Source organism: Quercus suber, unplaced genomic scaffold, assembly GCF_002906115.3.
Source record: "Quercus suber isolate HL8 unplaced genomic scaffold, Cork oak 2.0 scaffold_73, whole genome shotgun sequence".
NCBI classification, from domain to species: domain Eukaryota; kingdom Viridiplantae; phylum Streptophyta; class Magnoliopsida; order Fagales; family Fagaceae; genus Quercus; species Quercus suber.
Window position 1 is genome coordinate 23,887 of NW_027069538.1, and position 72,089 is coordinate 95,975.

Sequence of the window (72,089 nt, forward strand, 5' to 3'; positions counted from 1 at the left end):
TATTGTCCTCAAACAAAGCAATATAAAGTGATTAAATCCTTCGAAGAGTTTCCCATGCCCTGTAATGTAACAGCTATTCATATGGTTTAACTATTCAATAGTTTGATTATGTTTTTATTACAGTCATTCCTTATGAATAACTATTCTTTAAAATGAGAAATAACTATTCCTTTCTAAAAGGGTTGTAATAACTATTCATTAGTAGATGTAATAATTTCTAACATTAATACATTTCCAAATAAATAAACTTTCCATATCCACCTAATAATTATGAAAATAAAAAATCATCAAAAAATAACTCATCTCTCTAAAATTTAAAATATATTATTTTCTAAGAAATATAATTGTATGAATTAGATATTTCCTAAAATAGATCATAAGTTTTATTCTAATATTACAACTCACAACCAAACTAATGAATATGTTTAGTTATTCAATTACAGCACATTTTATTCCCGGTAATAAAGATTACCATTCCTGTTGTAATGCACATTCAGTATACCAAACGTACCCTAAATGTAAAGCTGCAATAAAAATTGTCAGCTATTCTGATCCATGGAGTATTGTTGATTGCCCCATGCCCATACCTCGTAAGGGAACAATCTATATGGATGGCACTATATACTGGTTGAATGTGTTGAACACATCGATCATCGATGCCCATACCTCATAAGGGAACAATCTATATGGATGGCACTATATACTGGTTGAATGTGTTGAACACATCGATCATCGATATTACAGCGTTTGATATTGACAATGAAACATTCCGAAGAATCAATCCACCACCTCCAGATCTTTATAAATTCGATGATTCGATGCGTTTGGGAGAATATGAAGGGAGGTTGTGTTTGGTTCACTACCAGCCTCACTATGAGAACTTTTTTTTAAAGACATATATCATGCTACGGGAAAATCAATGGGTATTTGGATATAAAGTCCTTTTGAAGGATTTGCAACCATACTATGCTGTAGACGACCCAGAATATTGTATCAATTTCTCATGCCTCAACAAAGGGAAATTAATACTTGGAGAACGAAAAAGGGTNTTTTTTTTTGTGTGGAAGAAAACATTGCCTACTGTTTCAATGGAAATACAAGCTCAACTGATATAGATACGACTGTAACTATGAATTTCAATAATCAAATTTTCATTATTCCTTCTAACAAAGGGTTGTATTAATGGCAGTGCCAGCTTAATGAACTAGATAAGTGAGTTGGTCGTCTAAGGCCCCAACTTTTAACCAATCCAAAAATCCAAAAATTTTCACAAAACATTTAATAAATAGTGAATGGTAGATTATGAAATAATGTTAATGGTAACCAAATAAGAACCAATAAGAACTTGCTAACTCAATTGTAACATTACTTTTAGCCAATAAGATATCTCCTTCCCGAGAGTATTAATTAAGCCCCAAAATTTAACGAATAAATAAAAAGTAATATATTTTTTTTATTAAAGAAAAAACTAGAACAAAGAAATTTTCATTGGATGTGTAACCTTTCATCTTCTGAGTTTTCAAGTGTAGAACTTATTAATGTTCCACCAAAAAGCTGAAAAACACATTTTCTTTCTCAACCAAACAATGAAATCAGCAAAAGACATAAAATGTATACTTTTTTTTTTTTTTTGATGAACTAAAAATGTATATTTATCTCAACTCAATTTCTTGTATGAATTCTGGAAATTTTGTCCCACCCTCTATTTAAAGAATAAAATAGAGATTTTTTTTTTTTTTTTTTTTGGTTTAAGCTATAGCTGCTGCACTTTGGACCTTCTTCTCCTCGTTCTAGTCTGATCCTCAGGTTTGTTACCTCTCTGGAGCCTTTGCTTCTTTCTTGAACTTTCTTATTATTCTAGCTATTTCATTTTACTTTCACTTCATTCTATTCTTGATAATTACTTTATATTACAGTACATGCGTAAATTTATTTTCATTCATTTAACAAATTGGGTGGGTACGTGGACTCGTGGAGTAGCATAGGACCATAGTTGTATACTCTTGTATATGGTCCACGTTAACACTAGTTGTTAACAAATAAAACTATTTTGAGAGAAAAAAAAAATCAATATACTAATTCTAGTATAATTATAAAATACACAACTTCGCTTAACCATCAAAATATCTAATAGTCTCAAGTTCTCAACCCATATATAAAAGCAAATTCATTATATTACTCAATTAAAAAAAATACTATCTATTAGGCTAAGTAACCAAATACTAGAAAGACAAAGTTTTAAATATATAAAAAAAAAAAAAAAGGCTGCTCTTGCCACTCACTAAACCTCGGAGAAAATTAAGGCGTCAAATAAATCTCATGATTCTAATATTTTCAAACTATTGTTATACACTACAAGTGAAGAGAGCATAATAAAACTTACCCTCCCAAGATTGATTAGTACATCACTTGCATGAATTTGCAACGATGACAACACGTACTAACACTTATTTAACCCATTACCTTTTGTCTTAAAAGTCAAATAAAAACAATTTCCTTCCTATCTTTGTAGCTATATAAAGATTTCAACAAGGCAAACAAGCCGAGTTTTATCAAGTAGTGCATGTTTAAGTTTGGCTCATCAGGAAAAATCAAAACCTCGAGTTTGGCTTGAGTTTGTGACAAGTCAAAAAATAGTGTTTGAACTTGAACTCGTGGGAAAGCCAAAAGCATGAACTTGGTTTGGCTTGGCTTGATTAATTAGTCAAGCCAAACTCAAACTTAATATCAAGGTCAAACTCAAGCTCAGGTCAAGTTTTTGAGTTTGAAATCTAAAAAAAAAATACATTATTAAATGCTTAAATCTCTAAAATTAAGAAAAAGGAAAAATAAAATAGTATACTCATTTTATCATGCATCTAGCCTTACTTATAATTAGCTATTATTTAAATTAATAATTTACATAATTAAATTCATTCATTCATCATTCTTTGTCTACAACTTTAGCAATTGTTCAAAATACAATTTTTACATTCACGTTAGACGGTGAAGGACTAGAAAAATACTTGTTTGTAACTATTATGAATAAGAAAATACTAACATGTTTCATAACTTTACTTTAAATGATTGATAAAGAAAGATCATATGTGACCTACTTAATTATTTATTTATTTTTAAATATCACTATAGTTTAAAGTAGTTCTTGATCAGTTTAAAGGGAAGGAAAAAATTAAGATAATATAGATAGTGGTTTTATGTTGGCCATGTAATTATTAAAATATGTGTAATAAGTATATTTAACTAACACATATAAACTTATAAGTTAATGAGTCTATGCTTGAATTGTTGTGTATCAAGCCTAATAGCTCACGAGCTTGTTCGTGAACAAATTTTTTTACTTAGGCTCGGTTTGTTTATTAAACGAGCCTAAAACTAAGATTCAAGTTTGACTTATTTATAAACAAACAAACATGAACAAACTTTTTACCAAGTCGAGCCCGAGTTCTTTATGATTGGCTTGGTTCATTTATAACCTTACCTTTAGTTATTAAACTGATGTACCTCATGATATATGTGAACATTGACAATCTACATAATATCTAAAAGTTAAAGTGAAGTATTTATTATTGTAATGCTTGTGTTAAGTCACATGAGAGTACCATTTTGATTTATTTTGGTCCACTTCAGCCGTCCATTTCATTCCACTTGAGTCTATTTCGGTCCACTAGGTCCATTTTAGTCCACTTCGATCCATTTGGTCCAATTTAGTCTATTTTGGATTAATTAAGTCTTAAATTGATTCTTTTTGTAGGTTACATTTTCAATTTTGTGCTCAAAATTTCATCATTTTTCAGAATTTTTGGGTTGAAAAGTATGAAATTTTATTTTATTTGGGCCAAATTCTTTAGTTTTGGGCTAAAAAAATACAAACACAAAATAGATATTATAAATTAGAGATATGAGTCATAAAAAAGAATTAAAATAATAAATATTCATAAGATTACCTTAAAATTCTTTCAATTATAATATAGGTATTATACTTATATTTAGAAAGAAAAAAATGCTACAATTCTAAACTTATATAATAATTTAAACTTAATGTAACATTTAACATGTGCTCTATGGAATTGGAATGTATTTTGTTAGGACATATATGTTTTAACTTGTTTAAGAACATATGTCACTTAGTTATGTATATTGGTTAATTCTTTGACAAAACGCACTCTGCTTGTAATTGGGTAGTTCTAGGTGTTTTTAATACTTCAAGAAACAATGTTTTAAGCTCAAGTGTTGAAGTCATCAAGTCTGTCCAAGAAAAAACAAGTTGAAGTACAGGATTTTTAAAGCTCGACACCTCTCGATAGCTACCTCGACATCTGCTATTTGTCGAGAATTAAAAAGTCAGAATTCCAAATCTGATTTTCTTGGGATCCGTGAATATGTTTTTGGGATTTCTTTTCTTCTAACCCTAAACATATAAAATGATTATTTTAAGAGTCGTTTTACATGACACAAGTTGTAGTATCATTGAGCAATCTCTGTTTATGCAAATTGTGCTCAACAGACAAGGTTCTTGACCTAGTTCATCTTCCATCAAGAAGTTGCTGTGTATTTGCACCATAGGGTTTTGTGACCAAGCATCTTCCTGCTATTCATCACGTGGATGAACTGAAGAACTTTGCAGCCAACCTTTCTTCCTCAAGTTGGTGTTCTGAAGTCGCGTACTTGGATCCGCGCATTTGTTAGTCACGTACTTGGGAGCCGTGCATCAAAGGTGGAGACTGTCACTACAGATCAAGTCCAATTGGGTATTGGGGTAAGGGTTCAACTGTAGGTTGGTAAGGTACTTGGGATTCCTTTCTTGTAACCACTTGATTTGATAATAGTGGAGTTTCGGGAGTGGTGACCTGAAAATCACCCGGTGGGGTTTTTGCCGTTAGGGTTTTCCCCATTCGTAAACAAATCACCGTGTCATTTATTTTTCCGCTGCATAATTAGTATTTGGTGATTTTTTTGTGCTTCCACGTATTTGCATGTTAAATTGATAAATTAATAACTTGACTAATTAATTAATTAATTAGGGTTAATCACAAGGGGTCATTCAGATTGTGACCTAACATATTTTTTTAATATTGTTGGATATGTACTTCAAATTAATTGGTCAACCAATTATGGTATATGTATTAAAAAAAAATCATTTTACAAATATCTTCTCCATTTAAATAAAACAATATTATAATTATGTAATTCAATTTTTTTATTAAATTAGTGTATATGTGTGTGTATATATATATATATATATATATCACTATGTATCATTTATAAATGCAAAATACATTATATTTACAGTTTCATTACATAAAACTAATAGAAAATACTTTTAAGTAACTCATGCATTATTTAATCTACAAAGTTTATATTATATTCTTATAAAATAATTATATTACATTTTTTAACGTAACGTGTGAGTTTACAACTAATTTTTCTTAAATTAAGATGAATAAAACCACATCACTCTGTTTATGGATGATCAAATATTCACATCAGGTATCTTTTTATAGTTCATTCTTCATTTTATTAGTTAAAGAACAAAAATCTCTCAGCCATAGGTGGGTGACGAGGCTTCAATTGAGTTGAAGGAAGAAATGGTGCTGTCATATGTCATGGAAATTTGAAGACCCAAATCGTTTTGATTTGGCTAGGTATTCTTAGTGACGTTTAGAAAATAGAATGAACATAATTAGACAACAAAGATAGGTTATTTTGTTCAAATCATGTATCCTAGTATCCATTTTTTCTTCCACCTCCACCAAATCTCCACCCAATAATCATTTGAACTCACGATGGCACTGGCAAGCTTCCAATTCTATTATATTCACTTGTCACTCTTCACCCATGACATTTCTCTCTAGTAGCCTATTCTAATGCTAAAGTTGAATACAAGGCTCTTGCTATCACTGCCTTGGAATTATTATGTTTATAGGTTTATATCTCTTTCATGATCTTGGAATCTCCATTGCTTAACCAATATTGGTGCAATGGTGCTTCATTATGCTAAATTCAGTGACAAAATTATGTTCGTCGATTTCGTCTTTCATGAGGTGTACTATTAATGCTTTTGTTTGTAACCTTATTCTGACACCTGGTAGAATTTAAGTACCATTTGTTCCTTCCTTCACAACAACAGGTTTGAATCCAAGCAACAAAAGTAAAAGTCAAGAGACTTTTATTTGATTTCTATTGTAAGTCACATTCCCCTTGTATAATTTATTTGTTTGCGTCAAATAAGTAGGTAAAGACCCATTGATGTAACTACATGTATTCACTGAATTAATTCAAATTTGAGATTGCGAAAAAAAAAAAAAAAGTGTGATGCAACAAAAGTATATCATTTTGTATATTTACTTAGTACAATGATGCAAAAAGTGGGTGCTTGAGTATAAAATTGTTCTTTCATTTTATACTTGTAAGACATGGGCTACAAAATTTTGATAAAAAAATAAGTTAATTTGATACTTTATATTTGAGGCTTGATAAGTATTACTTTAATTAGTATTATTATTATTTTGATATCTGATGGAATTTAATTTTTTATTGAATTCAGGTTAAAAATGTCTTCCATGATAGAAGGATTAGTCATGTTTTGTCAAATTACAGTGCTTTTGTTGTTTTGGAACCATATATATATATATATATATATACTTTCATTTTATACTTGTAAGACATGGGCTACAAAATTTTGATAAAAAAATAAGTTAATTTGATACTTTATATTTGAGGCTTGATAAGTATTACTTTAATTAGTATTATTATTATTTTGATATCTGATGGAATTTAATTTTTTATTGAATTCAGGTTAAAAATGTCTTCCATGATAGAAGGATTAGTCATGTTTTGTCAAATTACAGTGCTTTTGTTGTTTTGGAACCATATATATATATATATATATCAATTACTATTGGGTTGAATGTCTTGAATTTTTTCTAAACTCATTGATTACTACGTACGCCACCGAAAAATAGTGAGAGTTGTTTTGACAATACATTTGGAATGGGATCATTTTTTTTTTTTTGGATGATTGGAATGAGATAATTTGGTGGTTCATTTAGATATTGGATTCACTGGCTTTCGTGCCAAGTGTTCTGAATATATCACTTGCCCCAAAAAAAAAAAATCTAAATTGGACTCATTATGTAAAATTAGATTATAGTTAAAAATTAATTTGGATCTTACTCCCATTTTAATTTGGACAAAACTTAGGTACAATATTTTAGGTGTTGTTCCTTATATTCTCTTTTTAATATACAGTTATGTGGCTACTTAACTAAGAAATTTACTTCTATTTTATGAGAAAAAATTTGCATAGCAAAATCTTAAGAGTAGAACCTAAAAAACAACATCTAAATACTTTATATATGTCTTGTTATTAATATATTAAGATTACATAAGTCTCAGCATCGAATTAACAGGCATCACATCCTAAGAAATTTAAAACCTTTTGTCTGTGGGAAAGGTTAACAAATACTAAGGATATTAATTTAGAATATGTTTTTAGGAAATTTTAATAAGAAAAGATAAAAATAATTTATTTATTTTGACTGATTTTTATATTTTTCATAAAAGAAATATTATAGTTACAAATTATTTTACAATATTTTTATAAACTGTTAATGTGACCAACTTTTTATTGATTTTTACCTAAACCCACCATTATAACATCACTTTTTTATTTACCAATAACCTCTAACCAAATCAGCAATTTGTAAAAAAAAAAAAATGTATCTTTAACATTATTTTTCTCATAAAAATAGTGTCAAAATTTTCTTAAAATAGTTTATTAACAATTGCTATAAGAATACCCATTAACAGAACCCTTTATTTATACAATATTATTTCTATTTTCTTCTTTTCTTTTCTTCTCTTTCTATTTTTTTTTTTTAAGAAAGAATTTATTAGCTTGCTTTGCTATTTGGCCGTTGGGAATTGAATTGATGTCGGTGAAAGCAATTAGCACGTGGTTTTAATTGAGAGTAATTCATCCCTGCATTTATGAGAAAAATGCTATAACCAGCTACAAACTTTTTTACAAATTATTAATGTGCCAAATAGTTATTATTTGATAAGTGAAAAGCTGTGAGTCCAATTGAAAACCAGTAAAAAATGAGTCAAACCAACTAACCAAATCAGCAATTTGTAAAAAAAAAAAAATGTATCTTTAACATTATTTTTCTCATAAAAATAGTGTCAAAATTTTCTTAAAATAGTTTATTAACAATTGCTATAAGAATACCCATTAACAGAACCCTTTATTTATACAATATTATTTCTATTTTCTTCTTTTCTTTTCTTCTCTTTCTATTTTTTTTTTTTAAGAAAGAATTTATTAGCTTGCTTTGCTATTTGGCCGTTGGGAATTGAATTGATGTCGGTGAAAGCAATTAGCACGTGGTTTTAATTGAGAGTAATTCATCCCTGCATTTATGAGAAAAATGCTATAACCAGCTACAAACTTTTTTACAAATTATTAATGTGCCAAATAGTTATTATTTGATAAGTGAAAAGCTGTGAGTCCAATTGAAAACCAGTAAAAAATGAGTCAAACCAACTATTTATAAAAGAAAAATGTTAACGAGTGTCATTAGGGCATTGGTTAAAATTCCATTTTAAGAAAGTTTTGATATCATTTTTATGAAAAATAAAAAAAGCTGTCAAAACATTAATTGTTTTTTTTTTTCTTTTCTCATAAAAACTTTCTTTAATTGGATTGTTAACCAATGCCTTACTACACTCGTTAACATGACACTTTATAAAAAATGTTGTAAAATATTTATTAGTATAACATCACTCTATTTATAATAATCTGCTAAGCAGCTTTGCATGTTTCCCACGTGGCTGTGCAAGCTGAGGTTTGGAATCCATAAAAATGGTAGGTTGAACCAACACGGGCAAAAAAGGAAAAAAAATTAAAAACCTAAAACCCATGAAGTTATATTCAAATCTGTGCATCACAGCTTATACACATCATTTCATCATATTCATACATAAAAATTATGCAAATCAGACGACACAGAAACCATCAATCAGATCAAACTTTCTGACCTAGAAGGCTAGAACTTTCGTATTATTTCTTACCCATAGAAAATCATCCACATCTTCAAATCTCCACCGTATACCAAAACTTTCTCCTGTGAGTTGTGAGCACTGAGCACCACACCCAAGATATCCCATAATTTCCTTTATGTAAACCTCTTGTTGTAGCATCAAATAGAACTGTTTCTGCAATTTCTCTTTTGTTCTCCAATTCAAAACTACACTTCCCTTATAGAATCAAAAGCTTGAACAGAAATGGTAAGTAAGAAAAAAAGGTAATTAAAGAAAGAGAAAGAGAGCCCAAGGCGCCATTGATTTCTGTTGAAGGTATCAGAACTTTTGCAACACCTGGACCTTTAATCCAAACCCAACATTGCAACACCTCTACCGTCCATTCGTCACTCCTCTCTTGGCCATTCCCCAACCACTACTCGCTTTCTCACTTCACTCCACGCCACACTTTTCAACGCTAACCATAGCCAACACCTTAACCCTAACCACAGTTTCTGGTTTTCTGGTCTAGTTTATTATCATCATCATCAACCCCCCATTTTCACCAAAATATTTATAAACAATAACAAACAAAAGGGTATATAAAATTCAACCATGAATGCATATTTTACATTTGTCACTCGCACCTCAGGCCTTGTAATCACTATTACCCTAACCCTAGTTGGTATTCTCTCTGGTTTAGTTTATCATCAAAATCCCATATCACAAAAAGATACAAAGTATCTAAAACCAAGCATGAATCCATATTTCACATGTGTCACCCATGCCAGCAAAACTTTTAACCCTAGTTTAGTGCTTCCAAATCTGAATTAAGCCAACACCACCCCCTCCATTAATGAAAATAAAAAGGCTGTATTATATATATATAATGAGAACAAAAGATGTAAATGGAAACGTGAATGCAGAATGCACAAATGTCACAAAAAACCAGAGGCAGCAATGTAAATCACCAAAATCCCTTGCTAAAAATAGCAAAAATAAGAAAAAGTTAGTGCACCCAATATTGAGAGAGAGATCTTTACTTTACCCACTACTCCTCAGTCTTACCCATTTCGTGATTGCCGAGCGTCCATCAGAAACCCACTGTGTGTTTTTACTCACAGAAACCCAAATCCACCAAAAAAAAGAAAAAAAAAAAAACCCTAAAGAGTGCCAATGATGAATATGATGGACCAACTTCATGAAAAAACCGAGGTGGCCTCTGGTTTTGTGGCAGGTGGAGAGGCTGAGCTTGGGCTTGTCACTGTGCAGGGGGACAAGACCAAGGCCACCACCAATCATGGATCTGGGTCGGACTCGACCGGTTCGACCCGTCATGACCTTGTTTCTGCTGTTTCGGGTTTCCGTGTACTCCACAGGAGGAAAAGGATGGCTAGGCAGAGGAGATCATCATCTTCCACCATCAAACTTCTGTCCTTTGTTCCTTCTAGCTCTACCTCGCAAGTGCCATCATCCCCACTCCCTGGCCTTCGACCCACTCTTCCTGCACGTGTGAGCTTCAAATTTCTCTTTTTTAATTCATTTCCCTTTTTTATGTTACACAATTTTTTTATGTGGGTTTTGTTGTAAGTCTTACTGTTCTGTATTTGATATTTGTTGCTCCTTATATATAAAATGGGTTTTTGACTTCTTTGCTTCTCTCTCAGTACTTGATAATGTTTGTGTTGACCTGGCCAGGTGAGATTTGTTGATTTATAATAACTATATATCGATTTTGGAATTTATGATTTTAAACAGAGAGCTTTGATTTATATATATAGATTTATCAGGTGACAACAATTTGCTGGGATGAGTGTGTTACTTAATTTTATTGTTATATTATCTTAACGACGTGAAAAATCAGATCAATCATGGAATCGGTGGGGTTAATAAGAAATTTTTAATTAAAAGACGAAATTGGTAGCGGGTGTTTGACTGAAGTTTCGAAACTCGTGAATTGAATCTTCTTTTAATTAGGAGTATGTACGTATGTTTAAATATATGATTTTAGTTTTTAAACAATATTACATAAATTTTTACACATTTTTTTACACATACGTATTTTTAAAAAATACAAACAATATTACTAGAACAACATTACAAAATGGCCCTAACTATTTTGAGAAAATTTGTAAAGTTTTTTTATATAGAAATATTATATGAATTCTAATTTTTGCATACAACCGATTGGTTTTCAAGTTCCAATCCTAGTCCAATTAATTCAGGTTTTATTTTTAGCTGATAAATTTATGCAAAATAATTCAATCAAATGAAACATTTTTTACAAGGAATTAGTTATCCCTAATTAGTAATTTAGTATATATAAAGCTCGATAATTATTTTGGGTTGCAAGATATTTGCAACGTTAGATGACACACTGACAGCTGTGTTACTTTCAGACTTGAGGTCGTCGTGTTTTCCTCATTAGTCAAAGAGACTTGGTTAATTTCCTGTAACTGGTCAATTAAGCTTTTCAATTTTATTATCATTTTTCCTTGAAACATTTTGTTGGATTAGGGCTTTTGTTTAGTATTTCATTTAATAACTCAAATATCAAATGGTGTTATGCTTTAGGAAATTGATCCAAGGAGGTTGAGATTCCTATTCCAAAAGGAGCTTAGGAACAGTGATGTAAGCTCCCTTAGGAGAATGATACTCCCAAAGGTTTGTGTTTTTACTTCTTTAATATATAATTGGAATTTAGCACTATAGTGGTGCTAACAAAAATCATGCTCTGAATGGACTTTGAACTGGTACTCTTTGTTAACCAATTAGGAAGGTTCACATAATGCAATCTGTCTTAAAGTATACCTAAATATGCTGACATTTTTGTTCATAAAGCTAACCTAATGAATGCTATCATGAGACGACTTAATTTCAGAAAGCAGCAGAGGCTCACCTCCCCATCCTCGACTCGAAGGAGGGGATTCTTATCAACATGGACGACCTAGATGGCTTGCATGTATGGAGTTTCAAGTACAGGTCCGACTCCTCTGGCTCTCTTTGCCCACCAAGTGCATTGGAACTTGTTGATATTGTATAAAGCATACATGTATTAATATGAATATATCGTATATAATAATGTCCTTAAGTATCTTAGCCTTTTCAATTTTTTGCAATTATAAACACAGCAAGCCAAGATATGTGTCTTTTTCTTGTGGGAAGCTTTTTCAATTTAAATGTGTTAAGAGTCATTTCATTTGGAAGCACTACCAAAAAAATAAAAAATAAAAAGGTCTGTTACAAAGAAAGAAATCTTTGCAATAATATCAGAGTCATTGCAATAGTTAATGTGAGGTATTGTAATAAAATATAAAGTAATAGGTTTATGTATCAAATAATTTTATTGCAATAAACTCCATATATTTTAATGAAAAAGTTGATGCAATCATATATATGTTTTTGCAATATATATATTTTTGTTGTAATAAATAATTATTTTATATTTGTCATTGCAATAGATTGTAAAAATAATTGATATCTACTATTGCTATGATATATTCATTGTAGTTTCATGTTTATCATTGCGATAGATTATAAAATAATTGATATCCATTATTGCAATGACATATTCGTTGTAGTTTTATGTCTAGCATTGCAATAGATTGTAAAATAATTGATATTAAATTGTTACAATAAGTTATCTATTCAAAATTTTCATTGTAATAGATTGCAAAATTAATTGGTATCAAGGTATTGCAATAATTTTTTATTCATTTTAGTTTATTGCAATAAATTTTTCTAGTGCAATAAGGTAATAAAGTCTATTACAACTGAAAATTATAAATTATTGCAACTAATTATTGTTGATGTAATAATTTACCAATTTTAAGTTACTATTACAATGACTTTTAACTTATAGATGTGATATTGTGTCTAACACAACTATATTAATTTTGTTATATTAAAAGTTGATATAATAGAAATATTTTTTTTATAAGCTTGTAGAGAAGTATAGAGTTGCATGTGAAACCAAAATAATATATTTTATTTTATTTTCTTCTCTAGATATGTAATGTTCATTATCATGTAATGTTCATTATCTTGGTTTTTTTCAAGGCAGGTATTGGCCAAATAACAATAGCAGAATGTATGTACTTGAAAATACTGGTATACTTTTTGCCTCTTAATTTTATCTCCTTTCTTTGTTATTTTAAACCTTGGATTATCACTTATGCATATTGTTTTCTCAGGAGAATTTGTCAATGCACATGGCTTACAACTTGGAGACTTTATTATGATTTACCAAGACAATCAAAATCACAACTATGTATGCTAAACCAATTTACAGCTTTAGATATGTTATAAGTTTTGGATTGAAATTTTTTTACCAAAATTTTTGTTACCTTTTGGATATTGTTGCAGGTCATTCAAGCAAGAAAGGCTTCTGAACAAGATGTATATAGTGACATAACTAGGAATGATGCTAATGACCTCTTTCTTTATGATTATGAGCCCTACCGACCAAGTTCCTTGTTTGAGAATTATCCCACAGATAATGCTACAAGCATGTCATTTATCTATGACACTACAACCTTCTCAAATGACTCACCGCTTGATTTTTTGGGTGGTTCGATGACCAGCTATTCAAGAATTGGATCTTTGGAAGGCTTCGGATCTGTAGACAACTTTTCTCTTGATGACTTCTATTAAGTTGATCATACTGGTGGTGTCACATTAAACAAGGGGGCACAATCTAGAACCTATAACAATGGGGCTACTTCATTTTGGTACTGAAGCAATGTACTTTTGGGATAGGCGCATATATTTGCAATAAAGAATAGCAAGTGTAAAACTTTTGAAATGTCCTGCATTTCATTTACTTGGACAAAGTATATTTATAAAACTTCTAATTTCATTTTGCAGCAGGACAATCATGAATGTAAGTTGTTACCACAAAATAAAAATATTGGAATTAGTAAGACAGTTCCAATTCCAAGTTAAAACCTTTAATTTTGGCTCAAATTGCATTATTCAACTTGGTTCAGGATCAATTTGAGTTAGGTTTGTTCTTGTTTGTAGACTCATAAGAACTTGAACTTGAACTTGATAATTCTTTCTTTAGGCTTTCTCACTTAAATTCTAAATTCACCATTTACAAAAATAGTACGTTTTTAGACCCCTGTAAAACTAGATTTTTTAACCTAGCTAATTAATTAACTAAGTGAATACTTAGATTTATTATTCATATCTAAGTTAAAACAAAACAATCATATCATGCAAAGCAGCGGAAATATAAAGAACATAATGATATGATGACCCAGGAAAACCAAATCGATAAAAAAACCTGAGGAGAATTTAACCTAACCATCCTCAAGGTAAAATAGATCCACTACGAAAGAATTGAAATTTGTACAATAAAACTTAGACCATTAACATTCTATTACTACCTCGTGTAGAAAATTTACTATCACAACCATATGAAAGCTCCAAATTCACAGACTACTTCTTTCCTTGGCCTTTGCAACACAAGCACCCACACTTGTGACAAAAAACACAAACACTCCTGTTTATGACTCCAATACCACTCTTGAAGGTTTAGATCATCAAAACCTTTCATGACTAGAGAAGGCAGCAACTTCTACACCAATGGATCTTGAGATTCTTCAAGGAATAATACCGATAGAGGATATGAGAGAACTTTTTGGATACAAAACCCTAGATACAAAAAAGAGGCATACTCTTTTCTCTCTCAAAAAACCTTTTAAAAACATGCTTAGGGTTTCCTTTAAATACTGAGAGAAATAGATCTGAAACCTTAATCCTAAATGGACTTGAACTGCTGTTTGGGCAAACTTAAAATTTTGCAGATACGTGTTTCAATCGGTCGAGTCTGTCTTTCAATCAATCGAGCCAAGCAGTTTCTGAACTCTTCTTTCTGCAGCTTGTATATTCTTGAATATTGACTTGAATCATTTTGAGCATTGTCTAATAATACCTATAGACTCTAGGATCTATATCTAAATAAGTTTGTATTCATGATTTGCCAGTTGTTCTAAACTTTTAGAACCTAACAAAAATAGCCCACATTATTATTATAAAAAAACCCAAAATTGTAAAGTGGTGTTAAGAATATTACAAATTTTACTACATAGACTTTACAAATTGATATGTCACCAATTACATAAAAATTCGAGCATTTATTTATCACTTAGTTGAAGCCTACCAATTACATTCATTGCCACATCAATTTATATGCTTTATAGAGTAAAATTTGTAATACCTTTAGCATATTTTAATGTTTGATAATAAATTCCATAAAAATAAAAAAATGTTTGATAGTAATTTGTTTAAAAATAAAATAAAATAAAGGTTGTGTACCATTTTTCTCACCTCCAAAATACTATACCAATAAAAATTTAACCCAATTGAAAATCATAAACTTTTTGGGGGGGAAAATTGTTTTAATGCTTTAATTTTTATAAACCAATATTCAACACAATAGGTTGTTGACATTACCCACCTATTCTTTCCCATTTCCACACACCTAACAATCTCTATCTATTTCTTAACACCAAAATGCATTACCTTATCTAAAATAAAGTAAACTTCATTTCTAAAAGGATAATAAAATTGATTTTTTTTAATTTTTAATTATTAAACTATGATATTTGATTCTCTAATGAAATTAACTTTTGTTTGGTTAGTATTAAAATATTAATTCATCAAATTATTTTTTTAATTCATCAAATTTACCATGATTTCGTTAATATTAAATAAATTTATTTAATTGACATTTAAATACAAAGACTTAGAATTATCACCAATTATATTGAGCCAACCCCGCTTTCAATTTTCCATGAATATTTAGAATTCCCATCTTACACTACAATATGTAATATATTTAAATTTTAAGGGTAAATTTTGAAGCCAAAGGGGGGAAAATTAAAATAGTTTAAACGAAAAAACATTCTAAAGATATGTCTGTTTTAAGAAAAAAGACACATTCAAAATACGTAGATTAAATATTATAGCGGAGTACATAACAGGTAGCCCGTCTAGCTCAGTTGGTAGAGCGCAAGGCTCTTAACCTTGTGGTCGTGGGTTCGAGCCCCACGGTGGGCGTTTTTGGTGGTTTTTCCTTTTTTCGCAGTTTTCTAGATGTTTCATTACGAATTTATATTAGCCCAATTGAATTTTCAAAATTAAACCAAAATTTGGCAACCTTGTAAAGTTATGGTTAATTGTATAATTCTTCCTTTAATTTTTGTGGTGATTTAAAAAAAAAAAAAAACTCTTGATTTTTGAATGGTTTGAAAATTTGAACATACTTTTTTAATGGATCACTATTGATTAAAAACAATAAATATTCACGTAACTTATAGTTAGAACTTGTTTAGACATAAGAGTAAAATTACAGTCATAAACTATTTTACAATATTTTTACAAAATACTGACGTGGCCAACCTCTTAATGATTTTCATTTAACCACACCATTAATATCATATTTTTATTTATCAATAATCACTCATCACATAAACACTTCGTAAATTTTTTTGTAAAATAGTTTATATTTCTAGCATTATTTTTAGACATAATTTTTCTGTGTTAACTTGCACATGATATTTTACCATAAAAAGGCCTTATAAAATGACTTGAAAAATCCTATCATATAAATAAATTTAATGAAAATTATATCATTTTGAAGAAGAAAAATACACTAAAATATGACTTGGTGTTTTCATAAACCAAGTTTTTTCTAGTGTCCATTCCAATAAGTCTCAATTAGGGTTTGAGGACTATGGTTTAAGTGATAGTCCTATAATAATGACATCTTTGTAATACTCCATCTCATATCTATGATTCAAACCTCACATTCTTCACTATTTATCTATCTAAAAAGTAATTCCCAAGTTTAATTGATTTTTTGTTATTTTTCATTGATAGTGATCTAATTGAAATAATGCCCCCCCCCCCACCCCCAATTTGAACCCCATATTTCTTATGCGAAAAATAGATTTTATCAATTGAACTAATTAAAACCCACTTAAAAATAATATTAATAACAACAATAGTATAAGGAAAGACAAAAGGTAAATTGTCAGATTTAAAATTTCCCATCAAATTCTAATCCCATTAACAAACTTCACACAAACACACCGATATAAAAAGCACAAAGTTTACTTTTAGGGATGGACCCAAGATTTCAAGTTAGAGGGGGTTGAAGTACAAGGGAAAAAAAAAAAAACTCCAAATAAATATCCATATAGTATTAACTAATTATAAATACACAAAATTGTTGTTTCTTAATACATTAAAATGTAATCATCTACCAATAAAGAAAAAAAAAACAAAAAAAAAAAATTTTTTTTTAATGCTAGGCTAGCTATGATTTTTTTTTTTTTTTTTTTAAGTTAAAGCATTCACGTGGTGCTAAAAAGATTAGTTTTTAGCACCTTAAAAAGCTACTTTATCTATTTTACTATCTCATTTTACAATACACACAATATAAATGTTTTATTTTTCTACCACTTTATTTAAACTAATATAAACAAATTAAAATAATAAAGGAAGAGAGAGAATTTGATTTATTTAATTGAAGGAAGAGAAATAATATTAATAAAATATTGTATTTTATTTTTAACTACTTGCTGCAATTAACTAGTATTTATATTAGTTTACTGTAGTTGCAAAAAAAAATTAGTTTTAGCTTCTCCAATAACACAGTTTTTTGATTCTTTGGTGGTAAAATAGTTTTTTTTTTTTTTCCTAAAATACAATCACTATTGTGAATGTTTTTATTGTTTTTGTTAAGCTTTTGGGTTGGATAGTTATTAGTTGGGCTAGACTAGCTAGGCATATTGGGGAGGAGGTGGGAATAAATTTTGGAAAGGGGCTCAACTATAAAAATATAATATATAATAAGTTTTTTTTTTTTTTTTAATATTGGGCTGAGGATCTGGGCCACCACCTGGGTCCATCCTTGTTTACCTCCAAATTGATTTAGTTAAAAAATATATATATATATATATATATCCTCGGACCGATTACATGGCAACTGAAATAATCATTCACAAGTACTTTTAGTTATATGAACTATTTGATAAGCTATATAGTTTGTTTAAATAATTTGATGTTTCAAAATTATTACGCTCTTTGTTTAGGAACAAAACCACAAATATTGATCCAAATCTTTAAAACACAAAACATATTATTAATTAATTGAGGAAATGTGAAATTAGGGCACACAAACAGGTTTGGGTTGGGTAAAATTATTGTGTAATTTTTTTAAAATTAAAAATTAGATGTCACATCATTAAAAATATATCATCTCATTTTTCCATTAGTCATGTACTAATGTACATAAAGAAAACTGTAGGGTCTGTTTTTGTAGCCCAAGCCCAAAAGGTTTAGATTATGAGCCCAATGAACCCAGAACAATAAATTTGTAGAGAGTGGACGAAAGAGTTAGGCTGATTGTGAACTAAACAATAGTTAACTATGGTGTTAAAGAATGAACTGACATAAAAACACACTTTAAATCTTTTCAAGTTGATGTCCGAGGAGGTAAATTATTGAATGAAAGATGAATACAATTCTAAAGCTACCGTCAGCTCCTTTTTTCTTTTCCCCTCTTTATCAGAGGCATTTTTCCTTTATATAGCACCCTTTCTCATCATCTTCATCATCCACTTGTTCTTCATCTAAGTGTCCACTTGAGTATATGTCACGTCAGGTAACCTTTTTAGCTCTCTGTGAGTGGTAGTAGCTGAGATGACACTGTTCAAAGGTCTTCTCCACATTAATGTGGCTTGAAAAGCAGATGCAGTGCATTTAATGTGGTGGTAGCAGCTTTTCCTTTTAGATATTTCTCCATTCTTCTCATCTCCAAGCAAGCCCAAAACTTATCCTTATCACTGAAGTCGTTAGGAATATCACTCGAACCATCCAAATATTTGCTTGACCAAGAATCTTTGCATCCGAGGAGAATGACCTCTTCGGACCACTGGTGCTCTCTTTGGACTGTTCCCCTTTATTTCTAGGTATCTTTCTTTCATACAGACACCTTCTCAACAGCTTTCACCTCTTCGGACACAGTATCTTTCAAATAGGGTCTTAGGCCCAATGCATAAGTTTGAGCTTCCACCCCCTACAATAGCCCCTCAAAATTTTAATTTTTCCCTTGTATCCGAGGAGAAACAATAGGATTTTAATTTGTTACGGAATAAAAGTCAACAATACAAAAATATCTGAGTTTACATGTGTAAGAGCATAGATTTAGGCGCTTCATAACTGCTGCTGCCGTTTCAATATTCCCAAAGCGCTATTAATTACTCCAGGCGGCGTTTTGTCTCTGTTATCCAATGGTGGACTATTGATCCAACGGACGTGGTTCTTCCTCGGAATTTAGGCGAGATGACTCCTACCCCTTCGTTTGTCCCCATATAAAGCCCCAGAAGAGGTTTTTTCTCCTTTACTTTGCAGATTCTCAGACTTTCCAGCGAACTAAAGCACTCAAATCCATCGAGCTCTTCAATCATCAAACCCAGAATTTGCAAGAATCTCTACGAGTTTAAAGATCATTCCCCGACCTAGTTCGTGTAAGTTCTCATTTACTTAAACCTTTCATCTTCTCCTCGACTAGCTTCCTCGGCCTTCGAGTAGTCGCTCCCCAGTCAGTGTTTAGAGTCTCCTCTTTCTTGTTTATCTAAGATGGGTAGATTTCAGTATCTAGTGAATAGCTCCGCCCAGATGGAGGAATTTAGGGCCACATACCGCATACCTTAAGATGTGGGTTTGAGATATTGCCCTCCAGAAGAAATACTAACAGATCGAAAGACGGGTGAAGTTATAATCCCCATCATCACCTTCCTAGAATGAGAAATGATTATCCCTATGAGCCCTATCACCATTAACTACCTTCGAAACCATAGGCTTAGTCCTGAACAATGTGCGCCTAACGTCTTTAGAATCTTAGGAGCAGTTGACGATTTGAACCATCATCTAGGATTGGGACTCACCTGGCTTGACGTGGTACATATATACAAGTGTCACAGTCAGAAAGGAGTGGATATTATCTTAAATCCCGATCCGACGCTGTTAGGCTCGTCTCCTGCCTTCTTAAATCTAACAAAGGTATGAAAAACGACTATCTGATCATCTCGGGCGCATGGCATGATGGTCTTCACTGCCCAACCCGACTAGGAGAGCTAGGGGGGCATCCTAGATTTAGGTTTGCTAACAGTAGATTTAGGATCGACGTTTCTTAACAATTTTGTCCTCTTTGTGTTATTATTTTCAAGTTTCTATTAAATTCTGTTGTGATGTTGACAGATAAAGACCACGTTTCCCCTCGGCTGAGTCTCACAAACACCGCCGCGCTCAATTATCTACTAGGATCAAAATTTTTGTAAGTGAAGACAGGCAACTCCAGTCGGTTCCACTTATTCTTGGTTACACGCATAAACCAATCCGATTTTCAGCCGGTCGGCAACACGAATAAGACAAGGAGATTATCACATCAACTCGTTTCGACGTTGCTCGAAAGACTTTTTGGCTCTATTTGATCTTCCCCTCGTGCACATCCAAATCCGTAGGGTGTACCGCTGCTCGTCCAACCGTTCAACAAATTCCCTCGAACCAGCAGCAGAAGGCGAGGGTGTTGCTTCTTCGACTTTTTCACTCGAAGAGAAAATGATAAATTTACCTTCGGAGGAGAGGCCTCAGAAGAGGTTCGAGTGATACAAGTTTCGGACACCGAGAGAGGAAGTTGACAGGCAATCTAGTGTCCACCCTCCTGTCTTGATAACAGGTCTTCCAGAAGACTCGTCGGACGAAGAAGACGACATGGCAAGCTTGAAGATTTGATGAAGAATAGGGGCAAAAAAGTTGGGCCCAGGAGACTGGGACGTCTCAGCTAGTTGTTAGTCTTCCTCCACCACTCCTCAAATTCCCTCTAACCTCGGCTTAAACCATTGCCAGATCCGAAGAAGAAAAGGCCCACTACGGATAATAAAGAAGGCAGGTGGTGCTCCAAAAGGGGCAAAGCAACAGAAAGTAGATAAAGGCCAGTGAAGCAAAAGGGCTCGTCAACTAAGAGCCGAGACGAAGCTCTTACCGCTGAGGTGCGCCGAGGGCCACACACCTGGTCCCCTAAGCTAGAGCTAGACGGTGCTCCCATCCTGGATACCTCCCTCAAGAATTACCACAGGGGGAGGGCAGGTTTTAGTTGCTGAGCCCTAGAGTAGCCACTTCTCTTCCGAAGGATATGGAGTCTTACAGACGCTTCAGTCAGTATGAACTCTTCTTTCTCTCAAAAGGGTTTAGCCATGGTAAGTGAACTAGTCCATTTTTTTCAATTAAAATGTCGATTAATTAATTAATTAATTTTTTTTTTTTTTTTTTTACTTTATATCGAAATTTTTTCCTTCTAACTATAAGATTACCAGCAAGTTTATGTGGCCGAAGAGTGGAATAAAAGAACTTTTAATGAAGCCCAGGCCGAGGCTCACACTCAGTCTGAGGTTGAAAAATCTCTAGGTAGTCTGAGGAAGACTACTCTTGGCTGTCCAAGCATCTGAGAGATATGAATAAGCCAAAGGGATAATCTTGATACTGGCCTGAAGACCGCTGAAACGCAGGCCGAAGACCAACGCAAGCAGTTGCACATGACCGAGATCAATTTGGAGACAGAGAGAGAGTCGGTCAAAGGTCTTCGTGATGAACTAAAGAAGCTAAGGAAGCTGCTCAGTTGGCCAAAAAGATGCTCAGCTGGCCAAAGAGGTAGTGGAGGCTGAGAGACAGGCAGCATATACTCTTGGGGTGGAGGAGACCCAACTCAGACTCACTGAGGAGTTCGCAAAGGTCTGCAGGGAATACTGTGATGTAACTTGGGATAAAGCCCTTGAAGCTGCTGGGGTCCTCAAGAGGCTGACTTAAGGCAGCCTAAGAGTGTTTTTCTACCACCCAGACATTACAAATCCCAAAAGCTTCAAGCAGCCTGTAGTCAACCAGACCCTTCCTGATCCTACTGAAGCACCAAAGAGTCTGGTCAGACTGGAGGCCAGGGCAAGCGGGCTGAGAATTAGACCACGGATGCTGCTACCCAGCCCAGCCATACTGCTGACCCTTTGGCTCCTCACACGAAGACTTAGATATCTAAGAATTTCTATTTTGTACTTGTATTAGTTTTCTTTTTTTTTCTTTTTTTTCTTTTTTTTTTTTCTTTTTTTTTTTGTAAGGGATTGCAATGTACTTTCTTTTTAATTAATGAAATTGTTCTTCTATTCTCTGTCTTCGTCGTACATGTTATGAAATTTACTATTGTGAATAACTATAACTTGTAACTACAGTTATACAGGCAGACTTAACAATAATATCAGGCCAGTGATGTAAACACCTTATTCAAATACTGGAAGAAGTAGGTCATACAAGAGTTATTAACAAATATAGAATGCAAAGAATGATGTGAAAATATTACAGGTTTTCTTGGATATCCACAAGGAGTATTGCTAAGTACTGATTTTTGGATTATTCTAATATTTAAGACTACAAGACGAAGTTATTTAGGCATGATTTGTTAAATTTAAACTTTGATAATGACCATAAAATAGTGTTAACTAACCCATATCATTTGGTCCGAGAACTTCAGGCATAAGTAGATTTCAGTTCAAACACTTCGTCAAAATATAAAGGAGTGTCAACTAAACCAAATCATCTGATCCGAGGACTTCAGACCTGATTGGATTTGAGTTTAAACACTTAGGAGACTTGTAAACGAGTGTTAACTAACCCAAATCATCTGGTCTGAGGACTTCAGGTATGATTGGATTTGAGTTTAAACACTTAAGAGACTTGTAAACAGTGTTAACTAACCCAAATCATCTGGTCTGAGGATTTCAAGCATGATTGGATTTAAGTTTAAACACTTAGGAGACTTGTAAACGAGTGTTAACTAACCTAAATCATCCGGTCCGAGAACTTCAGGCATAATTGGATTTAAGTTTAAACACTTAGGAGACTTGTAAACGAGTGTTAACTAACCCAAATCATCTGGTCCGATTTAAGTTTAAACACTTAGGAGACTTGTAAACGAGTGTTAACCAACCCAAATCATCTGGTCCGAGTACTTCAGGCATGATTGGATTTAAGTTTAAACACTTAGAAGACTTGTAAACGAGTGTTAACTAACCCAAATCATCTTGTCCGAGTACTTCAAGCATGATTGGATTTAAGTTTAAACACTTAGGAGACTTGTAAACGAGTGTTAACTAACCCAAATCATCTGGTTCGAGGATTTCAGGCATGATTGGATTTAAGTTTAAACACTTAGGAGAGGTCCAAAGATTTTACATAATAAATTGGCACAATGATTAAAGTAAAGACTTAATTAATAATAATACCATTTAAGGTTGTTTACATTCTAGGGGCGTGGTATTACATGACTATGCAAATCTTCCAAGAAATATGCCCTAATGCCAGCTCCTGAAGTAATACGATATGGCCCCTCCTAATTAGGTCCTAACTTTCTCTAAGCTGGGTTATTTGCAGTGCCCACAACTTTCCTGAGTACCAAATCGCCAGGTTCTAGAGGCCTTAGCTTTACGTTGGCATCATAACCCTGCTTGAGCTTTTGTTGGTAATGTGCTAATCGGACCATTGCATTTTCTCTCCGTTCTTCAATCAGATCCAAACTCTTTTCTAGCTGCTCATTATTGCTAGTTGGATTGAACAAACTAGTCTTCATAGTTGGGAACCCAGTCTCAAGAGGTATGACAGCCTCAGCTCCGTAGATCATTAAGAAGGGAGTTTCTCCAGTAGACCTACGAGGTGTAGTTCTGTATACCCACAGTACGTGTGGCAGTTCTTCCACCCATTTGCCCTTTGCATCGTCTAGTCTCTTTTTTAATCCATTAACTATGACCTTGTTAATTGATTTTGCTTGCCCGTTCCCCTGGGGATAGGCAGGGGTGGAGTATCTGTTTGTGATTCCCAATTCACTACAATAATTCATAAATGCTTTACTATCGAACTGTAAGCCATTTTCCAAAATAAGAGTATGAGGAATCCCAAACCGAGTGACAATATTCTTCCACACAAATTTCTGCACATCTACGCCTCTAATGTTAACTAGAGATTCAGCTTCGACCCATTTAGTAAAATAATCTGTGCCGACCAGAAGGTATTTCCTGTTTCCTGCAGCTTTAGGGAATGGACCTACGATATCTAAACCCTATTGAGTGAAAGGCCACGGGCTGGATAGCGGATTAAGGGTTCCCCCTGGCTGATGAATGTTTGGGGCAAACCGTTGACATTGGTCGCACTTCTTAACATATTCATGGGCTTCTTTTTGCATATTCGGCCACCAGTAACCTTGAGTAATGGCTCAGTGAGCGAAGGATCTACCTCCAATGTGGCTCTCACAGATTCCTTCATGTAGCTCTTCTAGTAGTAACTTAGCCGCTTCAAAATGCATGCATAATAAGTACGGTCCTGAATAGGAACGTTTGTATAATTTCTGTTCCTCGGATAGCTAGAACCTGGTCGCCTTCCTCCGAATTTTGTCAGCTTCGCCCCTCTCTTCGAGCAAAATATCCTCTTTCAAGAATTTAATTATAGGATCCATCCAGCTGAGTTCGGCCCTGATTTGGTGAACTTGGGCTACCTTTCTTCTTGCCTCTATAGGGCCATGCAAGTCTTCAACGAGGATAACCCTCGGCAAATCTTGCGCCGAAGAGGTAGCAAGTGTGGCTAAAGAGTCAGCATGCGCATTACCATTTCTGGGGATATGCAGCAAATTAAAAGATTCAAACTCTGACTGTAGACGCTTAACTCGGCTCAAGTATCCTTGCATTCTTTCATCCTTCGCCTCAAACTCACCTTGTACTTGACTAACGACTAATCTCGAGTCCAAGAGCACCTCTACTGACTTTCCTCCCATTCTTCGAACCATAGTTATTCCCATTAGTAGAGCTTCATACTCCGTCTCATTGTTTGTTGCTAAGAAATCCAGTCCTAGCGACTTTTCAATGATGATTCTTTTAGGGGATATCAGCACTAGCCTCATTCTAGAACCTTTCTGGTTTGCTGCACCATCCACGTATACTTCCTAATGCGAGGGGCTTTATTGAGAAATTATGCCAACCGATTTTTCATCCATGTCCGAGGTTGGCGTTATTTCTTCTAATCGAGGCTCCGTGAACTTGGCCACCAAATCTGCCAGGACCTGACCCTTGACCGATATGCGAGGCATGTACTTGATATCAATAAGATCATGCCCCATTTAGCGATCCTTCTGGTGTAGTCAGCACTCCGGAGTATAGCCTTGAGTGGGAGCTAGGTAAGAACAATGACTATATGGGATTGGAAATAATGAGGTAGTTTTCGTGTACTAAGCACTACTGCCAGGATAGCCTTCTCTAGTGGCAAATAACGAACCTCGGCCTCATGCAGCGACTTACTTACATAATAAACTGGCTTTAGCACACCACAATCTGCTTGTATTAACACCAAGCTCAGAGCACAAGGTGCCACAGCAATGTAGGCAAACAAGACTTCGTCTGGCTTAAGACTAGACATGATGGGTGGCCGAGCGAGATAGTCCTTAAGTTGCTGAAAGGCCACAGCACATTCTTCAGTCCACTCAAATTCCTTCCATTTGTTGATCAACGAGAAGAAAGGTCTACACCTATCTGCTAATCGGGAGATGAATCGATTTAGGGCAGAAGTCATTCCGGTCAATTTCTGAACTTCTTTGGGATTCCAATGAGCCTGTAGATTGTGGATGGCCTTTATCTGATCGAGGTTAACTTCGATTCCCCTGTAAGTCACCATATACCCCAAAAACTTGCCTGACCCCACACCAAATGAGCACTTGGAGGCGTTTAGGCGTAGCTTGTGCCTTCTTAGAACTTCAAAAATGTTTTCAAGATCCTTTATATGTTAAGAAACGATCTTGCTTTTTACCACCATGTCATCTATATAAATCTCGATACTTTTGCCCAACTGTGGCTCAAACATCCTCATCATCATCCTTTGGTAAGTGGGTCCTGCATTTTTCAAACCAAATTCCATCATCTTGTAATGATAGTTACCAATAGGGGTGATAAATGCAGTCTTCTCCTGATCATCTAGGGCTAACGGTATTTGGTGGTAACCTTGGAAAGCATCTAGGAAACTCATCCGAGGGTGGTCGACAATGGCATCTACTAACTGATCAATTTTTGACATAGGAAATGGATCCTTAGGACAAGCCTTATTTAAGTCAGTGAAGTCTACACACACTCGTCATTTCCCGTTCTTTTTCTTCACCACCACAATGTTCGCTAGCCACTCAAGATAAAAAATCTCTTTAATAGCTCCAGCTTGTTTGAGCTTTGTTACTTCTTCTCTTACTGCATCAGCATGCTCTTTAGATGGGTGCCAAGGAGGCTGCTTCTTAGGTGTGATCAATGGGTTGACCTTCAGATGGTGACAAATGAATTCTAGATCCACCCCTAGGCCTCATAAGCGTTCCAGGCAAATGCGTCAAGGTTTCTTTTAAGGAATTCTATTAGCTCCTCCTTCTCTAGTGGAGGCATTTGAGATCCGACTTGAAAAAAATTTTCGGGATCGTCTCTAATAACAACTTTTATTAAACCTTCACATCTAGCACCCTCGTATGGATCTTCGACGGGCGGTGCCCTATTTTTTAACTGCTATAAGCCCCTTTCGGCCTTGGCCGAGGACTCCGTTTCGGGCTTATGCTGGATGGCAGCCACTAAGCATTGTTTGGCTGCGGACTGATCTTCCCGGATTTCACAAACTTGCCCTTCGAATGGATATTTAACTTTTTGATGCAAAGTAGAAGAAACAGCCCTTAGCGTATGGAGCCAAGGTTTGGATACAATTGCCGTATAAGGGGAATACACATCTACAACAATGAAATCCACCTCCACCACCTCTGAGCCAGTCTGTACGGGTAATCGTATTTGGCCCTTCAGGATGACAACTCTTCCTTCAAAACTAACCAGGGGAGAATTGTATGGTGTTAAGTCATCAGGTTTTAGGTCCAGCCCCTTGTAAAGATCGGGGTACATTATCTCTACCGCGCTACCTTGGTCCACCATTACCCTCTTCACATCATACCCACCAATCCTAAGGGTGATTACCAAAGCATCATCATGGAGCTAGATGGTTCCAATCTTATCTTTGTCCGAGAACCCTAGAACCAGTTGAGTATCCAGTTTAGCTCTCCTCGAACCTTGGCCAAAGTCCCCTGTAGGTAATCGGGCTACCAACATAACCTTGGACGGCCAGGATCCTGTCCTCCCTAGTGCGGCGAAGATGACATTGATAGTTCCAAATGGAGGCTTTGAAGAGTCATCTCTCTGGGGCTCCGAGTTCACCTGACTTCCTCGGCCACTGGAGTGATGCAAGAGGTATCTCAATTTACCTTCGCAGACTAGTTAGTCCAAATGATCCCACAGGCTCCTGTAATCCTCTGTGGTATGCTCATGATCTTAGTGGTATTGACAATAGAGATTATGGTTACGCCTCTCAGGCTTCCCTACCATCTTATTCGGCCACTTAAAGAATGGTTCATTCTTAAACTTTTCCAAAACCTAGTGTACTGGCTCTTTGAATACAATGTTAACTGCTTGAAAGTTTGTTGATCCTGACTGCCCAGCGAAATCTCTCTGTAGTTTGTTGTTATTGTAATGGTCCGACTTGAAATCCCTCATCTCTTGGGGGATAACTTTATCCTTTCCCTTCCCTTACTGTTGATCTTCTTCAACTCTTTTATATTTTTCGATACAGTCCATGAGTTGACACATGTTAGTAGCTGGTTTGCCAGTTAAGGACTTCCTCAAACTATGGTCAGTGGGGAGGCCGAGCTTAAATGTGCTAAGGACCATTCCATCAAAATTGCCCTCCATATCATTAAACATCTCCCAATACCTATCTGAATACGTTTTCAAGGTCTCACCCTCTTGTATGCTCAAGGATAACAGTAAAGATAAGGGTCTGGCCACTCTTCTGCATGTGACAAAATGGGAACTAAATGCTTGAGTAAGCTCTCTAAAGGAGTCGATAGAGTCTGCTTCTAGGCTGTCAAATCATCTCATTGCAACTGGTCCAAGACTAGAGGGGAAAACTTTGCACATCAGAGTCTCATCTCTGGAATAGACATCCATCATCTGATTAAAGTGAATCATATGTTCCACAGGGTCCATTTTACCATTATAGATGGTGAAGGTCGGCTGGTTAAAATGCCGAGGAAGTCTCGCTTCTTCAATCCTGCGCGTGAAGGGTGACCTAGAGATTTGATTCAAGGCATCATTCCCTACACCTCCACATGATGGGCTTCGAGGTTGCCTCTTGCGACGATGCTCCTCTTCATAGGAAAAGGATTCACTGATTGATGTCCAAGATCTCTACTCGTAAGTGACATCCTGCTCATCACCTAAATCTTCATCAGAATGCAAAGAAATCCGTTTCCTCTTTGCATGGCGCAACTCCCTCTTTAGCCTCTCAATTTCTAGTTGTTCTTCTCTACATGAGACACATGACTTCCTCCATGTGGTTGGCTTCGCTCAGGGTGCGTAGTATGCACACTACCTTCACGATCTTGTCTCTGCTCCAAATTGAGAAAAGGGTCTACGTGTTGGGATGCCCTAGATTCTGCTAGTTGTTGCTCTGGTTCAGCCATTATCAACTGTTGCTTCCACTTTCACTCAAGCTCTTCCCACAGACAGCGCCAATTGTAGGGTCTGTTTTTGTAGCCCAAGTCCAATAGGTTTAGATTATGAGCCCAATGAACCCAGAACAATGAATTTGTAAAGAGTAGGCAAAAGAGTTAGGCTGATTGTGAACTAAATAATAGTTAACTATGGTGTTAAAGAATGAACTGACATAAAAACACACTTCAAATCTTTTCAAATTGATGTCCGAGGAGGTAAATTATTGAATGAAAGATGAATACAATTCTAAAGCTACCGTCAACTCCTTTTTTCTTTTCCCCTCTTTATCAGAGGCTTTTTTTCTTTATATAGTACCCTTCCTCATCATTTTCATCGTCCACTTGTTCTTCATCTAAGTGTCCACTCAAGTATATGTCACGTCAAGTCTCCTCTTTAGCTCTCTGTGAGTGATAGTAACTGAGATGACACTGTTCAGGAGTCTTCTCCACATTAATGCGGCCAGAAAAGCAAATGCAGTGCATTTAATGTGGTGGTGGCAGATTTTCCTTTTAGATATTTCTCCATTCTTCTCATCTCCAGGCATACCCAAAGCTTATCCTTATCACTGAAGTCGTTAGGAAGATCACTCGAATCATCGAGATATTTGCTTGATCAAGAATCTTTGCATCTGAGGAGAATGACCTCTTCGGACCATTGATGCTCTCTTCGGACTGTTCCCCTTCATTTCCAGGTATCTTTCTTTCATACAGACTCCTTCTCAACAGCTTTCACCTCTTCGAACAGACAGTATCCTTCAAATAGGGCCTTAGGCCCAATACATAAGTTTGGGCTTCCACCCCCACAAAAACAAATAGAATTAGACTAAAAAAAAAAAGGAAAAACTAATAAAACTTGTATTTTTTTAAATTTTAGTGACTAAAATTGCTCATTAGAAATATCAAAGACTAAAAAGTGCTCTAAATGTAAATTTTAGAAATCAAGAATGTATTTTGGCCAATACTTTACATTGTGGATAAAAATTGTATTCATAAAATAAATAAATAAAAGAAAGCAGCAATGCAGCCCCTTATTTTTAAGGGATAAAACAATGCAAACCTTAATGGCACTGCGTGAGCTCATTGGCATTGCCAGATATGATCTGCATTACCATACACAAACTTTCTCTAATTTTGTGAAGCTTCGTCTCTCCACCATTTAGTAGAGCCTACATAAATCTATCTCTCTCTCTCTCTCTTTCTGTTTTTGTTATATTCAGACTCTAGAGCTTTTGGAAAGTGAAGGTTAAAGTTGAATGGCAAAGAGATACTGGGTGCTCTCTTCCGGTTCAGAACTCCGCGTCTTCTCTGTGGAACCGATTACAAGACCAAATCTCTAAGCATTCTTTCGACATTCCTCTCTATAGTATAGAGTACTCGCTCGCTCGCTCTCTCTCTCTCTCTCTCTCTCTCTCTCTCATTTCCTTGCAAGATCTGTTTTTCTTTGCTTCAATTCAATCTACTTGCACGCACTATCTCGCTCTCTCTTTTTGATAAATCAGCAGATATTCTTGTTATTAAAAACCAAAAAGTAGTTACAACCTGATCATGATTACACCATATCAACCTGATCATGAATACAACGAATTAAAGTTAAACACCATTGGACACTGCAAAATTATAAACTTTTGAATGAAAAATGCTTCTCCTAATACTAACAGACATGGTTAATGAACTAGCTCACTCACTATGGTGTCGTGGATTGTATAATCATACAAACAAGGATATTCCCATTCCCCAATTGCAAGAAATCAAAGAACCCTGGTAAGAATTGACCAGTACTCACCAGTCACCACCAATGTTAGAGCTTTCACATCCATGTTTATGCTATTAACTATTTGGGTCTTCATTTTTTAGTTCTTCTTAGCATTTCTTTGCAACCAAAGATGACAGAAAGAAACCCATCATGCTAGTTTACACAGAGTAGCTCTCAAATTTATTTATTTAAGATTCATGGCACCACAGCTTACAAGATCTTCCCAATTAGAAGGAGGATTTGAAATCAGACATAGACTCATGATCTCATTACTAACTCTCTTACTCATTCAGCATTCAAAGAAAATATGCTCTTTAGTGCCTGCCAACCAACAAAAGAATGCTTTGAGATTGCACCTCTTCTTGCTTTGTGTGCTGCACAGTTAAAGTTTCCTGATTTTGAAGCAGACCAGAGGGCTCTATTAGCTTCTTTCAGCTATACCAAACACCAAATCCTCTGATCTTGCTGGTTTCCTGAACCAAGATTTATATTTTTAGGACGCTTTCCACCTTTGCATTAAAGCCACTGGCAGCATCATAAATGGCCCGATAAGCATATTTTATCTACATAGAATTTCTCTTTTTTAAAATTTAATTTAATTTAATTTTTGCAGTTCAATATTCCTAATCTTCGTATTGGAACCCTAGACCCACTCCTGTCTCTCAGCGATGATCTCCTGAAGGTAATTCCAACATCTGAATCCAATTTCAAAGACTTTTTATTTATTCATGGATTGTTTTCCTTTTTTTAAAAAAAAAATACAAATTTTATAAATTTATCATTTTTTTTATCAATATTTTACATATTATTTTGAATTATAGAATCCGCAATTTCTCAACTTAGTTCTATGGCAAATTGGAAATTCAATCGCAAAATTTAGCATTCATCTGAATCCAATTTCGAAACTTTTTGATTCACAGAGTGTATTCCTGTTAATTTAAATTTGTATATTTTCTGTTTTTATCAATATTTTATGGAATCTTATGAAATGGTGGTGGTGGTGTCTAAGTGTTTGGCTAAATGGAGTTTATGGATGGATGGGAAAATAACTGACTTATTCGAGGATTCACCTCCAGAAATGAAGAAGAGAAATTGAAAGAGAATTGAGGAGAGTTTGCATTTTTTTTCATATATCCCCTGTTACAAGAGTGTCTAAGTATTATAGGAGGGCTAATACAAATTCTTAATACATTGCCTCAGCCAAGAATGGCTTAGAGACTCCCAACCAACTAGTAACTACTCTTAACAGCCTCTAACTAACTGTAATACATGGACATCCTATCATTACACAACTAATCATGCACTAACTGCTGATCACTAATAACTAGAGATCAGGTGCATGACAAGGTGTTTTTATCACCTGCGTTCCTCAGGCTATGACAGTTATGCAATTAACTTGGCAACTGATTAGTGTTGCACAGACTCAGTCATGACTTGGAGGTAACAAAAAAGGAGCATAGAAATGTTGTTTCCCTGAAACCTTGTGATAAGTAGAGTGGAGTAAATTGCTGGATGAGTATTTATGTTTTTTTAATTTGATTATTATGAGAATAGTGTTTTACTTGGCTGTCCTCCTGTTTTTCTATGCATGTACGTATTTTGCTTTTAACATGACTGGCTGCCACCTTACGAACTATGGTTTTCTCCCCAACATTTATCACTAAGCAGCTTCAACAAACCCCACCCCCGCACAACACACAGACTTAGATTGTTTAGATACTTATGTTTATTGCCCAAAGAAGTAACCTCATAATGAAGCAAAAGAATTTTTACCCAACTTGTTCATATTGAATTAAATATTTTTGGATCTTAAAACTTTGTCTTTAATATATAGTTCGTGTTGCTGAATACAACAACGTGCGCAGTCAGCTTAATGCTATAAACCGAAAGCAAAGTGGAAGGTATTAGTTTTTCTTTTTCTTCTTCGTAATCCTATTTTTTTCCCAGTCTAATTGCAGCATATGCTCAAAATATTCTAGTATCTTAGCTGACCTACCTTTCTGCATATTTCAGTTTAGCTGTGCGGGATCTCTCAAATCTAGTGAAACCAGAGGATATAATTACCTCAGAACATCTAGTGACTCTACTTGCAATTGTTCCCAAGTATTCACAGAAAGATTGGTTGGCCAGCTATGAGACTTTAACTAGCTATGTGGTATTGATTTTTATTTCTGGTTATATATTCTATTTCCTGTTGTTTTGTCCTTGATGATATTGTGGTGGGTGGTGATTTTTAGTACGCTTCCTTCCTGACAATGTGATATGGGTGCACTACTGCACATTAATTGATCAACTTATCCATCACACATTTTAAATATGTGGAATAGATGTACTCGTGTTGTTATATTTTTTGTTTTTGTGATCTTACTCAAAGTTTGATTAATCTAGCTATGTTCTTTCAGGTCCCCAGGTCATCCAAGAAGTTGTATGAGGATAATGAATATGCTCTTTATACTGTGACACTCTTTGGTCGTGTTGCAGACAATTTTAGAACAGCTGCATGCGAAAGAGGTTTTCAAGTGAGTATATTGTTCAAGTTGCATATGCTTCCTGAAGTACTAATTAGATCCAGGGATGTTACAGTAGTGGATCTCCCTCGTGCCATTTAAAATATATATCCTGGCATGTTCACGTGAACTATCTGCAAAGCAGAAATGCATATCAGCATATAGAAATTGTTGTACTAATTTCAGCGATTGACAAGGTGGAAGATATCTAATTAGTGGTTTTGTTATTTTATTATGTTATTCAGATTCGTGATTTTGAATATAGTCCGGAAGCACAAGAGAGTCGGAAGCAGGAGTTAGAAAAATTAATGCAAGATCAGGGAAGTTTGAGAAGTTCTCTTTTGCAGTGGTGTTATAACAGTTATGGGGATGTATATTTCTTTTTTCTTTTTTTTCAAATCTTTAATATGTTCTAAATTATGTGTCCATTAATGTAGTCTACCTGCCTCTGGCTCCTCATTTTTACTCACAATATTCCAAATTGCACTTTTGAATTACAAATTTTTTAGTTTTGCTGTTATTCAATTATAATTACTATTATTCTCATTGTATACATTGTTGCTGTACTTGTTCTCATAGGTGTTGTCTTGCCCTTTGCAATAGTTCTTAAATTTCTTTTATACTGAAGAGATTTCCTTCCTGTAGGTTTTCAGTTCCTGGATGCACTTTTGTGCCGTACGTTTTTTTGCAGAGAGCATTCTGAGATATGGTCTGCCACCGTCTTTCTTGGTATAGTGGCTCTTATGTTTGTTTATGGTTTTTCAATCAAGCATTTGCGTTTTTGACTGAGCATGGGTTGTTGAAATGATTTTAGGCATGTGTTTTAGCACCGTCAGTAAAAAGTGAGAAGAAAGTACGCTCAATCCTTGAAGGGTTGTGTGACAGTGCAAACAGGCAAGTCCATAAGCCTTCGTGTATCTTTTATGGCATAGAATGAGTAATCTCAATAATCAACTAATGATGACGTAGTCTTCTTAGCCTGGGCCATTTGTCCTCGATGTTGATGCAGATGAACTCAAGATCCATTGTTTAGTTAACTAATGAGACCGTTTTATATGAGATGGTCACCTGTTTCAGTGTACCTAGGAGGGTTCATTACTCTGTATGGTCAAGGAAAATATGAAGGCTGTGAAGATGTTTAAAATTTAGTACTTCAGGAACTTTTTGTTGATAAAGCTAAACTCTAAACTCTCTTTGCAAGCACTTTATCATAATCTCCAATCTTCAATATGAACTTCCAACACTTTATGCTTTTTAAGTTCAAAAAATTGGGAGCACATCTGGCAACTCAATTATGATGTGTATGGTTTTTGTGCCCCCTGAACCTGGGATCTCACCAAATGCACCTGTGTAATAATACGTAGGATGAGACTGAATGCAATGTTGTATATCTGGAAGTCGGTTAATTGTTTAATCTGATTAATATTTTTCCTTTAATGTTTGCGTGCAGCGCAAACTGGAAAACTGAAGATGAAGCCGGAGGAGGGGTGGCTGGTCTGGCAGGTGATGCTGATGCCCATCCATATGTCTCCTTCATAATAAATCTCATATGATTAGTGCTGAATCTGAGTTTCTCGTCTGTTTTAAAGTCCTAGTCCAAGCATTCCTCTAGGCAGCAATAACAATGCAAGTGTTCTGTGACACTGTAGAGTATATTAAATTTAGTTGCAGAATTCTTTAATTGTTCAATTATAGTTCAGTTTTGGGATTTCCAGTGAGTCTGATGGGATGGGGATGAAAGCTGTGATGAAGGCCTGCTCAGAAATTTGAATTAAGAGACTTATATTATCAGATTTCAGAATTTGCATTTACAAGCTCGACAATAATGCTCTTGGTGTATTATATAATCATATTGTGTTAATAATTTGAAAGTGCAATGCATTTATTTTATGTAATTCTGTATTTTTTTTCTCCTGTGCAATGTACTACATTCACTTGCCTTTGAAATGTTTTGCTCACAGAACTACTCTATATGGGTGATTACCGTCACATCTCTTGACCGTTTAGTTGTTTCGTATGGAGTATGGACCGTGACAATGCGTGCTGGAGCTTGGCAAGGTTTGGTGAAGACTAGTGAGATAGGTCTGGGCGGAGCCACGTTGCTCCTTTGGGGGGGGGGGGGGGGGGGGGTGTAATTAGGCCCCAATGATGTACATCCGGCTCCCCCATCTCTGTTCAATTCACTTCCAGCATGATCTAGTTTTTATTATAGGCCTCTTTTATCCTCTAATAAAACAACAAAACATGGCTCACTTATATTTAAATACCCAAAGCACTACTCAACAAAATAACATTTTATCACCCATTCTCAATCTCAAAATTGGAACCTTTGTTTTGTTATTCTTTTTTTCTCTTCCTAGTCTTCTGTGTACACGCCACTGTCCATTGGTACCAGCAGCTCCAAACAAAACAAAACCCTCAGCTCAACCCTTCTCTTAGACTCAGTCCTCATGATCCAAAAAAAAAAAAAAAAAAAAAAAACCTAACCATTATTTTCTTTCTTCTTACTTTCTTAAAATAAATCATTCAAGCATATGTTTCATTTTTAGATTTCAGGATTTAGAACCTAGACCAGTGAGTTTTCAGTTTTCTTTTCTTTCTTCAGCACTACACCTTCATCTCTTTTTAGTGACTTTTTTTTTTTTCCTCAACTATCTACACTTAAATATTCACGTGTCTCTTTAATTTTTATAGATTTTTAAAGAAATATATGATTAAGGCATGGGAGGTTGTTTGCGATTAGCCTTGAAGGGAAGATCTACTAGGCATTGTCACACCCACACAGCCCACACCATCTTTGCACTTTGTAAAACAAAGTTTCTAAGGTAAAATTTTTTTGATTTATTACCTATTTTTATTAGTAAGATACATGTGGCACTGGGTGTTTTAAAATGTTTGTTATATTGTGTACTTGTGTGTTTAATTTTTGCTTTTGTTTGAGGGTTATTCTTAATTAAAAAATTAAAATTAAAATACAGAAAATTTTAATAACAGGAATGATGATGGGTTATTGTTTAAATTATAGTAGAATTTTTTTTTTCTTGAGTATGAATAACATCCATATAATTAAGTAAAAATTTCTAATTAAGATTTTATTTTTTAAGTTCTTTTTAGTTAATTTTTGAGTCATATTCTTAAACTAAAAGAATTATGAGCAAACAAAAAACAATTGATGCATTCTTCAAGAAAAAAATATTTAGCAATTCAGAATTTAGGACACTTGTGGTTGTGAAATAAATGTTGATACTTCAATGCCTAATGAACACCCTCCAAATGTTCAAAAATTCAATCTAAAGAGATAGATCGTGATCCAGGATCACATAAACAAATATGTAAATTTCCTATCAACAAATAAGATGAAATCCGATGAGCTTATCTCAAAGAAGGTCCATATCGACCTAAAAATATAGACTGTCCATACAACGATGATAATCATCGTCGTTGAAAATCAGCCCCCCCCCCCCCCTATGTAAAAAGTCTTGGCTACGCCCCTGGTCTGGATTCAGAGCCATCCACCAAGCAACTTCAACAATCCTATTGTTTATTTAAACCCAATAATTATCTTTCCTACGTTCAAAAAAATGACAAAAAGTTGTGCCGATCATCTGAAATTCTATGCCTCTGCAAGCTCAGTAGCAGCAGAGGCAGCAGCAGGAGCAACACCACCAGTTGTAGGCCTGAAGATAAAACCAAATCCCATTAGCAATTAAACTCAATAACATGAAAAATCATATTTACTCAAAACAGCTATAAGATGGACTTACAATCCCAATAAAACTTTGCAGGAATCATAGAGTCCCCACTGAGCTCCAGTAAGAGTTCCAATCATGACAATACGGAGAGGAAGCCCACGGGTAAAGAGACCCATAACACCTAGCTTATTCACGGCCTGAACAAACCAAAACACGTAGGGTCAAAGAGATTGTAAAGAAGTAGAAAGGCAAATGGGAACCATGCTAAGGAGAACCATGCTAAGGAGAACCACTCACGTCACTAACAGTTGCCCCCTTGGCATTGTTGAGGAAAGAAACAAGATTGTCAGCAGGATGAGACACAAGGGCACAGAATACACCAGCCGCATATCCACCAGCAAAACTCACACCAAGCTGTAGAGTATTGCTACACTGGTCCTTCGGTCTGGGGATGACATGCTTATAGATATTCTCCACAATTGTCTCAAAAGATGCAAACTTCATCATTGTGTCTGCAAGAATGAACATGATCTTTCAAAACTGAGTGAAAATTTATGAAGATAAGAAGGCATAAACAATAACTTAAAGGGAACTGAGCACTTGCTATATTCTTTTATCAAATCCCTGGAGAAAGTTACAGTGTTTGAAGTCAATTAATAGATATAGCACCATTGAACAAATTTAGAGAGAGATTTTTCTTTTATAGGTAAACAATTTCATTAAAAATCGCAAGAGATGAAGCCAAAGAACATCATCCGAACATTAGAAAAGGGAAATGTGCATTGTTTTAAAAACCGGACCGGATTGGCCGGTTGAACCAGGAACCGAACATGGAACCAGTTCGATAAACGTGGCTATTCAACTAGTAAAAACAGAGAACCGGACCCATTTTCAGTTCTTTGACCGTTCCAATTTTTAAAACCATGGAAATGTGGACTATTTCATGGGATGAAGGGAGCATAGACTTCATTTTGCTTCTACAATAGATGTTCAAAATTGAAGAATGAGATCTAATGTAACTTAGTTTTATGGAGATAAAAAACAGGTACTCGCAATATAATCACATGTTCAGGACTATTAATGTGGATTACATTCTTGACAGCCTCAAAACAGAAAATGAACGTAGTATTCACCATAATGCAATTTTCTTTGAAGAAATTTATTACTAATAAAAATGAAAACAAATCATCAATATATATATAAAAGCAAAGAACTCATATGGGAATGTATGAGGTCCTGCCAAATGGCGCTCTAATTTTGCATTTAACATTTTTTACCTCTTTCATTAACTTTTTTTTACTGTTATACAAAAATTCACATTAACTTATTTTACTGTTATCTCATTAATATCTCATTAATTGCCTAACCTTACACCACATCTTTCTCTATTCTTCATGTCATTAGCATACCCACTGTTTTAGTATTTTTTTTTATTTAAAAAAAGCAAAAATAAAATAAAATAAGTAAAGATTAATAGTAATATTTAACTAGATAAGACCCTAGAGAGAGATAGAATGACACAAAAGTGTTGTGGATTGTTAAATAAAATGCACTATTTCACCATATATTACCAAAGCAAAAGACGTCGAAACCCCTACGGGTAATTTTTTTTTCTTTTTCCTTTTTAAATTAGGGGCTTAAATATGATTTAGGTTTAGATAATTTGGTTTGATAGTTTTTGTTTTAGGTATATAAGTAGAGATAATATTTGGTGCGCAAAGTAAAGCCATGTTCTACCATGGTTTAATTTTAAATCATTTATAAGACACATGCATACACACTTGCTCATACCATGTCTTAGTGTCGAACTATCGATGAGTGAAAGAGAATTAGAGAGTTAAGCATACTTAGTATGAAATATGTGAACACAACACACATTAGTTAATTTTCATGGTCCCCTTACTCTTCTGCATTTATTTTTGGTTTCATGATTCTTAAAAAAATTAATATTACCTTAAAAATGCTACAAATATAAAGTGAAGCTACTAAACTAATTTTTAATATATCAAAATATATATGTTTCTTTCCTCTAATTTGGTTTACTTATTCTTTATAATATATGTACAACATTATCCAAAACCGTCTTACATAAAATATTACAAAATTATCCGTGCATCACACGGGTAACTTACTAGTATGGTACAATAGAGATTCATCTTAAAACATTAATCTTGTTGTGCAATTTTGAGAGGTATGTTCTGGCATTTGAAATTATGTTACTTTTATTTATTGTATCTTGTTTTTTGGTGCTCCAAAACCACTGGATTGCATTTTTTTTTTATTAGTAACAGAGTATTAACACTCGAATTCTCCCCCCACCCCAACTTACATGGAATCTGACGTCCCCAGAGAGGAACCATTCCCTTGTATAACCTGAAATGATTGGACAAATCAGTTAGAAATACTTCAATAGCATAAAAGGTCGTATATATTTAAAGAATCACATTGATTTGCATACCCTCCATAGCCTTCAGATTTAACAAATTTAGGAAGCCCATCTGATAGACCTCTGGCAAAACCAGGCTGTGTTTGAACCCGGACCTTCACTGCCTCGAAAGGGCAAAGTGCAACATCAGCAATGACCTCAGCAGATGCAGAACCAGCAAGATAGATCAAGGTCTTGTACTTGGCTGCATTCTCAGGTCCAGCAAGGTCAGAGTAGTAGTACTTAAAGAACTCATAGAATCCATACTTGCAGGCACCCTGAGCACTGTAACCAAGCAAGGTTGGCACCCAACCCCTGAAGAAGCCTCTGAAACCCTGGTCCTTATACAGCACTCCAAAACCAGATGAGATGCTTTTGTACTTTGCAGGGTCAATCTGAAACCAAAAATATCAACATTAATTGAATCCCATGCATATCATATTACACAACCACCTCTAGATTGTTGAAAGATTAACATAAACGCTATGTAAAATTATCCCATTAGTAAGACTAAACATACTCTCGCATCTGAGGGGATGCAAAATTTTGAACCCCGAATTCAGCCTCACCCAACATCCAAAGGTCATTGGCAATGGATTTCATTCATGTTAGGTGATATTTGAGGAAACAAATAAAGTACGGACCATGTTCTACAAATTATTCTTACCACAGTTCAAAAGAAGTTGAAACGAAATATCAACTTACAGCTAATACTAAGGTTTATTCTTTAAGAAGAGCACATGACATGATGTGACCCATCGAGGTTCATTATTAGGACCAAGAAACAAAGTAATTGGAATATTAATACATTCCACAAAGAAAATCGTCTTAAAATGTAACACTGTTAACTATAAATAACTGAGTACAATATCAACATAGATAAAATCTTAGATAATTAATTTAGGAGCTAAGAATATGAATTCACAGATCTGAAATTTTTTCCATAAGGAAAAAAAAAAAATTCCATGAAAGGAATTTCGGAAAATAAATCAATTACACCCTACCTCAGTAGTGATCTATCCAAAGAAATTAGAACATGAAAATGAAATCTCAAATCTAAGAAAACGGAGAAAAGCTTTAACATGATGTAAACACTCATAGATAAATATTAATACACACAAATCTAATTTGAGTAGAGAAATGTTAGGTAAAAACTGTTGAATATTAGCTCTGACACCATGTTAAATGGAGAATATTATCAAACGCAATGTGTTATACCATGTTGTGTATGCTAGAGTGGATACGGAAGAGGAAGCATAGAATAGGAACATCAAGAACACGAGGGTTACGTGGTTCAGCCTTGACGGCCTACATCCACGGAGGAATCCCTTAAGGGCTACATCTTTATTGTATAGGAGTGTAGTACAATAACCTCTGTTATAATGAACCCTAACATGAGTATATATAGGCGACTAAACCCTAGACTACTAGTACAAGCAGGAATGGGCTTGGGCCTATTACATTGGGCTAATATATGTTTAATATATATCTCTAACACCCTCCCTCAAACTCAAGGCGGAAGCTCGATGAAGGCTTGAGGTTGGATAAGCATGAGAAGATCACTTGGAGATGCCTTGAAGAATGCCTTTGAAGAAACCACAATGAAGAATGTGCCAATTGACCAATTTAGGAGTTTCAAATGAAGAAACGGAGTCCAAAATTAGAATCTACGCGAAAAACTGAGCAATATAGGCCCTTTTGGAAATTTTGACTTTTGGTCAAAGGTCAACGCAAAAAGTCAAAGTCAACTGGACCATGTCAAAGTCAACGGATACTGGTCCGGGTCAGTTCCGGGTTTCCGGGTCGGGTCACGGATCGGGTAGCAGGGCCGCTGACGTCATCCTATGACGTGTCACTGACGTAGACTAGGGCTGATGTGAACGTGCTGCGTGGCTGCTGACGTGGAGTGATGACGTCATCATGTGACGTCAGATGACATCAGCCGCTATTTTCCGGCGTGTGGCAGGAGCGTGCAATGTTCACCGGCGCGTGGAAGAGAAGCCCGAAATCCCAGTGGCGCGTGAAAGCGCGTGCGGTGTCAGATGGCTGCCGAAATTTCAGGTTCTGTTGATCGATCGACGTGGAGGTCGTATGGGTGGCGCGTGTACCAATAAGACTACCTGGAAATGAAAATCTGAGGCGGCGCGTGGGAGGTTTACAGTAGCTGTTGGCGGCGCGTGGAGGCGCGTGAGGACGCCGTCAGAGGCCGTGTTCCTGGGTTTTGGTCGCGGGAGGTCGTGGATCACGTCTGTGGTGTTGGTTTCATCAGGCGAGACTTGGATTTGCACAGATTTGAGAAGTTGAGTCAACAGCTTTGCTTGAGTTTGTGGATCTTGGACACAGCACTGAGCCATGGTGGCTGCAAGATGCCATGAAGTCTAGATTCAGCAAAGAAGCATGTGTGACTTCTGATGGTGATGTGCACATTAAAATCTTCTTTGCTTCTTAGAGATTTTGTTTGATGCCAAGAACGGAGTTTGGCTCTGATACCATGTTGAATATTAGCTCTGACACCATGTTAAATGGAGAATATTATCAAACGCAATGTGTTATACCATGTTGTGTATGCTAGAGTGGATGCGGAAGAGGAAGCATAGAATAGGAACATCAAAAACACGAGGGTTACGTGGTTCAGCCTTGACGGCCTACATCCACGGAGGAATCCCTTAAGGGCTACATCTTTATTGTATAGGAGTGTAGTACAATAACCTCTGTTATAATGAACCCTAACATGAGTATATATAGGCGACTAAACCCTAGACTACTAGTACAAGCAGGAATGGGCTTGGGCCTATTACATTGGGCTAATATATGTTTAATATATATCTCTAACACACTAAAGCTTCATTTGGGAGTTCATAAGAAAATAAAATGAAATGGAATAATCATAAGGGAATATAAATGAATGAAATGTATTTAAACAAGAAAAATAAATGAAATGGAATTAAGTATCCTTATTTGGATGTTTTAAAATAAAGAAATAGAAATGAATGAAAATGAATAGAATGTAAGTAATTTTATTTGGGAGTAACATAAAAGAAAATGAATAGAATCATTTTATGACAATATTACTATTAGACTCTTATTTTAAAATAAAGGGTTAAATTTAGTAAAAAATTCTTTAAATCTAATTTCATTCCCTATCAACCGGATCTTATGCCTGGCAAAGTATTCTAAAGGCTCATAGGGTTCTTGAGAATGGGATGAGGTGGAGGATTGGGGATGGAAAAAATGTCCGTATCTACAAAGATTGTTGGTTAATTGCCTGGGAACTTAGCATCCAAGATAGTTTCTCCGGGTGGTGTACTCCCAGAGGATGCTCCTGTGTCTGATCTGATACAAAAGGGTGGAGATTCCTGGAATTCATCACTAGTTGGAACTCTGTTTTATCCTTTCGGTGGCCTAGAAGATTTTAGCTCTTCCATTATATATGACTGCGCGGGAGGATATGCTAGTGTGGCCAAGAGAAAAACTGGGACGTTACTCTGTCAAAACGGGGTATCAAGTTCTCAGTGAGTTGGATGATAGAGAGAGAGGGCAACCAGTTCAGGTAATAAAGCATCGAAGAAATTCTAGAATCAAATATGGAAGATGGATACGCCATGCAAGGTGAAATCCTTCATGTGGCGTTCTTGTTCCGAGGCACTCCCAACAAAGAAAAATCTGCAGAAGAGGAAGATCCGGTATGTAGCCAATGTTCCAAGGGAGAAGAGAATGCCATACATGCTCTTTGGGAATGTGAAACTATCCACTGTATCTGGGACCAATCTTTTGGCGAAGTTCAAAGTGATTTTCCACGAGTTGCATCTTTTTCGGACCTGGTTAGTCTAATCAGTACACAACCACGGAAACTGGAACTATTTGCAGTGGTGGCGTGGTCGATTTGGTTCAGAAGGAACAAGCTCTGATGTAATGAACAGAGCCTCCCAACTCGGAAAGTGTTCGAAGCTGCTTCAGCTCTGCTCTCAGAATTCCAGAGTCGGGCCACTGATCGGCCTAAACCGCAGAAGCCATCACGAACTACTTGGAATCCACCAGCTAGAGATGCTGTGAAAGTAAACTATGACGGAGCAATGTTTGAAGCTGGACTCGGCGTAGTCGATCAGAGATAGCAAGTGTACAGTGTTGGCTGGGCTTTCAGAGAAAATTACAATGCCCTCATCCGTGGAAGTGGTGGAGAGTTTAGCCCCGAGGAGAGCTGCCCAATTCGCAAGGGATTCAGAAGAGGTTTTCAAAGCTTTTTCTGAAGGGGGAGGTGATCTCTCGCCCACTGCGAAATTTTACAAAAGATTTAAGTATATTGCGGGTCCGCTAAGAGCCTATTCCTTCTCTCCATAGATGGAGCTGTACATGGAATAAGGGCAATGGCTCCCCTAATTTTTTTTATAAAAAAAATATTAGTATATTAATAAGTAATAATTTTAGCAATTTTATTCAATAAAATTACATTTTATCTCAATAATGTCATTCATACTTTTTAGAGTAATGTTAAGTTTTTACATCATTTTTATAAACTATTAATGTAACAAATTCTTATTAGTTTGTATATTGACATCACTTTTACTTATCAATAGTTATTTACTGGTTTAAAAAACTGTGTTGTGTGTAGTATAATTTGTCCTACCCTCCCTTAAAAGTTACCATAATTTTTGCCTTACAAGTTACCATAATTTTTTAATAGAGTTGTGGTGTGCCTTCCTATTAGAACACATTCCTCTCTCTAGTGTGTGTTTATTTCTTAAAAAAAAAATAGCCACTTACCGCATATACAATCCGTAAAACTTTTGTAATTTTACCGCTTTTCACCTTTTTAAAAGCTATAAAAAATTAATAGATTAAATCTAAAACTAAAAAAAAAAAAAATTAGCCTAATAACAAATATTACAAATAATAAAACTAAAAAAAATTAAACTCAATTAGTCTATTTAACCAAAATCAAACAACGAGGCTATTTAAAAAAATTTAAACGATCCTTAGTAGTAAACCAATAAAGTCAAAGATGGACATAGCCGCCCCTTAGGACTTGGTCCTGGCTCCGAAGCAGGTCCATGCTTTAGCAAGGAAAGCGACATCTTATTTCCATTATCGGTTTGAAAGGAGTATGTTATTCCCGATATTTTGCCGTTACTTAATCATTTTAATAATATTGCGAGATATTTCTTCTCAAAAAAAAAAAAAAACATTAAATCGAAGAAAAAGTAGCTGGAAATGGAAGAGAGTGAGGGATCTAGAAGAATTGGACCTGCATATTGCACTTGACGAGATCGAGAGGAGTGACGGCCATGTGAGTGGGACCAGTGCTGAGACCACCGCTGACGCCACAGGCGGCGAAGTAGGCCGCCGAGTACATCTCGATTTTGCCAGGCTCGCTCGGTGCCGGAACGACGAAGTTCCTGGTCGGAGACGAGACGCCGTTGTTGGAGCTTGCTGCTGCTGGCGCAACAGCACCGATCGTGGTTCTGTCAAGACCAAAGGATTTGTGTGAGGTGGAGACGGTGGAGGAAGAGGAGTAGAGGAAGCTTGGGATCAGAGACTGACGCGAAGATTTGTCAGAGAGAGCCATCGGAGAAAGAGTACGAGAGAAACTCAGGGCTCAATTGTAGACTGTAGAAACCACACAGAGGGGACTTTGTTAAAATATTTTTCAAATTTAAAAGACCCTATTTATACTCTCCTTATATCTTCTTCTTCTTCTTATTCCTGGTCGGAGACGAGACGCCGTTGTTGGAGCTTGCTGCTGCTGGCGCAACAGCACCGATCGTGGTTCTGTCAAGACCAAAGGATTTGTGTGAGGTGGAGACGGTGGAGGAAGAGGAGTAGAGGAAGCTTGGGATCAGAGACTGACGCGAAGATTTGTCAGAGAGAGCCATCGGAGAAAGAGTACGAGAGAAACTCAGGGCTCAATTGTAGACTGTAGAAACCACACAGAGGGGACTTTGTTAAAATATTTTTCAAATTTAAAAGACCCTATTTATACTCTCCTTATATCTTCTTCTTCTTCTTCTTTTTCTTCTTTTTTTTTTAATGATAATTTTGACTAATCCACTTACAAATTACTCTTCTTTTTTTTTTGAATATTTTTCCAGTATAAAAGATATAATAAAAAAATGTAATTTAATTGTTGATTTGTAAAATTTAACAATCAAATATTTAAATATTAAAACTTTTTAGTCTTAAATTATGGATAAAAAATACTTTTATGAATCGAATAATAATTAATATGTAATTTGAATTAAATTTGGTATGTATATTAAAAACACAAAAAAATACAATCTAACAAAATATATAGTTTTATTAAATTAAAATATGATGCAAATGATGTAAATTAAAATAGTGCAAGAAATATTATTTTTATCATCATAATTTGAAAGTTTATTCTTTGGATAATAGAATTGGAAAGTAAAATCGTTAAGTTGCCACTTGCAATCAAATTTTGTTGATAATCATAAAATGGGTTACGAAACTTTTTTTTTTGATAATCATATAATGGGTTACATAACTTACATTACATTAAGTTGACGAATAACCAGTGATAGTTCTAGAAATTTTATCCAAAAGATTCATTAAGAAATATAAGTTAAAACAAAATTTAATTAAAATAAAACTTTACTATATCGAGCCACCAACAAAAGAACACGCAAATGCATAAAATTTTATAATTTCTTTCTATAAGTTTTCATATTTTGAATCATTACAAACCTTCTGTATTTCCTAAAAATTAAATTATATAAATTTATATTATGTTTATACTATACATGCACACATTCGCACATATCACAATTCACACAAAAAAAAAATTATTAAAAAATTTGTTCATAATCAATATTAAACACACTCAGACATATAATAAAAAATTATAATAAAATAGACACTCGCAACTCACAAATATTTACTCTTTATTCTTAGAGTTGAAGATACCAAGATAGTCAGATAATTAACTGAGATGATATGAGATTCATGAGAGAGAGACCTATATCTATGTTGTTGTTTGGTTTTAGGATAGGCTGATCTATGTTGTTTTAGTTTTGGACTGGGTTGGCCTATGTTATTGTTTAATTTTAAGTTAGACTTATCTGTAATTAGGGTGTGCAAAATTTAAGTCACGGTGTTCAAAAATATTTTTTAAAGTAAAATAATCTAATAATTTTTTTTATATCATATTTGTATTTTAAAGTTAGAGGGTTCATTTCAACCCCCTGAACAACACAACGCCGCCCTAGCGAATAATCTCTAGCATGAACTTTATATTTTTCGTTATACATATACATGCCTAGCAAATGGTCAATGATAGCATAGGTGTTAAACTTAGATTTCTTGTAAGAATTGAGTTGATCATGAAATATATATGTTTTTATATTCTAAGAATTGAAAAGTAATAGGTCATAAATAAAGGATTGAAAAGTAATAGTCCATCAAAAGAGAATTGAAAAGTAAAAGGTCCTAAATATAGGAATAGGAAAGAGCCCCTGCGAATAATCTCTAGCATGAACTTTATATTTTTCGTTATACATATATATGCCTAGCAAATGGTCAATGATAACATAGGCGTTAAACTTAGATTGCTTGTAAGAATTGAGTTGATCATGAAATATATATGTTTTTATATTCTAAGAATTGAAAAGTAATAGGTCATAAATAAAGGATTGAAAAGTAATAGTCCATCAAAAGAGAATTGATAAGTAGAAGGTCCTAAATATAGGAATAGTAAGAGCAGATTTGTTTTTTTTATTTTTTTTTCTTTTATTTTTTTAAGTGGGAGTGGAAAATTTGAACTCATATTCTACATATCAAGGTGGACAGATAGAAGAATTTTTACCGAACTTGGGATAATTTCACAAAACCACAGCACAAATGTATATTTTTACCTAAAAGCCTTTTCACTTCTCTTGATATATTTTTAAATATAGTTTTGGGTATGTGTAACTCAGTGGCAGCTCCATATGCAAGCCAAGGTAGTCGTAGACTACTCTGACTTACAAAAAAATGTGTATATACATTTGTCAAAATAAAATTTATATGCTAAACTAACTTATTATGACCACTTTAATAAAAATGTTGAACACCCTGACTTGAAAATTATAAAAATTTTGGTTTAACAAAAATAAGAGTAATACTATATTCACAAATTTTTCATAATAATTTCACAACAAATCCAATAGGTAAGCTGTAATGCCCCAAAATCATAAATAATAAAAGTCTATTCAATTTAAATAATCCATAAAAAAATATTAAATAAAAGCACCAACAACCTAAAATCTCATCACAAATGTCAGAGCTCTAATCCACCAAAGATTAAACATCCTCAAAATAATTCTCCAATACAATGTTTAATGCCATAAAAATAATAATAAAATTCTCAGTTCCATAAAATAATTCATAATTGTTGTCTTCCAAAAACCTCTACTCCAATAATCCCTCTAATGTATCTATAAGGAAAAATAAAGGGGGGGGTGAGATAACTCAATAAATAGAATTCACTAACATTGGGGTGTGAGAACAAACATTTCAAATAAATAATTCTTACAACAAATTCATAACTTGTAACTCATCAATATTTTACCATCAAATACTTCATATATATATATATATATAATATCTTTATATTGTGAGCCATCATAATATATATATCAATACCATCATATAAACAATTTTCTAGACTTTTTTTGTGGTCAACGTTTACACCCCGTCGACATAGTTATGTTGTCCCCTTTTAGGACTAGAACCTCTTTTTTATCCCTTTTCTTAAGGATGGCTCATTTGGAATCTAAAGGTGCACTCCCTTGTTAAAGAGCTTTCTTTTCGGATTTTCAATAGTATACTCTATTGCTAAGGAGCTACCAAATGTGCATTGTCCTCTTTCTTGGGACCGTCCCTTGTAAAGAACTAGCTACAGTAAGATTGTCCCTTACTAAGGACTAAATACAATACTAAGCTTTTAATCATGACTTGCCATTAGTTTTCAAAACATACTCAATATGCTCACTTTTTTTTTTTTTTTTTTTAACCCATTCATAATTCTCAAAAATATAAAGATATATTCACACATACAAGTTTAAATAAATTCAGGTTTTGCACAAGTTTTTCATAAAACGAATAGTCAATGTGCGCATCAAACATTTATAAAATATCAATTTATATATCGAATATCAACATATTTCTTGATACACGAATAGTTTGATAATCAACAATATTTTGGGAAAATCCCCAAAATTAGTAAACATTACTTACCTCTTATTTGCAAAAATATGAAATCAACCACCCTTGAGTCACACTAAATCAGTAGAATTAGAACCTAGCAACACCAATAATAGGTTCATCAATACACGAATTTCCCACTTAAAATCAGTTTTCACACTTAAATAGTTTAATCTATCAATATTAAAGCCTACGGAGATGTCAGATTCTCTGTGCCACTCTGATTGCAGTACTAAGGCTGCCTTATAATTCAAACTATATGTAGGGCCTAATTTTGCTCAAATTTCTTTTCCCTCTCTACTGCCCAATTTCATTCCTAGTTAGTGGACGTTTTCTTTGCTAATATATAAAGACAATGAAAGCATTATTTTGATGTCATTGGAAAGGGTATAAGAAATACCTAGATATTTTCTTTGTTGGAAGTTTCTTGTTTTAAGAAGGCATCTCAACCTACTAGTGGCTGAAAGGTCAAGACTATATCTGACGATGAAAATAGGGGAAAGCAAAAAGGCTATATGCATCATTCTTACTCCAATATAATAACAATTATAAGTCATCTTCTCCATTAATATAAGGATAGGTGGAGATTGACAGGTCAAACATATGCCTAGAAGTCCTTTTTCTTTTAATATATTGATGGGTTAGGTTTTATTAAGTGATGCCTATTATCCTATTAGCTACTAAAGTAATTTCAAGCACAATTCTTTCCTGCAAATGTGGGATAAGTCTAAGCATTGAATATTCAACTCCCTAAATTTAGAATTAAAGGAAACCATACCTACTGCAGTCTCACATTCAGCCACAAAGCAGAAAAAAAATAAGTTGTTCAACCGTGTGTTGCAGCTAAAATAAAAGAAAACCTTATATGTATATATACACGTTGTAATGGGCCTTTTTGTTAGATTGGACTAAGCTGCCTCCTGCAGTACTAGGCTCAAGTGTTCTGAGTAAGGGAGTTAAAAACGGTCCAACTGCAACTCAATTTGGTCCGACTGGTGCGCAAATTATGCCTTGTTTGCCAGGAGCATGCTTGTGGCAAGCAGAGCTATTCCAGATGAGTCATGGCAAGCAAATATGACAATAACAAAACAACAAAAAGAGTACTTTGACTTCTTAATCAAAGTGAATACATAATCCCTAATTAAGAAAGATAATTATAGTTGAACGACAATTACTTTTATAAAGAAAGCAAGAGGAATAAATGAGTAGTATATAGGTTAGTCAAAAGAAAGAAAGAAATCATATCAAATCTGATCCACAAGACCAAAGCCAGAGAGGGAAGAACGTCCCTTCTCAACGTGAATAATCTTCCAAGGAAATCTTGTTGTGGAAATTAATCACTTGGAGGGGAACGGACCTGAATGGTTGATGCCCAAAAGATTAGCAGAGAGTATGACTTTGAGAGGGAGGGAGGGAATCAACTTATTGGTGCATGTCTGCCAATCTAACTCTCTATTTTTTTTTCTTTTTATTTAATTTTCCTCTTATCTTTCTTTTCTTTCCTCCACACGTGTTTTCTATTTCCTAGTTTTCCTTAGAGATGCTTGTTATCGTGATTCTGTCGTTCTTTTGTGGGCACAGCAAGGGTCTCCCTTTATAGTGCCTGCCGTGATCGGATTTTACTATTTTAGCCCTTAACCACCTTTGTCTGGTCTAGGTGTACCTGCCGACCACCACTTGTTCGTCTGTGTGCCACTCCTCTATTACCAAACAAAGAAAACTATTTTGTTTGTTAGTCTACCGTAGCACCCTTTCCTGCTACGGAGTAGGTGTTCTCTCTCCCTATCCCTCATAGCATGCACCTAATGGTTCCAACTCAGCCTTACCTTTTTAGGATGGTATGTCATCCCAACAGGATGTATCCCCCAAAAGAGCTTGAGCAGGAACCCTAGAATAGGTTTTAACCTCTCCCCACCACCAAACCATGCTCTCTTACCTCTGACCTATGACCTCACCATGTCCCATATTGGCTGGGTACAAGCTGGTGATGTCTGGACCTTGCGTGTGCCTCTTTTCCATATGTGTCCAAAATCTGCCTACTACTCATGCGTCTGCCGTAATCTAGAGGCTTGCTTGCCTAGTCTGCCGTCCATCCTTGACCTTTTACATGAGCTGCTTTCTGATTTCCCACTCCTCTTAGGGGCTTGGGCTTTATTTGATATTGGGCTTTACCTTTCTTTCAGCCTGCTCCTTGACTGCTATCATTTTCTGCCATATCACTCTGTTATTTCTACTATGATATTTATTTAACCCAATCTTGCTGGACCTCTTTGGGCCTGTCGTTTATTCTTTTCCCAGCAGCTTAGCATGGCCATCAGTTCTTTATTGCATTTACTTACGGGCTCCTGTGTCCCATTTGTTTTCTCTTTGGCATCCTTGGCCCATTTGCTTTTCTTAGGCTTCCTTGACTCTTTTCCTAACTTTGTATTCCCATGGGTTTTTACTAATTTCATTGGGCTTCCCCGGCCCAATTACCTTGCTTTTATCCTTGGGGTTCATGGACTTGCCACCAACCTCTTACTTTCTTTATTTGCATTACTTTAGGCCTGTCGTGGCCCATTTTCACTTTTCTACATCATATACTGCCCATGGGTTTGGTATTTCTCTCTTTCTGGGCTTCTTTGAGCCCATTTGCTTCTCAAAGCCCATTTGTTTATTTTATGGATCTGTGACCCATTATTCCTGTCGCTTAGGCTTAATGATTTTTTTTCTATCTATTTCCCAACTCCTTCATGCCCGTGTTGTTGGGCTCCTTTCTCATTTGATTTCCAAAATGACCATTAACACACGTGTATCTTAAGAGGTAAAAGGCTGGGGTATTTAAAAACTTATCAAGACTCATATATTTACTTATTCCACTTCACTTGGGCCTCTTATACCATACTAATTATCAGATTTAAATATTTTAGGCCCAAACCAATTAAATTCATTCAATTGTGGGCTTCCTTTTTAATTTACATATAAGAATTAAATTAGTATCAAAATTATGGGGTGTTACATAAGTTGTTACTAATTCTAATTTAGGTCCAATATTGATATTATTTTTTTACTCACCAATAACAGCATTTTACCTAAGATTTAGTGTAAAAATGTTGTGAACATAGCATGACTCCAAAATTAATTCTGCCTCCAAACATAATCCTTAATCCTTTTTTTTAAAGGCTTAAATAACAACAATAAATATTAACCCAAATAACAACAAACTTGAACTAAACAAAAACAAGAAAAGACCAAACAATAAGTGAACAAATTATTCAACAAAAAGCCTATTATAAAACAAAAATATAAAAAACTTTAATCATTTAAATTTGTATCTTGTTCAACCCATTCAATAATTCCTAATTCCTAATTCCTAATTCCTAATTTCATTTTTCCTTAAAAAATGGTACCAAGAAAAATATTATGATTGTGAGCTATTCTTGATGGTGATGACAGTTATACTTTTTTTGGTATTGCAATTGCAATAATTTTGCTCTCCTTAATGACTCGACTTGTAGTTGCAGCATTATATATATATATATATATCTCTCTCTCTCTCTCTCTGAGAGATGGGTTCAAATTGTAGAGTTACACCTTTGTTAAACCATAGATTTCCCAAATATTTAACGGTCAAAAAAATAACACTAAATGCTAATTGATTTACATATTATTCATTTAATTAATAGTAGATTTGTTTCTCTCTCCATACTTATTGTTTAAAACTTCTCAAGTTTCTCATAAATCTCTCTGGCAAAACACTCATATGCAATCATGGCTGCCCTTTATGAAAACACCTAAATCAGATCTCACACATGACTCTCCCAAAGTGGTTGCAGTGGATGACACGCCTTAGAACTGGGCTCTTACAGTAAAAATAAATAAATAAATAAAAATTGATTTAGATGGTTTACCTTTCCATCAAGTCGTCAACCAGGGGTGGAGCTAGGGAGTCAGGGGTTTCATTTGCCCCCAGCCCCACCAAAATCCCCGTATACGTTAATGTTTTCTCTCTCTTTTGTTATCTATTTTTGATGTGTTATTTTGTATATATTTCTTTTATATATCAATCAAGTTTCAATGAAAAAAAAATAGAAAGAAAATCTTATGAAGAGTTTCTTTGTCTTCATTCTCCTTTAATGGTTTTTCATAAAGGGTAGCCATGTTTATGTATGTGTGTTTTGTGAGAGAGATTTATGAGAAACTAGAAGTTTTAAACAATAAGTATGGAGAGAGAAACAAAACTGCTATTAATTAAGTAAATAATGTGTAAATCAATTAGTATTTAACGTGTAACTTGAATATATCTCATATATATATATATATATATTTATTTATTTATTTATCTTCTTCATTATCATTTCAGACCCTCTTACTTAATTTATTACTCCCATCTTAGCATTATCAATTTCTACTTTATCTATTTTTTCAAACATAGTAGTAAAGACCTTACTCTTATCATTTCGAACTACCACCCAATACCAGCTTCGTTAGTGTCTTTGAAAACAGTCCTTTGCAATATTTCTTATAAAAGATGAACTCTCTCTCTAAATAGAAACTGTGCTTTATTGATAATGAATGAATGAAAATACAATTTTCTTCTAATCGTAGCTTATATACAAGTTAAAGCTAAAAAAGAGAAAAATAACTATTTCCGTATCATCAGGTAAAGTTGTTACAATCTACTTCCCATTTATTCTTACACGTGTACATGGATCAAACCATAGAACTAATAATCTGATCATAGTGTGGAATTGATTCTATCACATCCTCTATAATCCCACATGTCAATCCTGTTGTAACCACCCTTTTAGTTTCTTCCTTATGATGCAATATAGGTTGTGTTGCACTGGATTGCATCTGTCTTTGTGTTGTACATGACAGCACACTGCCCTGATGATGTAGTGCACTCTGTGCTGCACTTGATTGCTACTTGTCCTGATGACTGGTGCATGCCACGCGCCCTGTACTCTGTTGCTGTGTTGGACTTGCAGCTTTAACACTCCCCCTCAAGAGCAAAGCTCTTGGTTGATTTTCTTTACTTTCTTTAGCTTCCTTTGCAGTATCAGGAAACTGAATATGATGACTAAAAATGTTAATAACTCCCAACTTGTTAACCAGCCTTAGAAAATTCTCAACACCTAGTGCTTTAGTAAAAATGTCTGCCAATTGTGATCTTGATGAAACATAGAAAGTTTTAATTGTTCCATCCAAGATTTTATTCCTTACTATGTGACAATCAGCTTCAATGTGCTTTGATCACTCATGAAACACTGGATTGGCTGATATATGTAGTGCTGCCTGGTTATCACAGTAAAGTAGCACTGGTTTGTGATGTGGAACACATAAATCTCTTAACAAATACAATATCCAAGTCAGCTCACATGTAGTTGTAGCCATGGATCTGTACTCTGCCTCCGCAGAAGATCTAGATACTATATCTTGTTTCTTTGATCTCCAAGAGATCAAAGCATCACCAAGGAACACACAATAACCTGTCAAAGATTTTCTGGTATCAGGCAGCCTGCCTAATCTGCATCACAGAATGCTTTAAGTTGCAAGTCTGAGTCTATGGGAAAGAACACTCCTTGACCAGGTGTGCCTTTGATGTATTGGAGAATCCTGATTGCAACTTTCATGTGTGGTACTCTAGGTTGAGCTAAGAACTGACTAAGCCTATGCACAACATAGGTTATGTCTGGTCTGCTCAAGGTTAGGTACATTAGTTTCCCAATTAATCTCCTATATTGTCCTGCATCTTTACGCACCTCTCCATCAGACTTAGACAACTTTAGTTGCTGCTCCATTGGTGTTTTGGCTGGTTTACATCCAAGCACACCTGCTTGAGCACATCAAGTGCATATTTTCTTTGGTTTATACTAATTCCTTTCCACCTCTAGCAATCTCAAGTCCTCCATACACTTCACACAGTCAACCACTTCATCAAATTTATTCACAAGTTGTGGTAGAAAAAGTTCCACCCATCCCCGCCCAATTCTAATATTAAGAGTTAAGTCTTTTTAAATGGATAAGGGTCAAGTTTGGATTCAAATTTAACTGGTCAGTGGCTTTGAGTATACAAATGATTGTACACTTCACACAGTCAACCACTTCATCAAATTTATTCACAAGTTGTGGTAGAAAAAGTTCCACCCATCCCCGCCCAATTCTAATATTAAGAGTTAAGTCTTTTTAAATGGATAAGGGTCAAGTTTGGATTCAAATTTAACTGGTCAGTGGCTTTGATTTTTTTTCCCCATAAAGTACAATGGGGTAATATTAGTTTGTTATTATTACTTTCATATGTTTTCTTAGTAACCATAATTTTTTTCATCTTCTCATGGATAGTGAAATTATTTATTTATTTATTGCTAAATATTGTTCATTGTTACCAAACTGTGGTTAGGGTTTGGTCCATAAAATCTTTTAAGAATTTGGAGTAGTTTGTTATTGTTGTCCTCTATGTAATTTGGAGTATTCAATACCTAATTTTTGGTGATAACATTACGATTTACCTCTTTTTGCTGAATCGAAAACAAAATAAACAAAAACACTTGGATAAGGATAAGGCATCTCTAATAGCACTAAGTTGGAAAAATAGAGTTGGAGATTCCTTGGACTCAAGGAGCCCATGAAAAAATATGAGAATCACCCCTCTTAACATACCTTTTTGACAGGTAATATCAATTACTTTTTAGATGAGGAATAGATTTTTCTTCCAAACTGATAAAATGCAAAGTGCAAATATGAATTTTAAGCAATTTCCAACACATTCAATGAAGCATTTCAAAACTTCCAATGAAAGCACTTTCTTAGTAAAGGAAGATACGATCAGCATCATAGTGCGATAGTTCATGCCTTCATGGTTATTATTTTGATATATGATATAGCAAACATTTAGAGAGAGAGAGAGAGAGATATAAAATAAAAAAGTAATGAAAGTTTCATTACTTTTGACAAGTTACAAAGAAAACTATATTGTGACTCCAAAGTAATGAGATGTTCAAAAGGAAGGATGAGAACTATTTTTAAATGGTTTATTAGTAATTCGATAGTTACGATGACAGATTGAGATTTAAATTCTAGATGTTTCTGTTAAAAATACAAAAAGTATTAATTGAGTTACAAGTAAAGTTAGAACTACGAGGGCAGAGATTACAATGAGAGCATGCATGATAATTAAGACAGGCATAAGCTTTTTTTTTTTTTTTGAGAAACAAATTATTGCTTGACTGTGTTACTTTTTTGCATCCTAATATCTTCTTCCCCTATTGATGTAAATGCCTGCGTTGTTGCTCTATTAACGCAAATCTACGTCGCTATTTGAAACTTTAAGCCTGTAAGCAACTCATATTCTGGGCTTGAGTTAAAAAGTTCTGAGCCCAGCCCGATCTGGCTTTTTTTTTTGGGCCCTGCTTTGGTCATATATTTGATGCATGTGTAAGATGAATGTTTTTAATGTGTTCTGAAATTCATTAAATATTGACAGATGTACATTTTGTTTCTTGGTTATTATTTATGTCCACGTATTTCTCCAAAAAAAAAAAAAAAAAAAAAAAAGTCCATGTGAATATTATAGATGTTTTTGTGTGTATTGTATGCTATATGCACTTGCTCCTTATGTGGCGTTTGGTACGGGGGAATCCACATTACTTCTGGCATCCAGATTCCTAGGAATGTGATTCCTAGGAATCACATTCCTAAAAATGTAGCTATTCCTATGTTTGGTTTATTTCCAGGAATCTTAAATGAATTATTTATTTTTCCAATTTTATCCTTAGATTTGAATGTGAACTACTAAGTCATTTAAAAAAAATGGTTAAAATTGTCAATTTATAAAACATACAATTTCCTTTAAGCTTGGGAATCTGGATTCCTACCTGTTATAAAAGGAATCCACATTCCCACTGAGAGGGGTTTAAGGGAGGAATCCAGATTCCCCTGGCATCTGATTCCCTAGCATGATTTGCAACCAAACATGGGAATCTTTAAACATTCCTAGGAATTCTAAAACATTACCCTGTATCAAATGCCACATTAGAGTATTTGTTAGAGGTGGCAATTTTTGTTGGAGTGTCGGGTTTGTGTCGTGTCGATTCATGAATATTTGACTATATGAATCAACTCTAACTCTACATGTTTATTAAATGAGTCAGGATTCCTTAACCCTAATATAATACATTTATTAAACGGGTTAGTTGCGTTGACTTATTTATTAGATTTTATCAAAACGAAAAAGAAAATTTTGTGTCACAAACAAATAAATATTTTTTAATTTAAAATTTAGAACTAACGAGTAACTGCATCACAAATAATAATTCAAAACTAAAGTTTATCTCAATATCACAAATAATCAATCATAATATGTCAAAGAAAATAAACCACAACAAATAATAAGTTTATATACTTAGGGTTTGAATGGTGTATTGGTAAAATGTCATTTAATTAAACGGGCCAGACAGATCAAACGGGTTCCATATGATGAATACTAACTCAACCTATTTATTAAATGAGTCAGTCGTGTCAACTTGAATATGACACAAACTCATTAAGCATCTCACAACAAAGAGACCGTGGATTCTGATCCTAATGTTATAGTTCACTTAAAAATTTTGTGAGCAATATATATGGTAAATTTATTTTATAAAAAACTAGTGTAAGTTGGGGGGAAAAAGTAGAAAACTAGTGTAAATCAAAAGATCAAAAGAAAAGGAAATTGTTGATTTACTTTACTTTGAAGCCAACTAGCTCTTATCATGGTTATGAGTTAAGATTTTTTTGGGAAAATTACGGAATGAATCCTACAAGGAAAAAAAAAAAAGTTTAAGTTGATAAAAGTTTTTACAAGACCAATATATTTTATTTTCATTTTTTTTCCCAAACGAGACCAAATTTCTTATACCACAAATTGCCTTTGCAAAAAAACTTATAATTTCTTTTTGAAAAGTTTTGTGTCATGTTAAGACTTTGTAAATATAGCCCAATATGCATGAAATTACAAGAGTCAAAGAAAAGTTAAGTTGAGAAAGAGAGAGAGAGGTTGTCTTTGACTTGTGTAGATTTTTATTTTTATTATTATTATTTATTTAGAAACAAGACAATGCATTTAATTAAGGAAGGCTATTGAGGTCAGTATGAAAAACCGATTAGGTCTGGTGGTACATTTTCCATCTAAACGGTCATATAAGGTAAAGATATTGCTTTTCTTGCTAAAGAATGAGCCAAATTATTGCACTGTCGACGTACAAAGGATAAATTAAAAGCTAAAAAATGCAAGCTGAGGAATAGAATGTCCTATGTGAGGTGTCCATACTATGCCAAGTTTCTGTCACCATTCTTCATTGCTTTGAATAGGATCTCATTGTCACCTTCAAGTACTATGTTGTCAAGACCAATTAGTGCAAGCTCCATCGCTCTTCGTGCTGCCAATGCCTCAATCTCGATCACAATGGTTGGCAGAGGGAGTTGTTGCGTTAGTGAAGCCATTACGAGGCTTTCACAATTTCAGATTACAACCCCCAAGCCAGCTTTGTTTTCTTAAACAAAAGTTGTAGCATCATAGGGCTTCCGGAGGAGACCAAGACGCTTGTTGTTGGCTTCGGTGCAGTGACGAGGTCGCTGGAGAAGCAAGGGCTTTAATCTGTCGTTCTCGAGAGTGCTCTAGTATTTTGTCGAGAGGCAGAGCCGCCTTGCTTAATCGGAGATTGTTTCGGAGATTCCACAAGTTCCAAATGACAAGGGAGAACAGCTCTGGATCCTTATTACTTGCAAAAACAAATTCAATAAGGTCAGTGAACATCTTGCTGCCCTTGCGTGCATCATGGTTCCACATTGGAATTTGTCTCCATATGGAATCCAGCACAGGGCAGCAGTAAAATGCATGATTTGTGTCTTCCTGGTGCATTCTGCAGATATCACACAAGCTGTCAGTGGTGATTTTGCAGCGAACTAGATTTGCTTTGGTAGGTAAGGAATTCGTGCAAGCTTGCCAAACCAGGTTCTTAACCTTATTAGGCACTTCCAGGCCCCATATTTTTTTCCATAAAGGTTTCATGGATTTTCTGTCTGATGGTCCTGGTTATTGGATTTTATTTGCTTCCTATAAGAATCAGTATCCAGACTTGACCAAGTACTCTCCGTCTGGATTAAAAGGCCAGATCAGAACATCATCTTGAATGGAGCGACAAAGAGGGATATTCTTTATAATAGCAACCTCAAAATCATAGAAAACCTGGTCAATCACTTCCTCCCTCCATGTTCTATAAACCAGGTCAATCTGGTCACTAACCCAAACCGTGCCTCCCTCCTCAAGCTTTGGAGATATTATTCTTGGATTGCTTTTCACAGGGAGCCAGTTATCTCCCCAAACCTAAATTGAATTGCCCAGGTCGATTCTCCACACTGCTCCTCGCTTAATAACATCCCTCCCTTTAATTACGCTCATGCAAGCATAAGATGCATTATTCGGAGTTTTGGCTTCCATCATAGTAGTAGTTGGAAAAAATTTGACTTTGAAAACTCTATAGAACAGTGACTAAGTATCGTGTAGGAGCCTCCAAGTTTGCTTGGCCAAAAGTGTATTATTGAACATGGCTAAGTCTTTAAAACCCATAACTCCCTACAATTGGGGTTTACATAAATCTAACCATTTCATCCAATGAATCTTTCTATTATCACCTCTTTGTTCCTAAAAAAATTTACAAATTAGGAACTCAATCTTATTACACAACGTAAGTGGAAGCTTAAAGCATTGACTTGTATAGATTGAATCATCCATTTTAGGATTTTTTTTTTTCTTAATTTATCTTAACTTTTATAAGCATATTTAGTAACTAATTATTAACCCTATTATAGGGTTATGGTTACTTTTTTTAATATTAAATTTACAATGTATTTCATATGTGTTATATCTTGTCCCCATCATGAAGTTTGATTGTTGTTAACGCACTAAAATTAATAAATAAAATATTAAAAAAATGTAAGAGTGAATAGAGATTTTATTATAAGTGATTGGAGTTTTTTTTTTTTTTTAAAATAAAATCAAATGATTGGAATTGTTGAAAATAGGACCTATTCATGTCCTATAACATACTAGGACAATATTCTTTTTGGAAAAAAAGTATGACTTCTCATTTTTCTGCGCCAGCCACGGTTGACAATATGCAATATTTATATGACTTTATATATAGGGTAGTGTTTAATGCACACGGTGTATGCAAATACACACGGATCAAAACAACTGAAAATGTGACTTTAAGTCACGAATTCAAACTTGAAAATGTTACTTAAAGTCATATATTGTATCAAGTTAAAACTCAATTACACAATTGTAGATAAAATGTCAAAACACTTAACGAAGAAGAAGAAGAAGAAGAAGAGAGAAAGATAAAGCTTGGATTTTTTAGCCTACATGTTTGATATTCATTTTTCCGTTCTAACTTGTAGTAATATAAGGTGGTTTTACTACCAAATAATCAGAGAATTCATTGCAACGTGTTTAAATAATGTAATTTGGAACTTATTTAAGTCAAATTGGAATTTCTATTTTGTATCGTGGGAATATACAACATCCTACTCACGATGAGACAAAGTACCACCTCAACAAATAGGCTAGCTTTCTTTTTTGAGCAAAATCAAATAGGCTAGCTTAGAGTAAAATCAATGTGACTTGACTTATTAAAGAACATGGTTAGTGTTGAATTACATGCTTTTTTCTTTTTTTGGGGGGGGGGGGGGAATTTTACTCTCCTAAACTATACCCCATTTTATAGTGTGAGAATGTACACTTATTTTCTTAAACTATTTATTACCCATGAGATGGGATACAAAATGTTACATGGGTAATAGTTTAGGAGAAATTATAGAATTCTCTAGTGGATAAGTGATGTGGTCCACCATTTCACTAAAAAACTTTCATTTGTTTAAAATTGTTGAGTTAGTAATTAATTTCTGTTTAAAAAAATTTTCTAACTAACAATTTTAAACATGATGAAGTTTTTTAGTGGAATGGTGGATTACATCACTTGTCCATCATGTGGATCTTATAATTTCTCATAGTTTAGAGGGGTAAGCATGCACTTTCATAGTTTAGAGAGTAAGTGTTATGCAGAAAATAAATTAAGGAAAAAATATGTATTCTCATAGTTTATGAAGGGTAAGTATAAATAATATATAGTTTAGGAAGATTAAGTGTAATTTAAAAAATAATTATATAACATACTTGGATTAGAAGAAAGAAAAAGCAACCTTGTCGAAAACCACACAAATATGAGGTGATTCCCGCCAAAATACATGTATAGGCAAATTTAGCAAAATTGTGGGCAACACAATGTGCTTCTCCATTTTCGTGATAATAAAAATAAAAAAGTGGGAGTTAGGTTATAATTCTATTTTACTAGACTGTGATGAAATAATAATAATAATAATAATAATAATATTATTATTATTATTATTATTATTATTTGCTAAATGGTGATGCCTATTGGCTATTGCCAAACATCATAGTCTGCCACATATGCACTATACTTGGATAAAATCTTGCATCTTTTTAAATTTGGCAAGTTCATGACTAAAAATCTTATTGAACACAAAAAAATTATTAAATATTCCGAGAATATCATAAATGCGTATTCTCTCATCTCACATGAATTGTAGGTTCCAACATAAATTTAATTAGTAGAACCCACAGTTATGTGAGAGGAGTAAGTACGCATTTATGGTACTCCGGGAGTACTCAATAATTACCCTTGAACACGAAGCCACATAACTCACAAGAATTTATTGAACGCAAATAATTACATACTTGGAAGGCATTGTTATTCTTTTTTGATCTATAAAATTAGAGTAATGTCGATGTGACCAACATTTTATTGGTTTTCATTTAGGCCCACCATTAATATCACTTTTTCATTTACCAATAATTACTTACCACATTAGTAGTTTGTAAAATTTTTTGTTAAATAGTTTGTATCTCTAGCATTATTCATAAAATTAACCACACGAAGGCTTTCCTTATATACTAGCACATTTTTGGGAAAACAATTAAAACTTATTATTCTCTTACTAATTATTTATAATATAACTTAATTTGGGGAAACAAACTCAACACAGTCAACCAGGGTCAAAATGTTAAAATGTTGACTACATTTTAAAATTTTTATGAGTTACTCACATTTCATATGTTTCAATTTTCATAGGCCAAGAGCATTATAGTTTAATTGACACCTCTTGAGTTTTTTACTGGTGAAGTCTAGGGTTCAAATCACCCCATTGTTGTAATTATCAAATTACAATATTCAACACACCTCTATATATATATATATATATATATTTGTAGGCGACTTCCAAATACATCACATATTGTTCATAGTCCTTTTTATTTGTTAGAGTTCTTTTTTATGCATTTTTTAGAGTAATATTATTCATAATCCATCTTTTCTTTTCTTTTTTTGGTAAACTAGATTGCATTAATAAAAACTAAACAAGTTCAAGGTGAGGCCTTTCAAAATACGTGCCAATGGCATCAGAGTACAATAACATAGTAAGGTCTACAGGGGGATTATCAAAAACAATAAAGTCTTACTGCTGGCTAGCCTCTTTCTTGCCAGCAGCTTATCAGTACATTGATTTGCTTCCCAGAAGTAATGCTTGATTGTCCACCTTGGAATCAAGTTGAGAAGGTACCTGTAGTCCAAAATGAGAACTGAGTTAGCAGTGTTACTGCGAGCACTCCCCGAGACCCAGTCCACTACCACTTTAGCATCTAAGTCAATCTCAACAGCCTGAAGGTTTAAAGAAATACACTGTTTCAGCTCATCTCTCAAAGCCCACAGTTCAACCTCCACACTTGAAGTTGTTCCGATAGCTCTAGAGAATCCCCAACTCCACATTCCATTATGATCCCTTATAATTCCACCTCCACCTACCAAACCTGGATTTCCCAATGTAGACTCATCTATATTAAGCTTATGCTAGCTCAACATAGGTTTGCTCCATTTAACATCTATTGGACATCTTCTAGCTACACTCCTAACCCCTCAGAGTTAGACATATAGAATAGAGCCATATTACTCATTTCCTGACTTACCATTGGGTCCAGCTTCTTTAAAAATTCTTTTGTTATGTTGCATCCATAAACCCTATACGCCAAATGCAAATTGAACATCCCAAGTAATAATAGTCCTTTCCTAAATTTTTGAGTAAGCTAGATTTGTTTTAAGCCAACTACAGAGGTCCAAATTGAAGAACATGTCGTTGCATTGAGGGTTATTAGTCTCAACCTATAATTTTCTTGCATGCTCGCAATCTTACAAAACATGGATGATTGTTTCGCTTTCCCTACCACAACTTTCACACATTCTATCTTTAGAGATTCCTTTTGTAACTAACAGGTCTTTGACAGGTAGACTATAGAGATAGCATTTCCAAATAAAACATTGGATTTTTGGTGGCGCATCAACTTTCCAAATACAATTTCCTGCGAAATCCTCACTGATGCCTTCTTCTCATCTAGCTAGCTTACGCACTCCTCCCATCAAAAAGGCCAGACGGGGGAATAGGCCCAACACATGCTATCAGTGTATGTTTCAGAGAAAGGGATGGGGATAACCTTAATTTTTTGTTGGATCTCACTATACCCTATCATGATTCAAATCACCCACCATAATCGATAGATCATCTCGGTTTAGAGGTCCTGAAATTAGCTTTCTTAAAGGCCCTTTAACTAGCCATTTATCCTCCTAAAAGCTTATAGTACTATTTGCCCCCACTAGCCATTTCGATCTTTTAAGAAAAAACTATTTCCCTTATTTCATAGCAGCCCAAGTTCTGAAGCATTTCCTCTCTTGATTTGCATATTTTCTTAGTAGAAATTTAGCCTAGGCTTGATCCTTCTCCACATGCATCCTTCAATTGAGTTTAGCCAATAATGCTAAATTTTTTGGTCTTGTTTCAGACAAGCAAAGTCCACCTTCCTTCTTTGGTCTTGTAATCTTTCCCCAACTTACAATCTGAAGCTTTTTTTTTTTTTTTTTTCCTAGAGACAATCCCCATAAAAAATTCCCGCTGGTTTTGTCAATAGCATCAAGAGTTTTCCTTGAGAGCATAGCACCTTGCATAACATAGGTTGGGATTGCTCCCAAAACCGATTGGGTCAACACCATTCTTCCCACGAAGAAGAGTAAATGAGCGTTCCAACCAGCTAATCTCCCTTGAACTTTCTCCAAAACAAAATCAAACTCTTGATTTGTTAATCACAGCATCTTCAAAGGGAACCCCAAGTATTTCCCAAGGTTAGGAGTAGAATGCAAATTAAGGCATTCATAAAGGACTTCTCTTTCTTCCTTGGGAACATTAGGGGAGAAATAAACACGAGACTTGCTGTTGTTAACTTTCTGTCCTGACAACTCACAAAAGGTATCAAACACATCTTTGATATTTTGGCAATTTTTCCTATTTGCTTTGCCAAACAAAATTAAGTCATCAACAAAGAACAAGATCCCAAAGCTCTGAATCACATTTATCCTTGGTAATGAATCCCCAGACCTCCATACATAAGATAAAATTGTAAGGGGATATTGGATCTTCCTGTCTAACCCCCCTGGAAGGCTTGAACTCTTCTTGGGCCCTTTCATTCAAAAGCACCTCAACACTCGAAGAAGTAACACAGCTCATGATAAAACTCCACTCCAACCTATCGTAGGCTTTTTCTGAGTCGATCTTGATATCCATACTTCCCATTCTGCCTTTCTTCCCACTCATGGTATGTAGGATTTCTTCAGCTATAATAACATTATCTATGTCTTTCCTTCCTAGCACAAAGGCAATTTGCATTGGGGAGATGATATTAGACAACAACAGCCTTACTTTAGCAACAATAAACTTAGTGATAACCTTATATACCGTATTACACAAACTAATTGGTATGAATCTCCCTAGACAATCAGCTCTAGGTCTTTTTGGAATGAGATTGATGAGGGTTTGATTAAGGTGTTCAAGAACCTTACCCTTTCCAAAAACATCCTTTGCTTATTTAATAATCAACTCCCTAGTTAGTAGCCAATAGTATTGAAAGAAACCCGCATGCAAACCATCTGGCCTGGGAGCTTTAAAATGCTTAAGAGACCACATGGCATCCTTAACTTCTTTGCTAGTAGTCAGGGAGGAGATCTGGACAGCTTCCCATCAAATCTTTTTACTGGCCAATTAGCAATATCCCATTATCTTTTATCCCAACCTTCATGCTGGTTATAAATAGGGAGATGAACCACCCCTTCACATTACTTGCCATATCCTCTACTTCATGTTTCCAAACTCCATTAGTGTCAACCAGAGAGACAAGGTGGTTCTTTCGCATTCGAGCTAGAGTAGAGTAGAAATATGATAAAAGGAAGTGTTACGATCTCCATGAACTAGTCGGTCCACTCGAGATTTCATTACCCAGGACTCCTCCTCAATCTCCTGAACCTTAGCATACTTCTTCCTTAGCTTTTTCTCAAAATCAATGAGAAATTGTGAGGGCCTAACACTGCTAGCATTTTCAATCCCTTTAAGTCTAGCTATGATTCTCCTTTTCCTAGCAAAGATATTTCCAAAGACATTTGTATTCCAGATCTTTATTATAGAAGTGAACTTGTTGATTGCATTCAATAAAGGTTGGGAATTTCTCCATGAATCTCTGACCACATCTAGGAAGCACGAGTGTGATAACTAGCAAGGGAGAAAGTGAAAAGGTTTGAGGAGGTTCAAGGCTAGCTTTTTCTCAAGCTCAACCAAAATTGGGCAATGATTAGAATTAACTCTTGTAAGATGCTTGACATTTGCTTCTGGATATAGCTGTCTCGAGCTAGCATTGCAAAAGCTTCTATCCAATCTCTCCTGAATGAGCTCTGTTATCTGCCTTAGGTTAGATCAAGTGTACTTCGCTCCGTTGAAACCTGTATCTATCATTCCACAATCATCTAAGTAGCTTTGAAACTTCATAGCTCTCCTCATATTTACAGGTCGACCCCTTAATTTTTTAGCCCCCTTTAATACGTCATTAAAATCCCCGATCATAACACAAGGTAAGTTATTTTTAGAAACAACAATTTCTAAATTATTCCATAACACATATTTTTCCCTAAATTTAGGACTAGCATAAACAGTTGATAAAAGCCAAGAGAGGTTTGAATTACTAACCTTCACCATGGCATAAATTTCTTGCTCTGTGGATGCAAGATGAGTCACTTCAACAGTCACAGAATTCCAAAGAATCCATAGGCCACTAGCATAGCCTATAGTATCCGTATGAATAGCTCCATCAAAGCGTAACCTATTGGTAATCTCCTTAGCTCGATCTCCACCAATTCTGGTCTCAGTAATGATGAGAATATCAGGCGATGAATCTTTCACCATATCCCAAACTGTCTGGGCAAAATTTGGGTGAAGAACCCCTCTACAATTTCATACCATTATATTCATCATTAAACAGATGATAGGTAACAGAACAACATCAACAGTAGGTTCACAAATCCCCTGGCTCATTAGTGCTAGCCCTGTCGCTTTCATTTCTCGATTAGAGACTTCTTCTCCATGTATTAGAGTCATTGAGTGCTCTAGGACTCCAATCTCTTTCTCGCATGACCTGATCATTAGCACACTGGTCTTTATGGGATAAAAGACTTAGATTAGCCTTATTTTCTTGGAGATTCTCCAGCCATCTTGACATCACTGGTGCCTCCACCATCATCCTCCACTCTGTTATGTTGACTACTGGTATCAATCCACATAAAGTTGGCTGAGGATAGCAGTGGGACATTATTCTCCAAATGTGGGAATTTCTCTTTGCTAGTGTGGGTCTGTCTGAGAGGAATATCAAACATGGGTTTGGCCATGTTTGCCATGCTGGGTCTGATATCGATAAGGACCCTATTTGAGCACTGATGGTTGTAAATGGTAAGATTACTTTCTAAGCTTTCATTAGGTGCATATCAAACCACCCCATAATCTCCGCTAGACTTGCACGAATCATGTTGAAATTTGCATTTGATAATCGAATCACTTTCCAATGGAGATTGATTTCCCATTGTTTCTGATCTTCCATCTTCATTTTGGACTTGCTATCGTCTTTTTTTTTTTTTTTTTTTTTTTTTTTTTTTTTTTTTTTTTTTTTTTTTTTTTATTCTCCAAGAAAGTTTTTTTTTTTTTTTTGAAAAGTTTCTAGATAGGAGTGCCTCTCCTTTCTTTTTGGTTTTGCTGTGAGACACACTAGGTAGCAATCCTATAGAGGTTGAGGTCCTAGCCCCTTTAGTTTTCTTGACACTTCCTTTGTGTGTCATGAGCCACCTTTCCCCATCTTAGCTCTATTCTCCATGCTACGTATCAATGCCCCATCATCACTGACCTTAGTTGATGGGTTCAAGAGGTTAGGATTGCTTTGGGAAGGGCCTTGATTGTTTATTCCCAAGTCACACTTGCTATAACATCATTTAACCTCGGACTAGCTGGTTGAGAACCAATTAAACCAAGCGATTTATCATTCATCACTGACTAGTTGTTAATCACAAGCCCATTTGCCTCATGTTTAACTTCCTGTTGCTTGGGCCTAGGCCCAACTTTCCTTCACGTAACAATGGTCTAGGGTCCATACGTATCTTCCTTTGCCGGAATAGTTGGCTACATCACCCCTTCCTTCCCATTACTCACCTTATAAGTTGCTACCAGAGCTTGAATAGTGTAATGGCAGTTGGTTCTTTTATGACCCAAACTTCCACATGAGAAGCACAGGGAGCTCAATCCTTCATAAAAAATTTGCTGAACATATTTCCCAATGAAAACTATTCTAACAAGAGGCTTTTCTAGATCAACCCAGACATAGATTCTAGCAACCTCCCCTTGGCCTCCATCGCAATGTTGGAATCTATTCTAAGCACCGGCCCAATGGTGCTTCCAATCTCCACAAGGATCTCATTATCATAGTATTATATTGGAAGTTCTGGGAGTCTCACCCACGCCGCAACAAATGATACACAAGTTGTGGAAGGTCTAAATCTTGGTTCCCAAGCCTTGACAAATAGGAAATGTTCCCCAATAAACCCCTCTTTTAGAACTCTATCATAATCTTCCTTCTTTTCAAACCTAATGAGAAAGAATTCCTTCTCCAAATCCACACAGTCCATTCTTCCATGTGGTTTCCATAAACTTATCATAAAGAAAATGGTAACCAACAGACCACCTAAAAACCTTAATGACAATAGCATTAGACCATTGGCCCTTTATGCAAAGCTTTGTGGACTTTGATAGCCTAACAACAACAACCCCTTCCGCTAGATCGTTCATCTTATCGTCTGAACATGCATCTTCTTCCATATCAGCCTTGAAACTAAATGCCTCAACATACGCTCCAGGCAATGAACCTGTGAAAGTTTCCTTGTAGGAACCTTGTTTCCTTTTAGGAATACCATCAGATGGCTCCCCATCCCCATCATTCGAGCCAGGACCATTTGCTCGCTTTGTGCTTCTTTCCAACTCTGCCTTTTCCTCATAAGACCTCTCAAAGAACTTACACTTCATAGAGAGAATTCTTTAGTAAATTATTCATAATCGTCTTTTTTTTTATACAAAATTGCATCCACTTGTCATATTTTCTTGTCATAGAAAGGCTTTTATAGGTCACCTCACCTATAATTCAAAATATGTTATTGGTGTGTGTAGCTTAAAGAAACTAAATCAACTTTAATTAAAAAAAAAAAAAGCTTACAAAACTAATCTTTTTAGTAGTTGCATTCACCCAGCAAACAAACTCTAAATATAGAATATGCAAAGACAAAACAAACAGGTTCATCATCACCACCACCCACTAAAATCTGGGTTTGTGTTCCTTAGTATTCTTGTTGAAGATGAATACAGATCTAAATTGATATATTTTTTGGATTTTAATTTTTTTTTGTTACTTTTTAATTTTTAATTCTGTTTTTTATTTTGTTAAATTGAGAAATTATTATTTTTTAATTTATATGCTGACGTGGCATTTTTTAATGTCAAAAAATATTTTTTTATTATTAATTAGGCCACGTGGACATTAAACAAATATTATTTATTATTGCCGTTTGTCACGTCAGTAATATCCGTTTCTGATGTAACGGCAAGGACCAAAACGGAACAGTTTTTCAGGATAGGGACTAAAAGCGGTAAAAATAAAATTTAGGGACTAAAATAGAAATCGCCTAAAAATGTAGGGACTAAAATGTGCTTCTCGCCATATATTATTTTATTATGTAAAAATATTATTTTAATAAGTAGAATTGAGATATAAAAGTTGGGATGTTGGAGAATTGTAAAATTGTATTGTATAATTGATAAAGTGATTTTTTGAGGTGGTAAAATAAGATAGGATTTAGAATCCGGATGCGGATGCTCTTAGTCCTTAAGAAGATAGTAATGTTGAAATGCATATTAAATGAGAAGTGCTACGTCCACAACATTTTCACAACAAATCATAGGTGGTTAGTTATTATTGGTTATAATTTGAATCTATCACTAAAATTACTTTTTTTTGTCCCACCAATAACAACCTGTAACAACCTGCTATTTAGAATTTGTTTTGAAATTATTGTGAAAATATTGTGAACATAGTATTTCTCATATTAAATACCACATAACCTACTTTTCAAGGAAGCAGATATTTTAATTTTCTTGGGTATAACAAAATTATTGTCAATGACCTTTAGTTTAATTGGCTTTGGTGTTCTTATCGGAGACATTCAAAATTCAAATTCCTCTCACCCACTTAGAATTGGACAAAATTTGGCTACAAACTTGAATTAGCCTTAGGCTACAACCAACAATAGGAAGATGACATATGTTCACTTACTAAATCATGCTTAAGTGATTGTATACAATTATTTTAAGTGAGTCCTATCGTTGGTTGTAGCCTTTATAGCCAAACTCCATCCCTTAAAATTGATATTAAAAAAATAAACATTGATAGCTGAATATGCATGGATAACCAATAAATCTAATTGTAATAACATTTTGCACATATCTTTGTATAAATTATCTAAATAGAATGTATTTTGAATAGCCAGACTGAGCGTGAGTTTGGATAGCGGCAGAGGAGCGTTTCCAGCACTTGCGTTTTTGGCTAGGTCCCACGGCGTTGTTCATGACCTAGCCAAAAACACAAAAATGCGCATATCAATGCATTTTTGGGTCCCATGGCACTATTCACACATTTAAAAATTATTTTGCTATACTGTTTTCAGTAATAAGTTTTCAGTTTTCAGCAAATAAGCGGTATCCAAACACACCCTAAGTCGTCTGACATATGGATTCTATGTACGACCTCTCCTAAGATTACTATTGTAGGAGCATAATTGATTCTCCAATTTTAGAAGAAATGATAATGATTTCCAATAAGACTGCCCTTCACATTATATAGACGTAGGAATAAGTAGTCCTCATACTGGAAGGCCTATTTTAAATTTGATAGTAAGTTAAGCATTTGTTTGGGAGTTTGTAAAGGAATGAAAATAGAATGATTATAAAAGAATAGAAAGGAAATGAATGGAATGAAATTTATTCAAGTAAGGGAAATGAATGGAAAAGAAAGGAAAGTAATGGAATTGAATTAACTAATCTTGTTTGGATGTTTTAAAATAAAGGAATAGAAAGGAATGTATAGTAAGTAACCATGTTTGGGAGTAACTTAGAGGAAAATGAATGAAATAATTTAATGATAATATTACTATTAGACTTATTTTAAAATAAAGGGTTGAATATATAAGAGTATTTTTGAAGTTTTAGTAAAAATTCATTAAATCTAATTTATTCCTCAAATTCCTCCAATTGTAGGGGGAATGAAAATTTGAGATTTGGAGGAGGAATATGTGTTCCCTCCTACTCATTCCATTCACTCTTACTTAAACTCCAAAATATGGAAATAATTTTTTTCATTCACTTTATTAAAACTCCCAAATAAGGGAATAAAAGTAATATTCTAAAATTATTCTTTTCATTAATTTCTATTCTATTCATTTATCTCCTCCCAAACTAATTGTAATTTTCAACTTCTAACAGGCATCTCTTTTCTTTTGTGTGTGTGTGTGTGTGTGACACACACTATGGAAGACATTTTCTAAAATTTTATAACAAGTAGATGCATTGCACGAGCATAATCGATTTTAGTAGATTGGAAATAAATATTCTATATTGGATTTCTTATTGCTTTTGCTGTAAATCACCAATTATACCTTTCCATACATGGTTACCAAACACCCATGGAGAGGCACAATACAGTACTTGTATGCTTCTGGCCGAAATCTTATTAAAAATGGGAGTGTATGAATTGATTCTGATCAATATGGGCTGTTTATTTCTTTGTCTTCATATTCTCGCTATGGTATGGAAAACAAGTCAAAATGTACCATTAAGGAATTTTTAATAGCGGATATATCTTGGTTAATTACATTACAAGATGTTTTTTCCATACTTCTTCTCCATCCAAAGACCGTTATTATATATTGGTAGAGAAAAAACAAAGAGTAACTACCTTTTTCATAAACCACTCTTAACTCAGATCCCCTAATCTTTAATTTGCATTAATAAATGTACAACTATAAATTCCTTAACTAAAATTTGAGTAACTCAACCAAGTTTATAACAAGTTAAAATACATATGAAAATCAATGAATCAAACTTGAACATAACCGTTGCACCTTGAAGCTCGAGTTTGATTTGAACTCAGTAACAATGTAAACTAAACAAAAATTTAAATAATTTAATCCTCGATTCACTTACATTACCAAATATCTCATCTTTTTTTTTTTTTTTTTTGGGTTTTAATTTTTAAATCCTGTAGTAATTTTTTTTCCTGCCTAACCCTAACCTCTCTAAGAAAAAAAAAAAAAGAAAAAAGAAAAAAGAAAAAAGAAAAAAAAGAGTGTTGTGCAACAATCCCAAAGACACAAACAAGCACGTGGTATAAGTACTTATATGAGCCGATGTTCAAATCACCGTAGATATTGTTTGTACAATGGTGATGGAGTTTGAGAAAATTGAGAATATAGGTTGCTCGCTCCCTGATGATGAGCTGTAGTTTCACACCGTTTCTTCTCTCTCTCTCTCTCTGACCTTCTCTCCTTCTCACATCAATGCTGTAATTCTCTTCTCCAATCCCACACATAAAAACTCTCTCTCTTTCTCTCTCTCTCTTGGTGTACAAGCACAGAGCACAAGCAACAACAAAAAAACAACAAAGAAAGAGAGAAAAAAATATATATACATAGGCTTTAGGGGGAGAGGGGTAGACAATATATGCTATGAGGGTTTGGTTTTGCTCTCTCTCTCTCTCTCTGTCTGAGGAACCCAACTGACTGAATTCTCTCCTACTCTTTTCACAGCGCTGTCTCCTCTCTCCCTCTCTCTATTTTCTCTATCATCCATTGAAGCTCCATTGAAGCTATAGCTGCTTCAATGTAATTCTGTTATGAGGTATTTGAATATCATCATCAAGCTTGGAGCTTTTTAGGGGTTCGCCCACAAACCCATGTAGCTTTAGCTCTCAGGTTTGACAAATAATCATTGATTTTGCCTGCTGTATTGAATTTATGATTCTGGATTCTGTTGGGTATTGGATATAGGTGGTGTTGCTGCAATTTTTGCTTTTGTAGAATGTTATGAATCTTTTGAAATATATGAGATACATGCTTACAATTTCATTGCTTGTTTGAGTATTAGGGTTTTTGAGGTGAAAAGGGTATTGATTTCTGGGTGTGTTTGTGTGCCTTAAGTGGTTTTAGGAATTGGGTATCTGAGTTTAATGGTATATGTTTCTGGGTCGGACTTAGTTACTTCACTGATTATAAGATTGGGGCATTTGAGG

At 34.7% G+C, this 72,089-nt stretch overlaps 4 protein-coding genes and 1 non-coding gene across 5 annotated transcripts in view; 4 read left to right on the forward strand and 1 right to left on the reverse strand.

Moving 5' to 3' along the window:
* Positions 1-9,880: 9,880 nt before the first annotated feature.
* LOC112009021 (B3 domain-containing transcription factor FUS3) lies at positions 9,881-13,945 on the forward strand. The gene is made up of 6 exons (XM_024041371.2): positions 9,881-10,533; positions 11,596-11,685; positions 11,903-12,003; positions 13,085-13,131; positions 13,215-13,291; positions 13,387-13,945. The coding sequence occupies exons 1-6, from the start codon at positions 10,198-10,200 to the stop codon at positions 13,672-13,674; spliced, it is 939 nt and encodes a 312-aa protein (XP_023897139.1). The 5' UTR covers positions 9,881-10,197; the 3' UTR covers positions 13,675-13,945.
* A 2,068-nt stretch (positions 13,946-16,013) lies between these two features.
* On the forward strand, positions 16,014-16,086 carry TRNAK-CUU (transfer RNA lysine (anticodon CUU)). The gene has a single exon. It is a non-coding gene; the product is annotated as a tRNA-Lys (tRNA).
* A 13,848-nt stretch (positions 16,087-29,934) lies between these two features.
* Positions 29,935-34,494, forward strand: LOC112009016 (V-type proton ATPase subunit C). The gene is given in 11 exon segments (XM_065773344.1): positions 29,935-29,954; positions 29,956-30,045; positions 31,047-31,116; positions 31,256-31,355; positions 32,269-32,335; positions 32,448-32,589; positions 32,837-32,953; positions 33,187-33,312; positions 33,587-33,670; positions 33,756-33,835; positions 34,392-34,494. Coding segments are annotated over 11 exon segments (999 nt in total).
* A 1,604-nt stretch (positions 34,495-36,098) lies between these two features.
* LOC112009037 (mitochondrial phosphate carrier protein 3, mitochondrial) lies at positions 36,099-44,701 on the reverse strand. The gene is made up of 6 exons (XM_065773312.1): positions 44,301-44,701; positions 39,092-39,453; positions 38,963-39,006; positions 36,931-37,145; positions 36,706-36,830; positions 36,099-36,618 (listed from the first exon to the last, which is right to left on the reverse strand). The coding sequence occupies exons 1-6, from the start codon at positions 44,619-44,621 to the stop codon at positions 36,555-36,557; spliced, it is 1,131 nt and encodes a 376-aa protein (XP_065629384.1). The 5' UTR covers positions 44,622-44,701; the 3' UTR covers positions 36,099-36,554.
* A 26,523-nt stretch (positions 44,702-71,224) lies between these two features.
* Positions 71,225-72,089, forward strand: part of LOC112011633 (protein ARABIDILLO 1) — an 11,160-nt gene continuing 10,295 nt past the window's right edge. Inside the window, exon 1 of the mRNA XM_024043998.2 lies at positions 71,225-72,089. This exon is cut by the window's right edge and continues 1,395 nt beyond it. The gene's annotated coding sequence lies outside the window, so the exon portion shown is untranslated.

Coding starts and splice junctions, on each gene's coding strand:
- LOC112009021 (XM_024041371.2), top strand. CDS start 10,198: ATGATGAATATGATGGACCAACTTCATGAAAAAACCGAGGTGGCCTCT. Junction 10,534..11,595: donor GACCCACTCTTCCTGCACGT/GTGAGCTTCAAA, acceptor GTTATGCTTTAG/GAAATTGATCCAAGGAGGTT. Junction 12,004..13,084: donor GTATGGAGTTTCAAGTACAG/GTCCGACTCCTC, acceptor TTTTCAAGGCAG/GTATTGGCCAAATAACAATA.
- LOC112009037 (XM_065773312.1), bottom strand. CDS start 44,621: ATGGCTCTCTCTGACAAATCTTCGCGTCAGTCTCTGATCCCAAGCTTC. Junction 39,454..44,300: donor TCGTCAAGTGCAATATGCAG/GTCCAATTCTTC, acceptor TTTTGGTTTCAG/ATTGACCCTGCAAAGTACAA. Junction 36,619..36,705: donor TGCAAAGTTTTATTGGGATT/GTAAGTCCATCT, acceptor TTTTATCTTCAG/GCCTACAACTGGTGGTGTTG.